At 42.9% G+C, this 72,089-nt stretch overlaps 1 protein-coding gene and 1 pseudogene across 4 annotated transcripts; one reads left to right on the top strand and one right to left on the bottom strand.

Moving 5' to 3' along the window:
• Nucleotides 1–13,217: 13,217 nt before the first annotated feature.
• On the top strand, nucleotides 13,218–13,744 carry LOC124960625 (60S ribosomal protein L17-like; annotated as a pseudogene).
• Nucleotides 13,745–37,342: 23,598 nt separating this feature from the next.
• Nucleotides 37,343–68,048, bottom strand: Azin1 (antizyme inhibitor 1). Of its 4 annotated transcripts, none has more exons than XM_047554572.1 (13): nucleotides 67,694–68,048; nucleotides 63,374–63,511; nucleotides 55,267–55,423; nucleotides 50,281–50,477; nucleotides 47,225–47,398; nucleotides 46,476–46,648; nucleotides 45,074–45,208; nucleotides 43,789–43,870; nucleotides 43,342–43,416; nucleotides 42,236–42,398; nucleotides 40,376–40,491; nucleotides 39,863–40,077; nucleotides 37,343–39,668 (listed from the first exon to the last, which is right to left on the bottom strand). In XM_047554572.1, exons 4-13 carry the CDS (start codon nucleotides 50,380–50,382, stop codon nucleotides 39,557–39,559), a joined length of 1,347 nt encoding a protein of 448 aa, XP_047410528.1. In that variant the 5' UTR covers nucleotides 50,383–50,477; nucleotides 55,267–55,423; nucleotides 63,374–63,511; nucleotides 67,694–68,048; the 3' UTR covers nucleotides 37,343–39,556. The 4 variants fall into 4 exon arrangements, with proteins under 4 accessions (XP_047410528.1, XP_047410519.1, XP_047410510.1 ...); XM_047554563.1 differs by having other exon boundaries at nucleotides 55,279–55,423; XM_047554554.1 differs by lacking the exon at nucleotides 55,267–55,423.
• Nucleotides 68,049–72,089: the final 4,041 nt, after the last annotated feature.

Below are 72,089 nucleotides of genomic sequence, written 5' to 3'. Positions count from 1 at the left end.
GTACTCTGGAAACAGGCTCCGACTTGCAGGGTGGGGTGGCCAACTGGGGAGACCTCTTGCGGGTGAAGAAAGCAGGAGTCATGGGGACAGAGGCTGAACTGGGGGGGATGCTTTTGCTCAGAGACTTCAGCTAATCCTCTGGGGTGCTCCAAAGCTAGAATACCCCAAGAAAGGCCAGGGCCCAGGTCTCTGCACTCCTCATTCACCAGACACTGTCCATGGGTGGTTGGGGGAGGAGGCTTGGACCAGGCAGCTCCCTTCAGCTGGGGACAATTCTTGGGGAGGGGCTCAGGTGTGAGCTGTCGCAGGCAACACTCTGCTGGGGGGTGGAGGGCCTGGGTCCTCAGGGCCCTGAACAGGCAGCCGTGTGCCTGTGGGGTTCAGAGTTCTAGGAGAAGGATTTTTTTTTTTTTTGACAATGTTGGGACTGGAACCCAGGGTCTCATGCATGCTAGGCAAGCACTCTACTTATGCGCTACGTCCCCAGATCAGTCTTTTTGTGTTGTTTTGTTTTTGTTGTTTTGTTTTTGAGATGAGACTCTCACTAAATTGCTGAGACTGGTCTCCAAATTTTGATTTTCCCACCTCAGCTTCTGGAGATGCCGAGATTACAGGTGTGTGCCCTGGCGCCCCAGCGAGAGGGAGTCTTGAGAGAGATGCATGCTATTTCCTGGCCCCCATCTGCTTCTGCGGGGTTCAGCCTCTGCAGTTACATCAGCTTGACCAGAATTCCCCTCTTTTCCTCCTCTCCTCCTCTGCCAAGAACCCCCTCATCCCAGGTACCACCACTTTACCTGCCATCCCTCCCCTCTGTGACACCCTCCTAGAGGAACCCTGAAGAATTCCCATTCCCAGGTGACAGAGTGCGCTCCTTTATGCAGCCTGCTGGGCTGTGGAGTTAGTTCCTACAGCTGTGGTTCTCCATCTTCCATTCTGCCCAAGAGAATCCCAAGGGAAATTTCTTAAAAATATCCACGTCTGGGCTCCAGCCCCTGCCCTGGGTATCGGACACAGAGAGTGGGATGCAGGTCCTGCAGGGTGTTTTAAAGCTCCCCTGGTGATTCCAGTATGCAGCCTGGGCAGAGAACCAACGACTCCCATTTTTCTTTATGACTGAAGATAAGTCGGGGAGAGTGGAGGAGCGAGATGATTCAGGGGAGAGCTGGGAGGGCCTGACCCGTCTACAGATGGTTGAGGAGAATGAATGGGGTGCAGGCAGGGTTGGGAGGTGCAGAAGAGCTGGGGATCACCTGCGGAGCTAAAGCAGCGCCTACCCAGCAACACACAGGGACCCTGACTTGCCTGGTCCTGGTAGTCAAATGCTGGAGGTTTTCAAAGGGACCCAGGTGATTCTCCTGGGCAACCAAGGCTGAGAACCAGAGCTCGAGGCCAGGCCGCAGCCTCCTGCCTGGGAGCCCCACCAAGCAGGTGTCTCGGTGGCCTCCGCCCAGTATTGACAGGCCAGCCATGGGGGAGGTCTTGAGCAACACCGATTTCCACCCAAACCAAACAGGAGCACGGGCACACCCAGCCTCCCTCCTGGGAAGGTGTGTGAGTGGAGCTGCTCTGCAGGCTGTAGAGCTAGGTGGCCTTTGTCACTCTTGTCCTGGGGGACTCCCCGAGCTGGGCCCTCTGCCCCGCCCACCACACAGTTTACTCCGTTTAGTGATGAGAAAGAGCGCCCTGGTCACCAGGAGCTGGCCTTGCTCTCACGGTTGGGGCCTTGAGAACCCCTTCTGCGCAGGCAGTTCACAGACAGCAGCCCTGGCCAAGGCCACTCCGACTGTGAAGATCAAGACAAGAACCACCCGGTAGTACTGTCTGAGCCGTCACAAACCAGAGTATGGTCCCAACCACAAAAACAGCCAGTCATTCCCCTAACCTGGTGACTGTGTTCTTTGCTGTTATGCTGTTGTTTACAGCCTCATCTTGATAAAAATTAAGATAATCCCAGATTTACTCATGCTTTACAATCCAGTGCCAACTCCTGCTTCCTTGAACCGTCCCTTAAAGCACCCATAACAGCCCAAATCATGTGACTCCTTTCTAGCATCCTCGTCCTGAGGTGCCTGTGGTTTCCCATGGCGTACCATCTCCCTCCACAACACACCAACGACCCCAGTTCCATGTGTATTCCCGGTGGTTTGGGGCTGAGAGGCATCCACATCATAGATTTTGGAATCGATCCTTCCAGACATCATTTTTTTGTGTGCACATAGACAAATTTTTATTTTGAAAATGAGGGCACTATTTTGTACCTTTTTTAAAAAAAAATTAACAGTCTCCTAGGAAAATTATCACCTGAGGACTCGTTAATACCGCTTTCTGCTGATGTCTGGGGAGGGGTTGGTTCTGTTTGTGTGGTGCTGGGGATCGGACCCAGCCCCTCAAGCATGTCAGGCGCTGCAGCGTTGAGCTGCACCCTTAACCTGACTTATTTCTTGTAACCCTTTGAAAAGAGGTTCTCATGCTCTGCTATCAGCTGCTGGCTGTCTTGAGCAAATCTGAGAGGATCCTCTCTCCTCCGGGCTAGGTGTGGGGAAGACTTGAAATTCTCACTCACCACCCTCAAGATGTCACCCTCCCAAAGATCAGGGGTATGGAGCCCTTGGGTCTCTCTACTCTCAGAACACCCACTGCCTGAGAGAGGACTCTAAGTGGGATAGTAGAGTTTGAAGTCACCGACAGATTCATGTTTCAGAGGAAGGTCCTTCAGGGCAGTGAAGCCAACTGTCAGAAATGGAAGGTCCCTTCAGCTCTGTGAACTGATTAAACACAAATCAATCGATGCCAGGTAATAGGCCTTGTTCCAGCTCAGTGCCTGTCAACCTGGGCTGTGGACCCAGATCACCTAAAGTCTGGTCACCACATAGTCTTAACTTCATCAGTCTGGGCAGGTCTGAGATTGTGCACTTCTAACAAGCTTGACAGGGACGCTGCTGCTGCCCTAGAGGCCTTCACAAAGGCCAGGACTGACCATCTCTGCAAGTCCCCAGCAAGCCCACCCTTACTGTCGGCCAACAGGAGCTGGTGACACCCAAATGACATCTTGAGGTCTGTCCTCTCATGTCCCAGAAGTCTTCAGGACCATTCAAGGGATGGCACCACACCTGGCGAAATGCCCGTTGAACAGTTAAAACAGTAGCTTTAGCGGGTGTGGTGGCGCACACCTGTGATCCTGGCAACTCTGGAAGCTGAGGCAAGAGGATCACAAGTTCGAGAACAGCCAGGGCAACCTGGGGAGACTCCCCCCCCGAAAATTAAAAAATTAAAAAGGCTCGGGATATAGTTCAGTGGTAGAGTGCCCTGGGTTCAATCCCCAGTACCACAAAAAATAAATAAATAAAACAAAGTAAAAATAAAACGGCAGTTTGACCTCACAAACCTGGCTCATGTTCAGCCCTGCTTGGGTGACGTGAGGTGGCATAGACAGGCAGGCTCCTACCTTCCCGTAGAGGACTTAACAGCATATTTAAGATCCAGACAGGGACTTCACCAAAAACCTGGCCATGCTGGCAAACTTGACCTTAGACTTTCAGCTTGCAGAACTGTGAGAAAGAAGTGTTTGCTATTAAAGCCTTCAGTGTCTGGTATTTTGTTAGAATAGCCGAGTTGACCAAGATAGCCTCTTATCTTTTCCTTTCTAAGGGAGTTTTTGCACTTAGTCCCTATATTAGCTTCCTCTCTCTGTCTGTTAGAACAAATTGCTACAAGAGGTAGCTTAAAACAAGAGAAATGCATTCTCTCACAATTCTGGAGGCCAGGAGTCCAAAGTCAGCGTCAGCCAGCTACCCTCTTACCACAGTTTCCCTTCTTCTGGTGGCTCCCGTCCTTCTTCAGCTTGTGACTTTATCACCCCAATCCCTGCCTGTCCTCAATGGTCTTTGCCTCCATATTTGTGAATTCTCTTTTGCTTCTTTATAAGGATACTTGGCACTGGACTTAGGACCCACCTGGAGAATCCAGATGATCTCATCTTGAGATTCTTAATTACGATCATAAAGACCCTTTTTCAAATTAAGATCCCATTTAGCCTGGTTCAGAGGCACACGCTTATAATCCCAGCAGTTTGGGAGGCTGAGGTGGGAGGACTGCTAGTTGAGGCCAGCCTCAGCAATTTATCAAGGCCCTAAGCAACTTAGTGAGGCCCTATCTTAAAATAAAAAAATAAAAAGAACTGGAGATGTAGCTCAGTGGTAAAGTACCTCTGGATTCCATCCTTAGTACCACAAAATAAAATTAAAATAAAAAATAAATTCACATTCTCAGGTTCGCCAGGTCAGGACATGGACCCACCAGAGACCTGCAGCATGAGTGTCTGGACACACTCAGCTGTCCTCTAACTGATTCTCACCTAAACTGACTTGTTTGCACTTAGTGCAGAAGCCATCTCTCACCTCTGGGGACACACTCCCTGCTACGGGTCCCTGATCCATTCCAGATCCTGGAGGCAGATGTGCTCCTGCCCCCTCGGAATCCTCTGGAGGCTCACCCACTCCTCGGACGTCAGACTCAGGTTCATTTCCACCTGAGGATTTGCAGCCTTCCCCCCACACAAGTCTCCCCTCATCGCTGCCCTGTCAGGGTGGCTCTGCTCAGTCAGTCTGCTGGGGCTTTGGACCCACAGTTTGTTGACAGAGATTGAATTGGAGATGTGGGAAGGGAAGAGACAATAGTCACACTGGTCACATTAAAACAGCTACTCACGCTGCCAGAGCACCCACCATATTCCTGGTGCTTTTTAAATCTCCCATGACTGAACGTTATAATCCCCACAGCATCCCAGACAGCGGATGTTTTTAGGCCCCCTTCAGAGGCAAGGGGTATGAGGCAGAGGATTCGGTAAACTACCCAAGCCTGGCAAGTCCCAGGGCCAGGGATTCGAACCTGGGTTCGGGCCCTGACACCCTCTTTTAACTCAGAGGAGACACGGTCTGGGCTGGATGTTCCTTGAGATCTGAAGGACTTGCAAGATGTGAGCGCTAGCAGCGCTGCTGAGGAGGGGTACTGAGTCAGTTCTCAGCCCCGGTGGCTTCTGGGAATGCCCAGCATTCCTCGTTATGACCTGGGTTTGATGGACTGCACTCCTTTGGATAGATGCTGGGCAGAGAGACTAGGCTGTGTAGGCCCTGAATCCTGCTGTCACGTCCAGCCATCTTCTGTGCCTGCCCATGCCTCCCCATCCAGCCCGGGTCGTGCTTTATCAAGCAAATGAATACATGATGGAAGGTGGTGCTGGAAGACACAGAGCTCTGATTTCCTCCCAGCCCTACCCCATCCTCTCCCACCACACACAGGAAGGAAAGCTTTTCTTATCATGCTCCTGCTGAGGTTCTGAGGGAGAGGCATGTGACCCAAGGAGGCTGGAGTGTCAGAGAGCACGAGAACTGCCCAAGCCTAAAAAGGGCAGATGGGGAAGGCTTGAACCCTCACTCTTCCTCCCCACCAACTTTTTTTTTTTTTTTTTTTGTGGTGCTGGGGATCCAACCCAGGGCCTTTGCACAAGCTAGGTAAGTGCTCTACCCCTGAACTAAATCCCCAGCCCTTTACTTTTTTTTTTTTTTTTCTTTCTTTCAAGGTTTGACTCCTCTGCAGGGAGAGACCTAAGGAGAACTAAGAGGGCAGGGCCAATATCTGGAATATCCTACAGGGTAAGAGAAGGGTCACCACGGGGTTCATGTCTCACAGTTTTACCAAACCCAACCAACCACACAGGCCAGATCTAAGAGGTTGTTCCCCTGGAAGAGTGATTTCCAGCCTGTCAGGAATCAGCAAACGAGACATCTAAAGGCAGGGACAGGGGACAATTGCCAACATTCTCAGATCCCTGTGGCCTGGCCCACTCAGTGCACCTATCTCTGTGGGAGGGATGAAGTTCCTGGCGTGGACAGAGGAGTACAGCTCTTCCCTGTCAGCATTATTTTCTAGTGGAAATTTCACAGACACAAGCCAATTCTTGGAGGTAGGAACCTGACAACATAGAATAACAGAGTTGACAGTAGATATTCCTCCTGAGCAAAACCAGAATTTTCCTGGGCAGCCAAGATTAATAGACCAGGCCCAGGTTTTAGTGTCAGAGTGAACGGAGTGGGATTTCTGGCCCCGCCACTTGCTAACTGTGCCCTGAGGAAGGTGCTGTAAACTCTCTGGGCTTCAGTTTTGTCTTCTGTAAAAATAGAGCTAAATGCCCCTCACAAGATTGATTCTCAAAGACATGCTCTGTCGCGAGCTGTCCTTCCTTCTCAGTTCTCTGTGGAAGCCTCTCAGGCAGGCCTACCCTCGGCTCCCTCTCTCTCCCTCCTTCTTCCTCCCTATTGGCTGAGAAAAGAGAGAGGCCTGCCCCACCAGAGCGGGCACAGCCGGGGTCCTGCCGGTCACCTGGGCCTCCACAGGGGCAGGCCCCACTTCCGTGGAGGGCAGACCCCACGACCCCCTCCCCAGGGCTCCTGAGGAGCAGGTGCCACACCCGCTTCCCAGGGCACCTTTGGGTAGTGCACAAATAACCAGTTACCCTGCTAATTCCCGGATCCGCTCTGCAGCTCCGCAGGCCCCAGGGGGTGTGTGGTGACCTCAGCTCTGGAGAATGTGGGGGAATTTGGTGAGAAGCAGAGCTGAACAGCCAGGCCTGAAGGGGAGATGGGCACGGGCTGGGGAGTTGCAAAGGGCCCGTTGAGATGTGGAGCAGTGTCACTGCAGCCCTGGGGCCAGGGCGACCCTGCCAGCCCCTGGGGCTCAGACCCTGGCCTCTCCCGCACTGCTGACTGCCCCAGAAGCCTGAGTTGTTTTCAGGTTGTTTTCAAAGCTTCCTACTGTGGCCACAGGGCCCCGCCTGCCCTCCAGGGAGACATGCTGCAAGAGGAAGCCCAGGAGCTTTGCCCAGGGCCCCAGGTGACAGTCCTGAAGCCAACCTCTGAGGCCTCACTTCCCTGGAGTCTCCTGCCAGCTACTTCACGTTCTCCCTCCTTCCTCTCTCCACAGAGAGGGATGTGAGAAGAGACCCCAGAGAAGACGGTCAGTTCCAGCAAATCAAAATACAAGGTGGTCAGTTAAATTTGAATGGTATCTGGCAATCCTGGCCCCCTTTTATTTTTTATTTATTTATTTATTTATTTATTTATTTATTTATTTATTTATTTATTTATCAGTACTGGGGACTGAACCCAAGGGTGCTTTACCACTGAGTCTATCCCCAATTCTTTATTTTATTTTATTTTTTTTTAATTGTTGAGACAGGGTCTTGCTAGGTTGCTGAGGCTGGCCTTGAACTTGTGATTCCCCCTGCCTCAGCCTCCGGAGTTGCTGAGATTACAGGTGTACACCACCACACCCTGCTTTATTTTTTTAGATTCTTTGAATATCCCTCTTCCCTGCTTCTGATCTGTGAGGAGATGGAAATAAGGGCACAACACAAGGTATTAATGTTTTTCACATTATTACAAAATTAATCCAGTCTTAAATCCAGAATGTTATTGATCTTTGCAAACATTTCTTCAACTGAACTTTTTATTAACTACGTATTTCACAGTCTCCTATTGTATTACAAACCTCCAGTGGATAATTTTTTCTTCGCTTTTATTATTTTTGTTACCCATGTGTAATTTGAAAACATCCTGCTGGAATATAGGAAGCCACTCTAACCTCATCTAGTTATCAATATTGTTGAAAGAAATATCCTTTTACCCTCCTTTTTGTTTCGTTTTGTTTTGGTTTTTTGGCTTGTTTGTTTGAGATGGGACCTCACTATGTTGCCCAAGCTGTCCCCAAACTCCTGAGTTCAGGCGATCGTCCTGCCTCATCTCCCTAGAAGCTGGGACTATAGGTGTGCACCATCTTGTCCAGTCTCTTTACCTAGCTTTTCTTTTAAGAAAAGCCCACCAACATATACCTTGCTTCCCTTGGAAAGGCACTTGAGTGGGCGTCCCTGGAACAGATACCCCTGGGGTAAGCACAGTCTTGAAAACTCTGGACTTGGAGTAGGTGAGGATCTAGACCAGATTCCACAGCCCAGGGTCAGAGGAAATTCTCTAGTTGGATATTTTTGGGACTGTGAGGACAAGTCCTTTCTATTTTTGCCGCCTTCTACTCTTTTTCCCCACCTTTCCTCTCAAAGAATAAAAAACATCAATGATCCAACATCTGGGGTCACAGGATGGGGGTCATGGGGGACAGGGCTCCTCCAGAGTGGCTGCCTCTGGATCTGAGCTGCTCCAAACACTCAGCTTGGATGGTCTGCTCCTCGGTCCCTGGGGAAGAAGTCCAAGGAACCGCCTGGCCTAGCTTCGGCAGCACCCTGGCAAGGGACCAGCTTGGGGCCCTCTCTGAATTTGCAGGGGAGCTGCCCCTGAATACCCAGCTGGGGCCGGAAGTTCAGAAGCCAGCGTTCTGACGCAGCCCCTCCTCAGCCACCTACGCAGGCAGAGGCTCCCTGGCTGGCGGTGCAGCTCCCCAGCTGGGGCTCCCCGCTCCCCGCCTCTCTGCACCTCCCCTCCCAGGATTCCGGGCACTTTGCCAGGATGCCTTCAGGAGGCAAGGTTGCAGCGTGCCCACAGCACAGCTACCTTGGCTGGGGAACGTGACACAGGACGCGCCACCCAGGGTAGCTCCACTGAGCTCCCAGGTGGACAGCAGGGCAGTAGCTTCCTGGCTTCCACCTACTTTCCCTGAGCCCTGACTGCCGAAGCTTTTCTTCCATCTTTTATCCTCTTCATCCATTAGGAAGCACAGTGGTTAGGTTCTCAGTCTGGAGCGGAGATTGCTGGGTTCAATCTTGCCTCTCCCCTACTAGTTTGTTACCTCATCTGTCCGGGCCTTGGTTTTCTCATGTGTGAAAGGGGGATAATAATCACCGTTTCCTAAGGCTATTGTGAGAATTAACTGAGGTGATGCATGTAAAGACCTTAGAAAAACACTTGCCACGTAGGAAATTCTTATTAAACAGGAGACATTAGCTCTTGTCTAGATTTGCCAGGTGTCACCAATTTTTGCTCCCTACAGTGAGAAGCACACACCCTAGGCACTAACAGGGAGACAGAAATTGAAGTTGTGGTCCTTGTTTCCCCCGTCCTGGGGTCCCTGGGAGGGAGCCTGAAAGTACTTGCAGGGTAGATTTCTGTTGTGTCTCAGAACCACATTTGTATGAACCCTTTAAGGGCTCATCCTGCACAGGGGGAAAATTCCACATTAGATACCCATGCCTCCCCCGGGCAGAAGCCAGAAACTCAAATTCTCAGCCTTCCATAGGGCAGGGAACCACACAGACCAGGCTGTGCCCAACAGTAGGGTTCATGGAGGCCCTGCAGAAGCCAGAAGCTGGGCCCAGTGAGGGCAAATGCTCTCCTGTATACATACTTTCCTATACTTTTCTTTCTTTCTTCTCTCTCTCTCTCTCTCTTTCTCTCTCTCTCTCTCTCTTTTCCCTTTGTAGTACTGGGGATTGAGCTCAAGGGCACACTACCCCTGAGCTATACCCCCAGCATCCCCAATCCTTTCTATTTCTTATTTTTGAGACAGGGTCTCAAAGTTGCCCAGGCTGGCTTGGAATTTGAGGTCCTCCTGCCCCAGCCTCCTGAATCACTGTGGTTACAGGTGTATGCCCCTTTTCTACAGGTATTGTGGGCTGAATTATGTCTATCCCCATAAAAAAGATACATTGGAATCCTGACTCTCAGCACCTCAGAATGTGACCTTTATTGGAAACAGAGTTTTTGCACATGATCAAGTTGAGTTCATTAGTGTGAACTTGATCCAATGACTGTCCTTATAAATAGGGAAACTTTGGACACAGAAACAGATATACACAGGGAGAAGCTAAGTGAAGGTGAAGGCAGAGGTCAGGGTGACACTTCTATAAGCCACGGAGCACTGATATTGCAGCAAACAACGAGAAGCTTCAAGAGAGGCATCGAAGAGATCCCTGCTCACAGCCCTCAGGAAGAACCCACCCTACTGACCCCTTGACCTTAGACTTCTGGCCTTCAGAAGTGTGGACAATACATCTTTGTTTAAGCCGCTCAGATTGTGGTGCTTTGTTAGCAGACCAATGCAGAGGGGGGACTCCTATGTCTTGTGTCAAATGTAAGCTCCCAAGAACAGAGAATTTTGTGTTTTATTTATTGGCACATAAATGGCACCCAAGAAATGTACGTTCAGTAAATGAATATCTTCTTTATAGTTCCTAAGTGCTAGACATACATCATAGGCAAAGGTCTCATTCAGAGGTCCCATGCTTCTTGTCCATTACCACCCAACCTCAGCTGCAGTCCAGAGGGGAGACTGCCTGCCAAGCCCTCCACAGACATAGGCAGAGCCCGCCTGAGGCAACCCGACCTCGGGAGTGTGTGGCAGCAGATTTTGGTGGCTGGCTGTCTAGCTCTGTGGTTATGAGGCCTGGCTGGGAACTGAAGAGACCTTAGAAATCTTACCCCGACTCTTTCATGTTAAAACACAAAGCTCACAAGGCCCACTGAGGCCCACTGAGGGTTTAAGTAACTCCCTGACTGGCCACTCAGATGAACTTCAGGTATGGCTGCCAGACATGTCAGCGTGGACTGTTCCATGCTGTTTCGCCTCCCCAAAGGCTTCTGCTTCCCCTCCCCCAAATCTTAACAGGGTCACACTGAGGAGAACTTGGTGGCAGGAGAGACTGTGAATTCTGAAGAGAAATAACAATCATGCCTATGTACTGTGGTCAGTACAGAGGTTGCTTTTACATATTCCAAGGCTGATTTCTTTCAGGCCTGGTCTGATTTCTCTGTGGTAATGGCTTGAGGTGCGGAGAAGTCTACAGAGCATGCTTGGCGGGTCTGGATGTGGTTTGCTTGGGGATCTTCTCCCACTGAGACTCTGAGTGTGTGCGTGCACACCTGGGAGTGTGTACATGCGCATGTGTGTGAGACAGAGACAGAGAGAGAGCGTGTAGGGGTTGAGGAGAGCAGAGCCAGGAAGGCCCTTGTCCAGAGGGACCAGGAGCTGCCTGTGCCCTGCAAGGCCAGGCTGCCTGCTCAGGACCCTCCCATCTCCCTGTGCAGACCAGCCCATGAGGAGGACTGAAGCCACACGATGGGTCACTGGGAGTCCATGGGCCCTGCCCAGCAGGGTTCAACCTACACCCAGGTTGAACACACCCAGGCTGGTCTGGGAATGGGTGTCCTTTGTGTTAAGAAATGTGAGCCTCCTGGATTCCATATGGGGCCAGGCGTGTCCTCACAGAGAGCCCTTTGTGCCTGGGAGAGGGTTGGCCCTGTTTACTCTGGCAAATGTCCAGGTACTGCCCACCTCCAGTACCCCGCCCCGGGGCTCCCCACCTTTCCTCTCCAGCTGCACCTCCCTTCCTCACAGGGTGCAGCCACCCTACTGAGGGCAGGGCACTCAGGAGGAGGCCTGGGCTGTGCCAGAAGCATAATCCTGAGAGCCCAGGCTGAAGGCTGGGACGACTCCAAGGCCCACGGTCGGGAGAGGAGGGGGCTCTGGCTACAGACACCGCTGAAGCAGGTTCAAAGAGCAGGGGCTGCTGCAGACCCATCCTGGGGCCTCAGGGACAAGAGAGGGTCACCGAGCCAGGCCAGAACTTGGGGCCTGCTCTGGGGCAGCAAAGACCTTCCACTTCCAGTTCTTTCCACTTGGGGAGAGGGTGGGAGGCAGCATGATGCAGCTTGTTGCTGAGACACCATCACTGACGGTCCATGACTATAACCGCAACTGTTCATGTTTCTTTAAAAAAATAAATTTAAGAAACCCAGGAGAAATCTCACGCTTGTCAGTCTTCCTCCCCCGCTGTCGGCTCCCATTATGAATCCGTGGCATCTTCTGCTGAGAGTTAATTACACGTTGTGTGAAAGATGCAGGGCTTCCTTGAACACTCTTTTCTTCTTGAAGGGTTCTAACCCTTTGGCTGCCTTCCTCTGCTCCCCACTGTGCACAGGAAAGCCGGGGCGCTTGGAGGAGCCCAGCTGACCTAGGTCCTCTGCTGCTGTGAGCCCAGCTCTCCCCTGCTGATGACTGGGGCCTCCTGAGCCACTTAGCCAACAACAGTTCTTCCGTCTGTCTGTCTGTCCGGGGCTCCTTTCCCACTGTTGGCGGTCTCACCCTGCCAGTGCTGGATCATGACAAAGCACAAACGCAAGGTGTTACCTCCTCAGCACTGGGGCCTCTGCAGCCTAGTTCCTCTGGCTTTCGGAGAGGGAGGGGTGCAGACGTCTTCCTGAAGCCATCTGTGGGAAGGCTCAGAAAGGGATTTGACCCCTTCCAGGAGGTATGATGCAGACCGCAGTTGCTGATCCTCATGGGTTTTTTTCCTGATTGCTCCCACACATAGACAGGCATTTCGCTGTAGGGATGCCTCATCGTTTTCCCTAAGAGGCTATGAGCAACTCCGGAAGCAACAAGTGTGGACTAATACCTTGAATGATCACCTATTTGCTGTGAAGAATTTCACCTACTTAGGAAATGGCTAATTGCATGGCCGTTGGAATCTCTCAGAGCATGTTACAACTGCCCTGGGACTTGACAAGTCACAGCATCTCAGAGCTGGAAAGACCTTCTCGGCCACCCCCTGCCCCAAGACATGACACACCTGAAAAGCAGAGAATCTTCTGTTTTGGAACATAGTTCCCCTATGCAAGTCAATAAAGGAAACCTCAAGGTTGTGTTAAAAGCAATCCTATAAAGCTGGGCATAGTGGCACATTCCTGTAATCCCAGTGACTTAGGAGGCTGAAGCAGGAGGATCTCAAGTTTGAGGCTGGTCTTGACAGTTTAGGAAGACCTTGTTTCAAAATTAAAAATTAAAAGGACTGGGGATGGAACTCAGTGGTAGAGGGCTTCTGGGTTCAATATCCAATGTCATTTAAAAATTTTAGTCATGTCCATAATTATGATCTGCAACTAACTGCATGTGGAATGCTTGCTTTTTATGGTGCAAACCTTTTAGTGGGCTGGTGTCTTATTACAACTACCTTTATTCATGCTGAACTAGTTAGTATCTAGTCAGGGATGTTACCCCATTTTCGTTATTAGCCTAGCAAGCCAGGTGCAGTGGTGCAGGCCCATAATCCCAGTGACTTGGGAGGCTGAGGCAGGAGGATCATCAGTTTGAGGGCAGTCTCAGCATTTTAGCAATGCCCTAAGCAACTAGCAAAATCCTATCTCAGAATAAAAAATAAAAAATAAAAAGGGCTGGTGCTTCCTCTTCCTGTAAGCGACTTGAGGTGATCTGTGAAAATGGTTCACTACTCTCTTGACCCAGAAAGCCCCACAAAATCATGCAAATCAAGAGGTTCAAATCTTTAAAAACACCTGTGAAACTGTGCAGGCCATCAAAGGATACGCAAATTCCAAAAGCCAGCAAGTACCTGAAAGATGTCACTTTAAAGAAGCAATGTGTGCCATTCTGGCATTACAATGGTGGAGTTGGGAGGTGTGCCCAGGCCAAACAGTGGGGCTGACACAGGGACGGTGGCCCAAAAAGAGTGTTGAATTTTTGCTGCACATACTTAAAACTGCAGAGAGTAATGCTGACCTTAAGGGTTTAGGTGTAGATTCTCTGGTCATTGAACAAATCCAGGTGAGCAAAGCACCCAAGATGCTCAGCTGTACTTACAGAGCTCATGGTTGGATTGGCCCGTTCGTGAGCTCCCCTGCCACACCAAGATGATCCTACTGAAAAGGAACCAACTGCTCCTAAACCAGAAGAGGAGGTTGTACAAGAGAGAAAGATATCCCAGAAGAAATTAAAGAAACAAAAACTTTTGGCAGGAGGGAGATCCAAGATGGCGGACTAGAGGGAGGCTGTGTTCCTTGTCGCTCTGTAACTCTGGTTTCAAGCAGAGGATATCTGTTTCTTGGTGAAGCAGTTTTTACTGCTTATCGATCCCCTGCTGTTTACCCCATTTGTCTGCTGTGATCACCTGCAATCTGCCAGTATATAGATGCCTTTTTTGAGTGCAGATTGCTCACTGTCAGGTGCCTATCATCCGCCATTTGCCTGCCTCTCGCCTGTCCATTGCCTGCCTTACTCCTATCCATCACCCAACGCACGAGGTTCACCACCCGATCGTCCGACAACAGTCAGCAAACTGATCGCCGACTGCCAGTGGAGCACCAGCTGCCTACTGTTGCCTGGAAGTTCACTGTCACAGTACCTGCAGGTTTGATTACACGTGGCTGCCGCCATTTTGAGACAACAGCCAGGCCCCATAGGACCCCTGGACAGACTGACTGAGCCCCATCTCCACGAGCCCTCAGTCTGACCGATCACTCCCTGCCTCTGGGGCCCTCACATCGACTGACTGCTCCCTGCCGCCAGGACCCCCAGACCAACTGACTGTGCCCTATCACTGGGACCCCAGACCCGACTACACCCGGCCTCCAGGATCCCACAACCACACCAAACACACCCGACCTCCAGGAACCCTGCCTGACCAACCGCATCCCGCCTCGAGGACCTCCAGCTGACCACGTCCACACCCTGAGCTGCAGCTCCCCATTTGCCACCACATTTCGAAGCCAGAGTGGCCATCATGGATAATCCTGGAAGCCGCAGCTCCGATCTTTAGGTGGAGCAAATCCCATCCTGAGACGCCTGCTGGAGGCTTGAAGCTCATTGTCAGGTACCTCTCATGCATCAGGCTACTGAAGACTGGGAGGTTCCATTACTATATGACTGTTATACTGTAGATTTTCTTTTTTCTCCTTATTGAAAAATTTAAAGTTTTTATTTCTTTACTATTCTTGGTCTCTTTTCCTTTTGTTTACCTGTTCCCTCAGAATCTCTTTCTCCCTTTTTTGCATGCTAACATCCAATTTCTTTTGATTACACTCTCACCCTTTCTATTATCTAGAACTTCTGTATATTCTTTTTTTATCCCATTAACAAAAACTTTTGGCAAGGGAATAAATTCAGCATAAGATAAATGCAAATAAAAGTAATTTTAAAGGGGGTCACTAGTGATGTAGCTCAGGGATACAGGATCCCCCACCCCCACCCTGGGTTCAATTCCCAGGACCAAAAATAAGAAGATTATTATTATTATTAGCCTAGTACAAACTGAGGAGCACAATCTGCTGCCATTGGATTCCAAACCAAAATACAATTATGTATCTCATATTATTTTGAATAATATGCTTTGCAGCATCCCATCTTACATACTACCAAAAATTGATCTTACAAAAAGAATAATTTCTCTGTTTACTTGGTTTTATCTTTCCAAGCACAGTGCTGGGTATTTATTTATTTATTTATTTTTGGTACTGGGGATTACATTCAGGGGCACTTTACCACTGAGCCATATCCCTAGCCCTTTTTTTATATTTTATTTAGAGAAGCGTCACACTTTGCTTTTGCTGAGGCTGGCTTTGAACTCTCCTCCTGCCTCAGGGATTACAAACCACTGGGATTACAGACATGTACCACAGCACCCCGCATGTTGGGTGTTTAAAGGACTAAAGGGACATAAGCTCTGGGTTAAATGGTAAGCAGGTTGTTGTAGCCTCTGAGGTTAGGGACAGGGGCTCAAACATGCAGAGCCTGTTGGGTACTTTGGTGAACGACTCAAATTCCAGTGACTAGAGGCTGAGGCAGGAGGATTACAAATTCAAGACCAGCCTGGGCAATTTAGGGAGACCCTAAACAACTTGGCAAGACACTATCTCAAAATAAAAAGGGCAGGAGATGTGACTCAGTGGTTAAGCTCCTGTGAGTTCAATCCCTGATACAAAAACAAAAAAACAAAAAAACAGTAAATAAATAAATAAAATGCAAATTCCTGGACCTAGAGAGTCTGATTTAGTAGGTGTGAGGAGTGCCTAGAATTCTGCATTTTTAAACAAGCATCATGGGTAATTCTGATCATATGGTCACCCAGTTACACATGATCAAACTCCCCAAGGGATTCTGGTTGGCTTATAAACCTAGGAATCAGTTGGACAAACAGCAGCTGCTGCCTTCCTCCCAGCCAGAACTTTCCTGGAACTTATATTCCAGGAAATTATTTATATGCTTATTTATTAATTTATTTTTTGGCAGTGCTGGAGATCAAACCCAGGGCTTCAAGCACGCCTGTGCGAGTGCTCTACCAGTGAACTACACCCTCGGCTATCATATGTCTATTTTTTATTTTATTTTATATTTTTGGTACTGGGGATTGAACTCAGGAGGGTTTTTCCATGAAGCTACATCCCCAGCCTTTTTCTTTTTTTTATTTTGAGACAGGGTCTTGCTAAATTGCTTAGGGATCCCCTAAGTTGCTGAGCCTCAAACTTGCCATCCTCTTGCCTCAGCCTCCCTAGTCACTGGGATTAGGGGTATGTGCCACCATGCCCGTCTATATGTTCATTTAAAATATATCATTAGTTTTTTTCTCCTTGTTTATAAAGACAATGTCAAGAACTTATATAAGGCCATAATAAATAAAATAATAAAATCACTAATGATCCCTTCATGAAGGGTGATTGGTTATATGGTTATATTATATTCTTTTCTTCCTTACATGTGTGTTTTTTAATTGATTTAGTTAGTTTTTTATTAATTAATTTAATTAATTAGTTATTTATTGTTGGTACCAGGAATTGAACCCGCGGGCACTTAACCACAGAGCTGCATCCCCAGCCCTTTTTTATAATTTTTCTTTATTTTGAGACACAGCCTTACTAAGTTCCTGAGGCTGGCTTTGAACTTATGATCCTTCTGCCTCAGCCTCCTGAGTTGCTGGGATTACAAGTATACTCCCCCATGCCTGGCTCTTACATGTATTTTATAAAATTGACAACATATTGAATAAGTGGTTTTATTTCATTTTCTCCCACATTATTAATTTTTAAAAATTATCCTAAATGCTGCATAGTGTCTCCATCATGTGGACATGCCTTAATTTTGTAACATTACCTAAATGTTGGATATTGAAGTTGTTCCCAAAAATTAATTATATAGAGAATATTGAGATGAATATCTCTGAGCATAAAATTTTATCAACATTTTTTGTTGGCTTCCTTTAGCTGAAAGTGGGTTGCTGGATTAAAAGATGTGTTTTTTTGAGGCTCCTAATAGATATATTGCCAACTTGCTGTCTCAATTTGCTCCCTCATCAGTACAGAATAGATGCCCCTGTCTTCACTGCACTGCACTTAGCCTATGACCTGTTTAAAGTTTTTTTTTTTTTTTTTTTTTTTGTGGTGCTGGGGATCAAACCCAGGGTATGCTTGCAAGGCAAGCACTCTACCAACTGAGCTATATCCCCAGCCCCTGTTTAAAGCTTAATCTTACTATATACTGTGAATTGAATCTCCCCCAAAAGATGATGTGAAATCCTACTCCAAAATACCCATAGGTGAACTTTATTTAAAAAGAGGGTCTTAGAAAGGATAATCAAATTAAGAAGAGGTTATAGGGTAGCCCCTTATCCAATATTACTGGTGTATTCATCAGTTTTCTGTCACTGTGACAAAAAAACCTGCAATAAACGACTTAAAAAGAAAAGAGGTTTATTTTGGCCCAAGGTTTCAGAAGTTTCAGTACACGATTGCTTGGCCCTGTTGCTTTGCACCTGTGGTGGCCTGGGACAACATGATGGGAACAAGTGGTAGAAGACACCTGTTCACCTCTTTTTCTAGAGAGAGAGCAAGAGACCAGGGTCCCACAATCCCCTGTGAGGGCACGCCCCCAGTGACCTAACTTCCTCCCACTAGGCCCCACCTCTTTAAGATTCCATTAATTACCAATAGCTTGCCAAGCCTTTAATGCAGAGGCCTTTGGGGGACACTTACTCAAACCACAGCAGCCAGTGTCCTTATAAGAAGAAGAGAACCCAGTGAAGACAAGGACCACAGGGAGAACATCAGGTACTAACTGAGGCAGGGAATGGAGTGATGCAGCCGCAAGCCAAGGGATACCACAGATGGCAGCCACCACTAGCAGCCGGAAGAGGCCAGAAGGGATCTACCTGAGTCTCAGAGGGAGTGTGACATGCCGGCACCTGGATTTCAGACCTCTAGCCTCCAGAACTACAGAGAACAAGTTTCTGTTGTCATAAGATACCCAATTTGTGATGCTTTATATGCAATCCTAGAAAAAGGATATACCGTCCATTCCCTGGCAGGGTGGCAGCTGAGCCAAAAAGAGCTAAGGTACAAAGGTCAGTTCTTATTCCTCCCCAGAAGGGCATCCAATCCAGCCTGTTCGCCAGTTCTCCTTGGGAACACTTCTTGCTTCTCAGCCCTGCAGCGAGAGCCCAGCAAGGGCTGTCAGGGATCAAACCGGGCTCTGGGGTCTGTCATTCAATAGACAGGATCTGGTTTAGTGTTTTCCTCAGGGTCACATCTCACATGGTAAAGGGGCACAGAAAACATAAACTTGTGATTTTTATTCAAACTCTTGAGTTTGACACAGCAGAGTAAGTATTAGCCTCTTTCAATACTTCCTAGGTCAGTGCCTCATTTAGTGGCTCATACAGGCCTAGTGTCAGGGAAAGGGTCATCATTGTCAGTGATTAGGCCTCATCCTGATTCATTATCAGATGCCACTCAGGCTCAGAGCTCCTATTTGGTTACTATTAAACTCCTGGGCTTGGGATGGAGTCTAGTGGTAGAGCACTTGCCTAGCATGCCCGAGGCCCTGGGTACAATCCCCAGCAAGGCACACACACACACACACACACACAAATAAAAGTACTACTAAATTCCTTACTTCTCCTAAACTGTTGGTCTTTTCTCTAGTGGCTTCAGAAAGGCTGCTTTCTCAGGCTGACCTTCCTGATCCTGAATAGAACCTGGACCTTAGGAACCCCACATGGAGACTATATATTGAAGGAAGTTGTTATCCCAACATAAAATTTATGATTTTTAAAGCTTTTCTTTACTAAATGTCCACTGGGTGCCACTTCCTCTGGTCCTCACAAGAGTTCCCCAAGGTAGATTGTGATATTGTGAGACAAGACAATAAGAAATATATAAATATATATATTTGGTCTCTTCCCTGGTTCCTGACATAGACAGCCTGAAAACTCTAGTAATTTCCTGAATGATAGGGTTGCTAGGGACATCTTTCTTTCCCATATTTGGTCTTTGCACCCAGTTCCTAACATAGAACTCTTGATCCCTTGGAATTTCCTGGGTGATAAGAATGTCTTTTGTTCTAAGGAGACACTCTTGGTGGCTCCTAGATGAGGGCTGGTAGCCAGAAAGATCAAGCCATGACCAGAAGCGGGGAACATTCGGACCCCTCCTCTAGAAACGGGACAGGGGCTAAAAATGGTGTTAACAATTGAGTGCGCATATGTGATAAAGTCTCCATAAAAATCCCTGAACTATGAGGTTTGGAAAAGTTGGTAGGTTGTCAAAGACCTGGAGGCTGGCACACCTCAAAGGTCATGAAATTTTGTGTACCTTCCCCCATGCCTTGCCCCATGCAACTTTTCCATCTGGCCATTCGTCTGTAACCTCTGTAATATCCTTTATAATAAATAGTACATATAAGGGTTTTCCTGAGTTTGGTGAGCTGCTCTAGCAAATGATCAAGTCCCAGGAGGGGGTCACAGGGACCTCCAATTTATAACCAGTAGTCAGAAGTTCCTAAGGTGGATTTCTGATTGGCATCTCAAGTGGGGGGCGATCTTGCAGCACTGAGCCCTTAGCCCATGGGCTCTCGCTCTATCTCCAGGTAGAGAGTGTCCGTGCTGAGTTATAGGGCTCCTAGCTGGTTTTGGAGAATTGGTTGTTTGGGGAAAACCTGACCCCTGACATTTGGTCACAGAATGTTCTGTTGAGAATGAGTAGACAGAGAAAAAAAATGTTTTCTTCCTTGCCATAGGTACAATAGCCTCTATTATACAGACAAAGAAATGAAGGCCTAGAGAGGTCGGCAGTTGACCCAAAGTGGCAGAGCTTGCTCATGGCTCTCTGCTGTCTGGTGGCCAAGGGTTGCTTACAGGACCAGTTGAAGCGGCTTCCCAGTGGGGAGATAAGTACTAACAAGGAATGCCAGATGTTTTGATGATTTATGGCAAATCTTTTGAGACAGATGTTCTTAGTTCAGCTCAATTTCATCTTCAACTTTCTGGCATCTGCAGTAATACAGAATTGTGTTATCACAGGACCCCTGAAAATTCATAGTAATTCATAATGATCCCTGCTAATTCATCTCCTGACTTGTGTTTCACTTTCAATACATCTGTTCCAAAAAAGTTGCAAGGAAAGTGAGCCCTTTAAATGCGTATGAGGAATCTCATGTCTGATTTTTTGTTGTGGTGCTGGTGATGGAACCCAAGGCCTTGGTGCACACTATGCACATGCTTTCCCACTGAGCTCCACTTTCATCTCCAGAATGATCATAGTTAATGTTTCATAATTAATAATTGTCATAATAAGTTTGTGATGGGAAGCAGCCCCTCGTTTGCTTTTTCTGGGACTGTAGGCTTACACCTGATGTGTTAGAAGTTGGTGAGGAGCACCTGTGTTCCTGAGTGGCTTAGTTTCAATGTAGTACACTTAGAATCCACTGGCCTCCTGCCCTGGTTCCAACTGCTAAGGGAAGGCACTGAAGCTCCTCCTGTAGATCATCTGCTGGGGTCATTCAGGATGTCAGGGCTCAGAATTGCTGGGTTGACCGCTCAGGCAAGAGCAGGCAGGGCCCCAACTCAAGATAAGGCTGTCTTTGGAAGCAGCCACAGCAAACAGGAAACTCTGTCAGACACAAAGGAAGCCTCCAAGGCCAAATGTAGAGGCAGAGGAAGGTAGAGCTGACAGCCAGCTAATTTCCCTGTGAGTTCCAGCAAGAGGAAGTTGCAAAGATGAGGTTCTTCCCACCCAGAGGGCCTCTGGGGAGAGAGAAGGGATGAACACCACAAAGTCTAGCAAGCCAAACCAGGCCCAGTAAGGGTCACAGAGGAGGCACCAAGGGCCAAGCTGACTCAGGCGAGATGACAGAAAGCAGCTTCAAAAGAAGGTGGCAACTGAACTGCCCAGGTCAGAAGCAGGAGGTAATAGAAACAGGAGAAGGCAATCCCTACCAAGTGAGTTTGGGTTCTCAGGTTGAAAAAAAATGCAGAAGCTTTAGACTGGTGTGTGGTTTAAGTATCTGGCCACAGCCCCCCTTGTACCTGCTGTTAGCTCCCGGGATAACCCCCACTGCACCAGGCATGAACTTCCCTGAAGGGCAACCGCATAGGCCCAAGGCCTTCCACACTAACACTTTCCATAACCATCCCTGGCCACTATTTCCTCCCTCTGATGTCATAGGGCTCTGCATTTTGTCCCATCTCAGCAAATTAGACCCTTATGGTTTCCCAGGAGCTGTCATTTTAACTCTTTTCTACAAAAGAGATTTCAGGACTTCCCAGAAGTCTGATTCAAAGCTATTTTGAGCCAGATTGGATGGGACGAAACAGGCTGCCCACCCCTAGAAAAGCTTGGGAAGGGCTGCCCAATGTGAAGTTGACTATGAGCTCTTCTCTGCGTGGGTCTAGATGAGGGTCACACTGAGCAAGTAGAAGCTCACATGGTCCCTGTCAAAGTTGTATTGACAAACAGCTCCAGACAAATCCAGACTGGTTTTGTAAAACAGCTGTTGTGCTACTTCTGTCTGCAAGATGAGACACAGGCACAGCAAACCCCCTCCCCCCAGGTTGGCATCATTTGTGGAGCTGTGGCTTTGGAAAGAACAGCAAGTCAAATGCTGGAAAGAGGCCCAGAATGCCTCGCAGCTGGAGGCCCACCAACCACCGTTGTGTCTTGCTCCGCCTGGGTCATGAGTGGGTGGGTGGGGTACCATTGTGTAGGAAGGGAGAAAGCCCAAGCCCCCAGAGTCGCTTGCTGCCTTTATCCCTATCTTCCTGGCTCCTCCTCACTCTTCCTTCTTGGCCAACCTAGCCAGAGAAACCTGCTGGGATTTAAGAAGTTTCCAGAAGCCACTTACTCCACTGAAAGTAGATGCTTTCTCAAGGATCTTTAGCCCTCAAACATCGTAGAAACACAGAAGCAGCCTCTCAAGTGGTTACCAAGCATGAACCCAGAAGCAGCCCATAGCACCCAGAGATGCCCAGGCTTGTCACTGAGAGGAAGGTCAGACTCCTTCACTACAACATGTCCTTTCTTCCTACAGCTAACCCATTTTCTTTCCTCACCGGGCCTTGGCAAGAAACTCACTTTTATTTATCTATTATTGCAGTGTTGAGGACTAGACCCAGGGCCTGGTGCATGCCAGGCAAGGGCTCCATCACTCAGCTACACCCCCACAGCTCCTGGAAACTCACTTGGAAGGTGAATTATGTCCTCCAGTTACGTTCTTTGCATGTGTTCAAAATTCTTCCCTTCTCTTTATTCTGCTTCCTTTCTTTTTCAATCCATTTCTCCCAGTGTCACTGAACGATCATGCACTCTCACTTAACTGGGGCTCTTGAACTCCTTTATCCTTGGAGATACATCCCCTTTAGCCAAGGTAGGGATGCCTCCCCATCCTCCTCCCACAGTAGACGCGACAGGGTCAACTGTCCACCAACCCTGTGGAGTTAGAGGAGGTCAGTGCGGTTCTTCCTCGCCAATCCCATGCAGGCAACGCCAATCCAGGGCTTGGCCAGAGCGAGCCAGGTACAGGATGTAAAAGCCTCCAGGTACCCTGAGGCCGAAAGATGTTCAGGATGGTTCTTTTCCTCCCCCAGAAATGTGGGCCTGGCCCTTCCCCTCTGGGGTCCCCTCCTAGGCCATCGGGTGCATCCAGCCATGCACCCAGCGGACCTCAGCACGTGGCTGTGGGGCGGGTTTCTCCGCTGGGAGCAGTGTGCCCTCTCCGCCGCTCCTCCCTCGTGACTTCTGGTAAAGGCTCCGCTCGCCCCACCCGCCTCCGCCCGCCCGCCCGCCCGCGGCTGCCAGGCCCGGCGGCCCCCGCCTCCCCCGGAGGCAGCGCTTTCTCCCGCCCCTGGCAGCGGGCTGCGCTTCGGAAACTGTTGACTCAGAGGGTGGCCGGGCGGCCAGCGTCTGATGTCAGCTTGGAGCTGGGCCCGGGCGCGGCGGAGAGCGGAGGAGGGCCGGAGGCGTGCGGGAGGCCGGCGCTGCGAGCGCTGGAGGCGCGGGTGCGGGCGCGGAGCGGTGCGGGCCGGGTGGGCGCCGCGGCGGGCGTGGGGGCGGCGCAGTGCGCTCGGTGGCTGCGGCTGCCCCGGCGCCCGTGACTCACAGTGCGTCACGGAGCAGATGCCCGCGGCGGCCCGAGGCTCCGGGCTCCCGCTGACTCATCAGAACGCCGTGCGTGAGGCCCCGGAGTGGGGGCGGCGCGGCGGGCGAGGTCGTTCGAGGCGCGAGGAGCCGGAAAACCCCGAGCAGGCGGCGGTGCGCGGGGTCTCACTGCCCGCGGTGCGGGCAGCTCTCCCCGTCACCTGCGGCGTGGCTGCGAGTGGGCCACCAAAGACGGGAACATCCCCCAACCCCTGCTTGTCTCTCGCTGTCCTGTGCCCCGCGGTCCCCATCCTGGCTCCGGAGGCCTCCCCTTCTGTCGCCCACGCCTCCTTAAGGGAGAAAGTGTTCTGAGGCACCAGCAACCGCCATGGGAGCACCCGATGTCGCTGACGTACCCTCCCCCAAACACACACACTTTAGGCCTGAAGGTCTGTCTGGGCAAGCGCGTGCGCCAGCCCCTGGACCTGCAGGATTTCACTCCCGGCCTCACTTTCTACAGGCAAGCTACGCTGCTGCTGTAGACACCACGTGCTGGGCAAAGCCTGGCCCCAGGTCTTTCCTGTCGCTGATGGCTAACCACAAGGCCCTGTGGCACTCAGGAAATGCGGCAGAAGGGTCAGAGAACTCTCAGGAAGGGCTGTGGCTGAGAGGAGTTCTCTGTGTGATGTCCACGGTCCTGGAATAGAGACAGATTCCATAGCATTTAAGAGATGTATGAGACTCCTCTGTGCAAGGCGTCCCCACCCCACCCTCAGGGACAGGTTGGGGAGGTGGAGGCACAAACGGGTCTGTTAGGGTCTCACTGGTCTGCAGTTATGGCCTGGCCGACCTGTTAATACTTGGAGCAGTGAAAGCAAGGGGTGGGGAGATACAGTCACATACAGAAGCCCTGCTAGCGCTGCCATCAGGGCAGGAACCTTGAGAAGTGATTTGAACAGATGGGGAAAGGACATTCCAGACAGAAACAGATGACTGGATCCAGAACCTAGAAGCAGCAGGAAAAGCAGGGTGAGTTCTGGGAATGGCCACCAGTATATTTAACCGGAAGAACTGAAGAGAATCAGCAACCTATCTTAGCAGCACAGATGTGGCTCTCAGAAGCAGGCACAGTGGCCTAGAAGGACCTGTAGTCACGGGTTCCACCCACTGCCCCGGGCACAGAGTCATGCCAGTTCCCAGACAGATGGATTCCTTCCAAGAATTCCATAGTCCTGCTCAGTCACAGCTGCAGGAGCCTCGGCCTTGGATGGCTTTTATTCCTTGGTGCCTAATGCAGATCCCTTCTCATCCAAATCTCAAATACTTTTCCTATTCTGTCCTTTGATTACTGTCCGTTTGTATTGGTCTGCTTCAGTGTTTCTCAACCCTGATAGCACTGGAATTACTTAGAGATGCTTTAGAAAATGAAACACATTGATTTACAAGCCCCCTCCCAGAAATTTGATTTCACAGGTCTGGGGCAAGAGCTAGGCAGCAGCAGTCTTACCAATGACTAGAGGAGAGCCCCCAGTGGAGGAGGTCATCCTCAAGACCATCGGGATCAGATCCACAGTCAGAGTGGAGCCTCCTGGCCTTCAGATTCCTTAACTCAACAAACCCTGCGATCAGTCTTGGCAGGCCTCCAAAGCAGTTGGCCTCCCTGAGGCTGGGAGTTGCGAAGTCTTTCCCAGGCATCCACTCTGAAGCTGAGGCCAAAGGTTCCAACAGGAAGGGAGGGCAAGGCTTCTGTTTGTTCCCAAGAGCCAACTGACCTTTCAAGCTAGTGATAACCAACAGAGCCTGGGAGGGGGGTGGGAGGCGGAGGCTAAGCGGCAGGAGGTTCTGCAGTCATTTCCCACCAACTGCACACCAGGCAGGGGGCCAAGGTGGAGGCTCACTATCTCCTGCACCACCAGCCCTCAGAGGTTGAGGAGGGCCCAGTTAAGGACAGAGTGGGGGCCTGAAGAACAGGTCTTCTGCTTGCCAGAAAAATGGAAGTGGTGATTCCTGCCCCAAAGCTTCTTTTGAGGGGTCTTGACAATAAATCACTTGGCACAGCATCAAGTGATTGAACACAGGGATAATTTTCAGTAATTGTTCTTTAGATCCTGTTTTGCTAGGAACTCTTCACAAATCTAGAGAGACTCTCCCATTCTAGGACCTCAAGGCTCTTTCAGCATTTGTCTACCCCTTCCCCCTTCAACTGTGGGAGTCTGAGGACCCTGAAGTCACAGCTGAGGCTATGTGTAAAGGAAAGTCAGGCTGAGGAACTTGGCAGTGTCCTCCTTGCTGCAAGGGAAATGACATTGGTTACCAAGTGGGGGACTAGTTGTCTTCTTCCAGGACCAAAAAGCAGAAATTTGGCATTGAGCCTAGGGAGGATCTAGAAATCTATAGGAAGAACTTCCTGACATACCACAATATTGCCTAAAGGATTCATGAGACTCCTGAGCACCAAACCTTGTCACCAACTAAACAGTGCTGTTCCCATCTGACAGCTACGAAAACTGAAGCTGTGAGATGGTCATACCCTGAAGAAGCAGCACCAACCAACAAACTGCAGAGGTGGACTGGGGGCTGAAAGACCCGGTCAAAACCAGTGCAGCAGAGTGGCATATGCGACTTGGGAGGCTGAGGCAGAAGGATCATAACTTCCAGGCATAGGCAACTTAGTGAGACCCTGTCCCAAAAAATAAAAAGGACTGTACAGGTTGGGGATGCAGCTCAGTAGTAAAGCATCCCTGAGGGTTAAAAAAAAAGAAAGAAAGGAAGGAAAGAAAGGAAAGGAAAGGAAAGGAAAGGAAAGGAAAGGAAAGGAAAGGAAGAAAGGAAAGAAAGAAAGAAAGAAAGGAAGGAAGGAAGAAAGAAAGAAAGAAAGAAGGAAAGAAAGAAAGAAAGAAAGAAAGAAAGAAAGAAAGAAAGAAAAAAGAAAAGAAAAGAAAAGAAAAAGAAACTGGGACAAATCCTCCTTGAACTTTGGCTTTAAAATCCTGGAATTTTGTTTTCCTGTTCAATCCTGACCATCAGTCCCAGAAAAGTAAGTCACCCTCAATCCCACAGTTTCACTTAAACACGAGGAGAAAGCATGTTGAAATGCTCTCATGAACAAAAACCTCCATGCAAGCCAGTCAGTCAGGGTTGGGGCGGGTCTTTTCTGGCCAAAAACAGAGGGCAAGGGCTTGTATGTGGCTCGGGTACAGGGCTCACCCAGCCTGTGTGAGACCCTGGGGTCAACTTCCAGCATGGCAAAAAAAAAAAAAAAAAAAAAAAAAAAAAAAAAAAAAAACCACCACGATATATAATTGTGAAGGCCTTGGGAAATGTGGAAGAGGCATCACTAGATTTAGGGAAGGCTCTCTCCTGGGCACTGGCGGAACACACACATTTATGGTAATCTCGTTCTCGCTTTTGGGATTGTCCCCAGCGCCTTTCCTTCCAGGGGCTCAAGCTTCCCAGTCTTAGGGCCCGAAGGCCTCTTGGAAGGTGGGTATTCGTTTTCCCATGTTGCAGACTAGGAAACTGAGGCTGGACAGAGGCTCTACCAGGACTGATTTGTGGATGGATCTGTTCCAATCTAAAATTCTTTTCTCTGTCCTGGGAAAAAACAGCCGAGTGCGGACTGGGCGGTGCTGGCCTTTCTCCCAGCCCAGGTTCTCCCTGCGGCGGGGCGCGGCGGGGCCGGGAGCTAGAGCGGCCTTCGCGCGCACTCGCCGAGGGCCAGGGCTGGGGCTTGGAGCGCCGGGGAGGCGCCCGTCTCTCTCCTCCTCCCCGGGAACCAGGCGCTGCCCCCCACATCCGCCCAGGCCGCCAGGTGCCCCGAAGCCCAGCCTCCCCCCGCTCGCCCCCGCTCCTGTTCCCGGCGCAGCCGGAGTCTCGGCGGTCACGTCTCCCCATCCGGCTCCAAAGTGCGAGCCAGCCGCGGCCCCGCCAGCCCGCGGAAAGACGAGGCGGGGCGGGGAGGGCGGCGCCGGGGGCGGGGAGGGGGAGGGGAGGCGGCCGGCCTGGGTCGGCCCGGGCGAGGCGCGGGCGAGGCCGCCGCGCTGCAGCCACCGCCCCTGCCTGGCGCTCGGCTGGTGGGCGGGGCGGGTAGAGGCCGGGCCGGGAAAGCCGCCAGGCCGCGCCCCCGAGCGCCGCGCGGGCTGGTGTTGCTGGGGAGAAAAGCACGCGACGGTTCCGCCCCGAGCCCCGCGGCCGCAGCGCCCTCTGCTGGAGAGGGCTCGGCGCTGCACGGAGACCCCACCCCGACCTAAGCATGAACCACTGGGGAGGGCCAGGGCTCTGGTTGGGTCAGAAGTGACTAGCTAAATATCACCATCTTCAGAAGAAAAAAAAAAAAAAAAAAAAAAAAGTGGGCCATGTGTACTGTAGGGCATTTTGAAATGTGGAGGAAAAAATAATCACTCATAATGCTTTTATTTAGAAAACACTGCAAATACATAATGGAATTTTAAAAACACATTTTGCCAGTTCTGTGAATGCAGAGACCTTACTTTGTTCACTGCTCTACCTTCAGTGAGCTGGCGACTCAAAAATCATTTGTTATTTCTACCAAAATGGGTACACACTCAGCTACTTGGGAGGTTGAGGCAGAAGGATCTCAATTTGCAGCCTTTCCAAACTAGAAGATCCTGCCTCAAAATAAAAAGGCCTGGGGATGTGACTGAATGGTAGAGTGCCCCTGGGTTCAATGCCTGGTGTGGGGGGAGGAGTGTGCAGGGGGAAAATGGGTATGAAGTTAGGTCCATCACTTTTAGCATACTTAAATGTCCTTGTATGATTCCTTGATCCCTCCGGATATGAGTATGTATGACATTGATGGTAGAATGGCTCACTAGCGCGTTTAACTAGAATGGGGTGACCCGATGAATTTGGAACTGAGAACTATTCACAGTGACACATAAGATGATCTCTCCCCCAGTAGGGACTGGGATAACAACCCTGTAATCAAACACACCACATTCCTGTAGAAAATTGCTGACTATTCATAGTAAGTAGGATAAATAAGTTTTATAAGCAGCTTCATGTCAGTTCAGTTGGATTTTAAGACCAATTTTTTTTTTTTTTTTTAAGTAGGGATTGAACCCAGAGGTGATTTACCACTGAGCTACAACCCCAGCCCTTTTTATATTTTGAGACAAGGTCTGGCTAAGTTACTCATGCCAGCCTAGAACTTGTGATCCTCTTGCCTCAGCCTCCCAAATGACTGGAATTACAGGCATGTGTCATCATGTCTGGCTTCCAGATGATTTTGAATTTTTAATTCAAAGGGATGGTGGTCCTGGACTGGCCTACCTGAGGAGAGGATGACATGGGTCTCTGCTCCCAGCCTGAGCTCCCTCCTTCAAACTTATCTTAATACTCAGTGCTGCCCACTGATTGGGTATGATCGAAGTGGCAGGATTTAATTAGATTTTGGATGTGGTCATCCTGCCTTCTCTCCTCCTAGCCCACCATTTTCAAAGCAATAAGCTTTAACGCTGTGGTTAACACCTCTTCATCCTGGATTTGCTTCCAGGGTTACTTTTGTGCCAGTGAATTCCACCTGAAGATTTTGAAGGTGAGCAGCCTGTCTCTCCCAAAGCACCCCCACCCAGGGCATTTTTGTGACCAAAAGGACATTACCTTCTCAAGGAACCAAGCCATTCAGTCAACTAAGTTACAACTGGTGCTATTTCTACAGGCAACCTCTGTGCTGGGCCTCTCCCTTCTCTATGCTCAATAGCCATCTCCTACTGACTGCCCCTCTGGACTCGCACTCCAGTAACATCTCAAAGGCAGTGTACCCAAGACCACAGACCTCACCTTGAAGCCTGTTGCCCTGCATTCCCTCCACTGTGACCATGTCAGTGACAGAGCCCATCATCCAACAAGCCATGCAAGGCAGAAATTCAGCCATCTTCTAAATCCTCTTCATCCTTGCCTATTTACTTTTGGGGACTGGGGATTGAACCCAGGGGCACTTTACCACTGAGTCCTCACCCAGTCCACCCAGTCTAAGTTTTGAGACAGTCTCACTAAATTGTTGAGCCTGGCCTTGAGCTTGCGATCCTTCTGCCTCAGCTTCCCAACGGCTGGAATTACAGGCATGCACCACTGTGTCCAGCACTCATTTATTTCTAAGGTGGTCTTCCAATTCTTCCCTTCTCCCTCCCTCTACCACCCCCATCCTGTCCCTGTGCAAGAATTTAACCAGGCCCCCCACTGCCCACGTTAACCCCACTCCGCCCCGCCTCCACAGTGAAGCTCGGTGAATCCCTTTGGAACACACTCATTTGTCACCCCCACTCTCTCCAGGGTCACCATGAGCAGCTGTCCAGGTTAATGGCCTGCAGAATCGTTTGTCAAATTTGAAACACCCCCACAGCTATAAATAAAACAATGCTGCTCCCATTTCTTAGGATAAAAATGGAAATCATAAAAGGGCCTGCAGAATTCTGCCTGGTCTGGCCCTCTCCTGCACCATGCCTTTGTGAAGTCTCGAGGCTCCAATGGTACTGGCTTTCTCAGGTTCTTGAAATTCCACCCCATGGCCTTTGCACATGCTCCAGCCCCCTTCCACAGAGCACTCTCCTCCACCTTTCCACCTAATTAATTCCAGCTCTTCATTCATATCTCAGCACAACTAGTATTTCCCCAAGAATTCTTCCCCACCAGGTCAAATGCCCCATCATATGCTCATTAGGGCCATGTGTTGCTGTCAAAGCTGATTCTTTTGTAATCTTAACATGTATGTGTTGATTCAATCTGTGCCTGTGTCCCTCAGGAAGCCATGTCCCATTTGCCCTCCATGGTGTTCCTAGCACCTGACATGGAGTAGGTGCTCCATAAATAGGTTACTTAAATGTGTGAATGAATGATGATTCTTCTATCTTGTCCCTGCAGCAATGTGGAGTTCTGGTCACCTCTCAGGATAAACCCAGGAGAACCAGTATCACAGAAACAAGTGGGTGTTTGCGAGTTTGTTCATTCAACAACAACAAAAAATATCTGTTATGTGTGCCAGACCCTGTGCTAGGCTGTGGTGATATGAACAAGATGCAGCCAGTGTCCTCAAATATTACTGCAGAATAGCAGACTAGAAGGATCTACCAGTCAGACTATGCAGGGAGCAGATGGTGTGCTCAGACTGCACAATTTCAGGAGGTTCTTATATAGGGACAATTCTTAAGAGTTTAGGCAGGATGTAGGACAACCTGGGGGCTGGAGGGACAGGCCAAGAGGAGGAAAAGATGAATAAGACCCAGACAGAGTAAGCTATGAAGGGCCCCACCTCAAGAGCTTGGGACTTTGCTGAGAGATTCAGTCGATCAGGGTCAATTGAGCAGGGAGTGAGCACAGAAATGATTTTCCCAGCCTCACTATCCTCCCCAGGTTTCCCTATCATGCTTTAATTGACCATGATGCCAGGGAGGGGCACCCATTGGGATAGTCCATGCAGGATAGAGCAGGATAAGGATGGGTGGGTGGGACGGTAGCTCAGAGCTATCCAGCCTGGGATCAGGATGCAGGGCCTAGAACATGAAAGGATGGGGTTGTAATCTGAAACACCATGACCATATGCTTGATTTGGGCATGGTTTGGGATGGCAGAGGGAGTTCAGAAGTTTATTTGATCCCAGCAACTTGGGAGGCTGGGGCAGGAGGATCACAAGTTTGAGGTCAGCCCCAACAACTTAGTAAGGCCCTTAAGCAACTTAGTGAGACCCCGCCTGAGAGAGAGAGAGAGAAAGCAGCTTATCTGAGGGGAGGAGAGGAACATGGAGAGAGGGCTTTCATAAAATAAAGTTGAAGTCAAAAGTTTAGGTGAGTTTAGGACAAAGAAAAGGAAGGGCTATATCACCCAACCTCTCCAAATGGAGGACTAGGAGGTTGGAGGTGTAGCTCAGTGGTAGAGAGCACTTGCCTAACATACCTGAGGCCCTGGCATCATCTCAAGCAAGGGGTACATGGGAGGAGAGGGATATGCACAAAGTGGCAGATGGTAGTATGTGTCTATAGTCCCAGCTATCCAGGAAGCTAAGGTAGGAGTATCACCAGAGCCCAGAAGTTCGAGACCAGCCTGAGCAACATAAACACACACTGGTTCAAAAACAAATTACAGCAGCAACAACAAAAATGGAGAACCAGGCCATGGGGTGATGCTTATGGGAAAATTCACCTGAGGACAAGGAGGACCAATTGGATTGCCAAAAGAGAGCAAGACGCCTTGGCAAGGCAGAGGACAGAGAGGTAATGTCTCGCCTTGGTGAATCAACATCTCAGATATAAATCAGAAAGCTGCGATACAGGAAAAATCCAAAACCCGTGTGCAAAACACTGAGCCGAACATATTATGGGATACAAAGACATTTAAGTTTTTGTCCCTGGGAAACCTGTTGACTGGCCACCTTCAAGATCTTAAATGCTGAACCACACAGAGACCCACTCTTAGTAAAGCACAGAGAAACATTTCCCAGATAAAGTTGTGCCTGCTTTGTGCCTGAGTAATCAGCCAAAGTCCCTTTTCTCCCTATGGACAAATCCCAACCATTCCCTGCTTTACAAGCCCCAGCTCAACCACCAGACCCCAGAAAAGTTCTTCCTAGCCCTCTCATTGAGTGACTCCAAAGTCACTGTGGGTTCCTTTGAGGCACTGAGGTAAGTAAACCTGGCTTTGTGTGGCTGTGGGCCCGTCCTTGAGGGGCTTAAAGGAGTTGAAGTTCATATTCACCTGGAAAAGTCAGGACTGGAACTTAAAATTTAATAAGCACATCCCTTGAGGTTTGCTCCTCCAACCGGTGGGTGCATTGTTCCACACACAGGAACACCTTCCCAAATCCCTGAGAGTTCACATTGAGCTCAGAGTCCCCCAAAGTTGTCTAGGTAACCAAAACTAGTTTTGAGGGGATTTCAGCTGTAAAGGCTGTTGTCTGGGAAGGGGAGAGAACGTAAGGCAGGAATTCCCGTTCTCTTGGTACTTTGCCACCTCAAAACATACTGCAGCGATGCAAAGGACAGGAAGGTTTGGCACTTGTAAAGTTCAGAAATGTGTTGGTGCAGCTATGCACAGAATTCACACCTTCCCGGGCACTATGAGCAAAATGAACCATGAGCGCCATCTAGTGGGATGTTCTACACTGCTGCCTAAACCTCAGGGTTCTTTTTTGTTTGTGGTTCTGGGGATGAAATCCAGGGCCTCATGCATGCTAGGCAAAGCACCCCGAGCACTATTGAGCCACATTCCCAGGACACCACGCCCCCAGCTTCCCACCCCCTCCTCCCAGCCTGCAGCATCGGAATTGTGTGGCTGTATGCACCAAGGAGGCTGGCAGATGGCATCTGTCAGACACAGCAGTTAGAATCGAATTGTCCTGGAAAACTGCACTGCCATGTCATGCCTGCTGGTGCACACCTGTAATCCCAGCAGCTCTGGAGGCTGAGGCAGAAGATCAAAAGTTCAAACCCAGCCTCAGCAACTTGTCAAGGCCCTAAGGAACTTAGAGAGACCTTTTAAAATAAAAAGAAATGGTCTCACACAAACCTATGGCCTCTAATCAAAATTTTTTAAAAGCTGTGTTCCCCCTTTAACCTGGAACCCCAGGAACCTGAGCCAAAAACGGTCATCTTTAGAACAACCTAGGAATGATCTCTGTATTAATCTTATTCATTTTTTACCTAAGCCCCTCTTTTACTAAGTCACTTTTCTTATCTAGTTTCTACTTTATATTAAAGATATTTCAAGACACTTCAAGCATCCACCTGCTACCCTCAGTTCATGCGTCATGAGCTACATTCATCCACACCTGGTGTAACAACTTTCCAATTCCAGGCGATCCTCTTCACTCTTGCCACTTCCTTTTTCAAGGTATTTAACATGTTAAATTTAAAATCTGTTTCCATCTGTGCCCTTGAACCCCCTTCTTTCTATTGCAAAATGCTGCACAACTTCAGGAATGCATAGGTCAACTCCTAGTAGTACACGGGGTGAGGTTCGGGGGAGTGGATCAAGCCATTTGAGAAGGAAAGGAGCGTTTCCTGCTCACTGACTTTCTCAGCACTTCAGCTCTGCACTCGTCTGCCCTTCCTTGGCATCCTTTACATCAGTCGATTGACTACATTAGGGCATATGAAGGTAATATTGCCTAAACCCATTTAATAATTTAAAAATACCATCTTTGGGGACCACTAAAGTTCTCCTGTCCTCTCCTAGAAAGCTCTTTAAGAAAGTTTACATTCTTACCTCCAACAGAAATGTAGATTAGGAAAGAGAAACCCAAACTTTGAAAACCCTTATTTCCTTTATTTTTGTTGAGAAATTAACAGTAAGGAGAAACTTTTAAGAGGGTAGGTTTTGGTCACAAAGTAAATAAAGCAGAAGGGCATTACTGGAGTGGTGGCACACACCTGTAATCCCAGATACTTGTAAAACTGAGGCAGGAAGATCACAAATTAAGAGGCCAGATCAAACTACTAGTGAGACCTTCTCAAAGTAAAAAAAGGGCAGCTGTAGCTCAGTGATTGCACAAGGCCGAGTTAAATCCCCAGTGCCACACAGAGATTGGATTGTAGCAACATAAAAAACAGAACAGTGCATGTATTTCAAAGATTTATGTAGGTTACAACTTAAAAACTTCCCATTACATTTTAAAGTAATTTTAGATAAATGCAGAAATTGAAATTCTATTTCTGTATATCACTATGGCAAACAATTGTTGGTTAGATGTACCAACCATCCATGAAAACACCGTTCCTGAACCTTGTGCAGATTTCTAATTTTGCACACCAGAGTACTTTAAAAATTCTTCTTGGGGCTGGGGATATAGCTGTTTGTAGAGTGCTTGCCTTGCGAGCTCAAGGCCCTGGATTTAATCCCCAGCACCACAAAAAAAAAAAAAAAAAAAAAAAAAAAAAAAAAAAAAAAAAAAATCATCTCTAATTCAGTTCAAAGAGGTGGGTTTCTCCCCCAAATCTTTAAGGTCCCTTAATTTGACAACTGCTTATACATATGGTATTATATACCTGTAGTATTTATTGAAGGGCACATTATCATTGATGATTGGAAACATACCTATTTTTGTTCCTTACTGATTGGGAAAAATGCACAAGGATGGGGAGGATCCAAAGATGTGGGGGTTGGAAAGGACCTAATTTAGTAGTATCAAGAAATGGAATTCCAGGACTAGCAGTGGGGAAAACAGTAACTCAAATGGAAAAGGAATTGGCAGTATCCCTACCCTCCAAAGGTGGGTGTAAAGGACTAGTGGTGTGAAGTATTTGAGATCCTTCTTCCTGCACTGCACAACTGGGCCTTCAAGATTTCAGACTACCAGGTCATTCTCTGGAAGGGGGTACACATTCTCTGGGATGGCAGGACTGCCCTACTGATACTGAAAGCAGAAGCCCAGGATGGATTTCTAAAACGCTGGTAGATGGCCCTCCACCTTTGGGAAGATGAGGAGCACTGAGAATCAGCAAAGACATTTCTCCCCCGAAAAAGTCACCAAATCACATCATTCTTTTAGTTGGTAAACTATTCACTGCAGCTAATACACTTAAGTCCCCCACTCAGATACCAGTGTTACCAGACACTTGAGGAATGCCTTTAGTCATTATAGATTGATTTTTTAAAAAGACAATTTAAGGTAAATTATTCACAACTGGAAGACATTCCAACACTAACATTCTCAGAGATGTAAGACAGTGCTGCAACCTTAGTTTGCAAATTTGAAACTGCAGAAAAAAATAGGTTTAGAATATAAAGCTGAGAAAACCTCCCCAAGTGGAACAATTTGATAAGCAGAAAATAAAGGACATCAATGACATCAAAATAAAGTGTCCCCTCCTCTGCTTATAAATGCTAAAAACTGAGTGAGGACAAAGTTGTTAACACAGACACACACCAAATAATGTCAGACGTTACTTAGGAAAATGTTTGCTTGATTCAGAGAATAACAATTCAAATAAAATCCTACCAGCTGGAGATCTTCTATACTCTTATGCAATCCCTTGTCTTCACTGCCATGTTACTCACTTGCAGATACTTTAGTTGATGCAGTGGTAATCTTTAGTCAGCTATCAGCAAATAACATCAACTGCCAAGAATTTTGACAGGCATAAGCAGAATTGTAGAATCAGGAGTAAAAGATGGTTTAACAATGAAATTGCTTTTGAAGCTTAACTGAAACATATAGGTAATTTGTATGAAAGTTGGTTCTCACCTGCTTCTTTTGTTATGCCAAGACATAACAAACTCAGGATCTTGGGGAGCTTAGGGCTTCTCTACTAGTTGCCTGAACGCATGGACGCGCGTGCACACATACACACACATGGTTCAACCAGTCCAGGTTTCCAAAAAAGAAAAAATTCAACTATGTTAACACTGAAAGCAGGGTACCTTTTGAGTCTGGGGTTCCAGTATTCCTGAACTTGTATTCTTTTCTGGGTGTAGACATGCACAATGACACAAAACACATGTAGCACCCACCATGTTACTCAGCAGGGAAAGAACAATTTCTCTGTATGTGAACGGAACTCTATAAACTTTTCAGGTTAGCTTTAAGGTAACCAAATAGATGGTCATACATTACCAGAATTCCTTCAAACTTCAAAAACTTTTCTGCTGCTCAAAGTTAGCAATACAGGGGATTAGGAAGAAACCCATCTTTTTTTGTGACATAATTTTATTTTGCACAAAAATTTAGCTTGTAATAGAGCATTCCCTCACAACCTCGTAACAATGGTGAAAAATTAACCAACTCATCTATCTTTGAATCGAATTTTATCCCAGCAACAAAATACAACCAAACCATCAGTGACGAGTCAAGACCAGACTGCAAAATCCATATATTTGAGTGATGGAATCATCTTTTGTTTTCCCTGGTTTACAGGAGTTCACAGGAGTGCAGCTCAGTTGATGCTAGACCCATCTCCCCCTCCTAAAGTGCATTGCAAAAGGAACATTACCTATATGCAGCATCTCATTTTTCCTTTCAGTTATCAAATTATATATCCACAGCATTTCAATCTATGAAGTAACACCACCCAGAATGCACCTGGTCTCGTTGTCTGTTACTAACTTCTAAAAGGCTTGTTTAGTTATCCAACACACAGAAAGGTTTTTCTCCCCAGGGAAACAAAATGGTTTGAGAGATCATCCTTAAAGCTAATCGGCTCACTCCAGATTATCAGTCTCCAGTAAATGCCAATCAAGACCAAAGACTGTTCCTTATGCCTAGGTCAGGTTTAATCTTCCATATTGAAAGCCAGCACATATCTGAACATCACAAATTTAATTTTTATTTATTTCTTGCCTACAGAATGGAATTTGTAGGATTTCCTCAACTTGAATTTTAACTGGGATTCATGCCAGGCAATGTCTAAATTAATGTACTTTAGGTAACACTGCAGGGTAATATTAAAATCAGACCAACAGGTAAAAATAAAGCAATGCATGACATTCCCCTAACTGCTACCCCTAGTCTAATGTACAAGGTCAAAGCAGAATGCCAGAGACTAGTCATCTTGAGACTAAGCATCAGTAGGAGATGTCATGTGTCATGCAATGCAGTTAGGCACTTTTAAGAGTGTTTTCTTAATCCCCAGAGCAACTTCCTAAAAGAGAACAGTCTGTTCTAAGCACCTAGACCTAGAAATGTTATGTCCCTTTAACCTTAGGAAGCTAGTACCTTCATTACCACCATTTTGAAGCACAGGTGAGTGGCAAGCTGGATTGGAATCTGGCAGACTGGAGTCAGAAGTTTTCATTTTTAAATGTCAATTTTACTGACATGCCTAAGTAAGAAGCCTTTAAAACTAATGTACCTTCTGGAAAAATAATGTGAATTTCATTATCAAGTAGCCCAGTTAACAAAAGTGTTCCAAGAACAGAGAGATGTTGATATTCACATCAGCAAAGTTTGGAGGATTTCCTGAAGTCACCAGGTTAGAAACTAATTTCTTTTAACCCAATTGTGTATTGGTCACCAGTGCCTACATTACTTGAAATAATATCTAAATTTAGACAAAGCTATTTTATAGTCCAAGTTTAAAATAATTAGGAGGCTGGTGAAATGTGTGTTTCACCAAAACCTTTGTTGTTGTGTACACGTAACACTCAGCATCATTTTACTAGATTGTTTATAAAAAAGATTCTGAAAAAAACAGTTGCAAAATAAACAAAGCTGATGGTGTAAAATCTCACCTCTATTTTGTGATAGAAGTCAAAGTAAAACATGAGGAATAAAAGCATTTTATCTGTGTATTCAGAACCACACACAAGTTACCTTTACAGTTCAATTTACTATATAGAAATCATTTGGGTTTTATATTTTCAGTTAAATTTTGAACTGACATTACAATATTATATAAAAAGATTTTACATTAATTCAGTTGTTAGCATACCAAATTGAAATACATAGGTTCAAACTTCAGATTTATGGTATACAGTCTTCAAATACAATACAGACATTTCTTAAAGTTTCCATATCATTCACATGTGATACCTGCAACTCTGAGCCATTCCATATACAACAGCTCTCCTTATGGGATGGCAAAATTGATATGCCAAGAAGCCCAAGCCTGTAAAAATTAAGCCAAGGACTCCAACTTGTATCATCTTTAAAAAGATTTGGCATTTCTGGACCACAATAACCAACAATATGTGAAGGTAAAGTGTTATTTCTCCTCATTACGGTTTAAAAATAAAAAAAAGGCTGCATGGTAAATTGGAATTTTGCATAAAACCCCATTATACCTTGGTAAAGTCCAAAGGCAATAAGAGGACAGTGGATTGGGGCCCTAAATTTTTAATAGAACCCATGAAATTCAAAATGGGCATTAATTAAATCAAAAATATTAAGCACCTACTGGTTTGAGATTGAAATTAGAGATTCATGATCGATTTCTTTCCACCTTGAAATCAAGGTATAAAAACCAGCTTATTAAGTGCATTCCAAACTTCTCCTATGTAGCACAGGTAGAATTTTCTGTCCATTGGCACCAAAGTGAAGTCACATTTCCTCTTGGGAGACAGAAATTCCACATCTGAACATAGAGTAAGTTAGGAAAAAATGACCCCTGTTGTTTGTTTTATTACTATTGTGATTCTGAGATCTAGGATTACTAATATACTAGCAGTGAGACAAATTCCTGGCAACAACCGTCAGGTTAGTGCTCTAACTCCCTTCCCCAACCACCATAAAATTTTAGTATGAAAAGAATTAAAAGGAATTACTAAGCGGAACAAATAGGAAAACAAGAAACTAAGGGAATAATTCAAACCAATAACAAAAAGAGAATCCTAAAATTTGAAATCACTGCAATTGAAAAATTGAAAAAATAAAAAGTAAGTGTGCTTTACCCCAGACCCCCTCCCTATTCTGAATTTAAATATTCTGTGCAAAAGAGCATCAGATTTCTGGTTATAGATGTAGCCCTTCTTTTAGTGCTCTGCAGTTTTCTGCAATTTTATTTCCCTCCCCCCAACCAAGTGTATTCAAAGTATTTAATAGAATCTTCTATGTCAGCCGAAAGATTTGTGATTCAAAGATTTACTAAGGTACTCTATGCATTCTACCTATACAGAAACACCTACTAATTGTTACAACTGGTTTATGCAGGATTAACAGTTTTTGGTGTTAAAATGGTTAAATATCATGCTTAATGCACATCAACTCTCCATTAATGAATCTGAACTTCACAATGATTTACCACACTTTAAATTACTAATTAAATAAATGAAAAAATGGACTAAGTCAAACCAAACTTAAATGGGCTATAAAGAAAAATAACCCTCAAAACAGACCATATACACATCTATTTCAAAACTACCTTTCCTATCTAGCCCCTTTCCCAAAGTTTTAGCCTGAAAAAACAGTAAAATCTACACAAAATTTATTGCAATCATACAAGGGTTACATTAGGTCAAATACAACAAATATTATGATGCAATTTTACATTTATTAAACTACAGTTCAAAGCACAAATTTACACATTCTAAATACACTAAACGTATCTAATGAAGTCACATTTGCCTTCCACTGACATCTGATATATCTGGGTGAAAGACATTAACTTTACAAGACTTTTTAACACGAATCCTTAGTATAAAAACTGTGTACTTGTATGTAAACGGTTTAATGGGGAACCCAATTAGTGGGCTTCCATCTCCACTAAGTCATCCATTTTGTTGCATATTTTATTTTAAACACTTAAGGGGTAGAACAAACTGGTAAGTTTAAATCTGGATACATTATCTAAATCTCCCATTACCCCCCAAATGAATTATAAATGAAAGTTGAAGTCATCTGGTCCCAAATAGCTATTACTATTAATTTTTTTTCCAAGAGAATTAACAGAATAAGATTGTTTAAATTTTTTTCCACACCGGAATGTAGACCAGACAAGCTTAACCTCTAACTTCAGATCTAAAGAAGTGTGAATGCCTGTTTAAGCTTCAGTGGAAAAGCTGTCTTCTTGGCTCAGCTGAATGCAAGAAGGCACAAAGAAGAAGTTCTTCATCATTGTGTCTGAAGTAATTCCAGCATCTTGCATTTCATACCTGTACATAAAAAAGAAATAAGCAAAATATTAAGTCTTTGCAAAGAACAATCACTTAAATGAATAACAGGGCCATAACTAATCTTCCAGTAACCCATAAGATTATCATTTTTCTATTAAGTTATCTACTTGTTAAGAACCTATTAACAAATCCAAAATATCATACTACCTCCTTTAAAATAAAAATCAGCTTACCAATCACTGAATGACATCATGTAATAAATAGCTGGCCTCTGAAAATCATTAAAAGCAGATGGTTCATGGAAAGAATCTGCTCCCATGTTATCAAAGATAAGCCAGTCACCCACATTCAGCTCAGGAAGTAGACAGCTTTCCACAATCTGATCAAGCTCATCACAGGATGGACCCCAAAGGCTGCTTATAAAGAGAGGCTCATCTTCCTTGTATTTCTGTAGGAAAAAGATTTTTAAAAATAAGATTTTTACTCAAACTCATGTAGGTACTAAATATGTAGGGTGATAAAGGGGCATTTTCCCCACCTTAAAGATTTTCTCAAAAAAAAAAAAAAAAAAAAAAAAAAGAAAACTGAGAGCGTATTAAAAATAAGAGCTAAGGTTTTTTTTTTTTCTTGGGGGGGGGTGCTGATATGCTAAGCATGGACTCCAACACTGAGCTAAACCCCCTCTTCCTACATCTAGGTTTTTGAACTACCAAATAAATTTCAGTATTATTAGTAATAGAACTTACCTTGTGAACCTCTGGAATGGTATTTAAGTCCTCAGATAGTTTACTTGCAAAAGAACCATAAACACCATCATTCATATAATACATGAAAGCTGGTTCATCACTCCCGGTTTTCCCTACTAAGAAAAAAAGAAGATGCATTCATAATAAATTATCTACTATAGAACGTATTATCAAATAAACTGTGTTTTCCAGTGTAATTTTCACATTTATCAATACAGTGACTTTAAAAAAGGACTTATATACTGACATACCTTAAAATTTAGCCCAAAAGACTGAACACACACTTCACAAAAGATGACCAATAAGCACATGAAAAAAAGTTCTACATCATGAGCAACCACCACCCCAACAAACCTACTTTCTTGGTCAGGTAAAAGAATGGCAACACCAAAATATCAGAAAAGATGGGTAGTAACTAGAACTCATGTCTATCTACTGACAGTGGTAGGGTGAAAAGGTAAAACTACTTTGAAACTTTCTTTGGAAACACCCATTCTCTAACCAGCAATTCTATTTAGTCAGCAAAACCAATATTCATTTCTTGGATTTTTACATACTACCCTTCACACATGGGAACCAGGACTCCTTACAGACTGATTACAGGACTGAGGCAGGGAAAGAATAAAATAAGCCTGAAATATTAGTCAAATTTCACGAAACACAAACAATACTTAGTTTTAACTTTTAAAATACAGTTTCCTTTCCAAAATGCCAACTAGATTCAGTTCATCAAACCTCTTTCACGCTATGGAGACTAAAAAGTTGAGGTTACCAAAGAAGCTAGATTAGGTGTTCTACCAGGGAGCTACATTCCCAGCTCTTTTCATTTTTTTTACTTTGAGATAGGGTCTCATTAAATTGTTGAGGCTGGTCTCAAATTTGTGATATCCTTCTGCCTCAGCTTTCCAAGAAGCTGGAATATCACAGGCCTACACCTCTGTGCCTGGGGAACCTAGACCATCTTCATGTACCAGAAACTACAGAAGTCCTTAGAAAGCAATGGGGCATGTCAAAGGACTCATCTGACAGTGTAACAATGAAAGTAATAGATTATATAACCCATTGAGTACCTACAATCTCAAGAAATATGTGTCAACATGGGGAAAGAAGTGTATTCTTTAAAGGCCAACTAATAACCTCAATAATGAGAGTCAGAAATGATTTAATAAATGTTAAAACTGATGGGTGAAAGTATGATGAAAAACAGGTAATTTTACATAACCTCAATTAACTGCTACTCCACAATGCAGAAATCTACTATAATGAAGTGATCAAAACTTTAAAAAATAAAAGCAACATATGGTTCTGGGCAGCATTTTAATTCTGGAAAAAGGAAAAGTTTACTGTAAAGGACATTATTGGGTAAAGCATTATTGATATTCCTATGTTCTGAGGATTAGTCCATACCAAAAGCAAGTAAGTCAGATTAATATAGAAATCTTATTTTCCTATAGTGATACTAGATGATACAATGAACTATCTAAATAATGCTTCTTTTTACTGAATTGACTTGAAGAATGAGTATAAGGATTCTGTTAGTCCTCGTGTTAAAAAAATATATGGGGCAGATTCTCCCTAACCCATTTGAGGCCAAAAGGAATGTTAACAGAGATCACAATGAAATTGGCTTTCAACAAGGGATGAAAGACAATCATCTGGAAGTTCACCTAAGCATGCATATCTAAACATCTGTATCAAGAGTTGGATTTAAAGTCTTATGGAACAGTACCTTGGCTATGGCCTTTTGAAAAATTCCTAGCTGGTTGAAAACCACCCTTAACTTTATGAACACCTATTCATCCCCAGACTATGTAGAATTACCTACTAACAAAAATAAAACTATAAAGTTTAATAACTTACCTCCAGAGGAAAATTTATCATTTTCGACAACTTTCTTTGCAATGATATTAACTGCAAGTGTAAATGCAGAAGATACATAGTAGCTTCCAGGTTCTGAAATTATCTTAATGCCAGAGCCTTCAGGAAAGTAGATATCCAACAGAGGGCTGATAACATGATTAACCTATGAATTTTAAATTCCAGATTATGGTGTCAATACTGGATTACAGAATTCTCAATTAAGAATTTGACATCTATTAACTAAGTTTCCTAGGAAAATACAGACCATGAAGCTTAGCTACTTAGTAGGTAAACCTTCAAAAACTGTGCAGGCCTTCAAGTCCAAATTTTATTAACAACCTGAATGGCATTAATTTTAAAAAGCCTTAATTCATTTCAAACAAATTTCTAGATATTATAGGATAAGGGAAAGAGGGTTGAACAAGAAGGTGAAGGGCATTAGTTACTGTAATTGAGTTTATGTGGGCATCAAGAATAGAAACTAAAGGGCCTGAGGAGGTGGCCCATGCCTATAATCCCAGCAGCGAGGGAGTTGCAGGAGGATTCCAAGTTCAAAGCCAGCCTCAGCAACTCAGCAAGGCCCTAAGCAACTTAGCAGGACTCTGTCTCTAAGTAGAATATTAAGAGCTGGGGATGTGGTTCAGTAGTTAAGTCCCCCAGGGTTCAAATCCCTGGTACCAAAAAGAATAAATAAATAATAAATAAATAAATAAATCTTTTGTGAGACTGAGAGTACAGCTCACTAAAAGTGCTTGCCTAGCATTCACAAAGCCCTGGGCTGAACTGCCCAGGACGAGGTGGTGGGGGAGGATGTTTTGTGATAATGTTACGGGTTTGGAAGAGTTTTTTTTTTCCTTCCCCATTGCTGGAGTTTGAATCCAGGGTCTCATGTATGCTAGGCAAGTGTTCTACCACTGAGCCAAATCTCCAGCTCTAGGATTCAAAGAATTTCAAGAATATCAAACTTCAAAATTAGCTAGGACTTCTCATTGCTCTTGATTTTCTTTATGAATGTTTCCGCCATTGTAAAAATTCCAGCCTACTCAATTTTAAGTAGCAAAGAAGGCAAACTATTCCAATGTACCCATCCACTAAAGCACACTTACCTCTTCCAATTGAAATTCAGTTCCTGTAAAGCCTCCACCAATGTCTAACATGTTCATTGTAAAGCCAAATTCTCCCTAGAGATGAAAAAACATTATAAATGCTTTTGGATGTGAGAACATTTCCAACCCCTGCCCCCAAGGTAAAGATCTGTTTTCTGACCTTCAGTACATCAAATTCTTTGGTTTTTATTAATAGCAACAGATTAATTTGGTGTTAAGTATATTACCATTTCCCTGATGTTATCTGCACTCTTTTAGACATATATAAATTACTATTTCATTTCTTTACCTACTTAAGGAGCATGACTGCATGAAGCCCTGAATCCTTGTACCACTGAGCATTAGGTATGTGTAATATTAAGTAATTCACACGGACAAAAAAACAATACTGAGTCTTAAATAATATTCTGGCTTAAAATGCAAAAATAATTTAAAGAACAAACTTACAGCCATGTCAAATACACATCGGGCATCAGATAGAGCATGGACATATACTTGAGATTCTTTGCAAGCACTTGAAACATGAAATCTAAAAGAAATAATAATAAATTTAAAGCACTTTTAATTCCTTTCAATTATCTACTATACTGATACCATCAGTCACACATTAATTTAACCAAATACCTAATAATAGCCTCTAATTATCAAAGTCCAAATTCCAGGCTTTTAAGAAATGTTTGAATGATATTGTAATGCTACAAAACAAAAAGCTTTAATGATTCAGACAGTCACACTTCATAAAATAGGGCATGGTTTTACTAATGGGATCTCAAATTTAGTCAAATTTATCTGACCAAATACAAAACTATGTCACTTGTGTAATACAAACAAACATCAAGTCAACAGGCTGAGTAATACTCATTAGTATTTCTTTAGTGATATTATAAGCTTCAAATTAGAATTCTTAAATTTAACTCAAATAATGTTCTACTGTATCCTGATTATGCCAGTGGTTACATAAATGTCAAAAATTCATAGAAGTGTAAACACCCCAAAAATGTTATCTGTTGTGCAGAATACAACAAGATTCAATTTCATTTAAAAGGTTACCAACTATTTTTTGTGTACAAAGATGTATGGAAAAATATACAAAGAACTACATATCTTTGAGAATATCTTAAAAAGCAAGACCTTTCACTGTAACTGAGACTAGCAATGGACTGGAAACCCAGAAAATCTGGGGCTTAGTATTATTGTGTCTTCATTAGTTCTGAGATTTTGACCAAATCCTTACACTTCTGGATATAAGTTTCTTCACATTTAAAAACTTTAAAGGATAAAACAAAGTCTGATTTATTGAAGTGGCCCTGAAGGATTAAGAAGAGGAAAAATCAGATGAGAAACAAAATGAAATCTACAACTTAGCAACTGAATGTCATTTTAATATTTATTAAATTCTAGTAAATCCCACCCATCCAATCTAAAATGAGGTGATTTAGGGGCTAGAGATGAGGTTCAGTAGTAGAGCTTGCATATAGCATACATGAATCCTTAGGTTCACTCCTCTCAAAAAAAGATGATTTAATTTACTCTGTACTTCCTACTCTCTCTATTGGGAGGAGGTGGAAGTAGTCATATAAGAGAATGAAAAAGGAAAAAGCATATTTGTTTCTCCTAAACCAAGAAAAAATGTATGGATATTAGAACTGAAAAGTGAAAATCTGAGATTTCATGCAAAATCAATAGCTAGAGAGATTATTCACTATAAATGCAGTTTAAAACAAATACTCACTTGACCCCAATTATTTGGACATCAAGATCCTTAGCACATTCCAAGAGATGCCTACAGTTCTTCAGTGTAGTGCCAAACTTCATGTTACCCTCTTCACCTCCAATATTATCTTCTGTTGCAATATGTAGTAAGACCCTAAGAGAAGAGGAAGATGATTGGGGCAGAGTTGGTTTACATCATCATCAGCACATTTGAAGCCTGAAGATTGTAGGAAGTGTGTTGATTATGTTGCCAGTGCTCCCAAATCCAGCGATGGATGAATCAAGTGAACCTAATGAAAAACAATCCTGTATAGAGAAAAAACTAGCAATTAGGGCCTACGGCATGAAGCTTACAAGGATGGGATTTTGGAAAATGCAGCAAGTTTATGACTCCTGTAGCAGCAAGAGTCAGTTGGGCTCTGTAATGAGAGACATTACTTTCAAATGAAGTCCATCAGTCCATAAATCCACCTAGAAATACTAAATTGAATAGCAATGCCATCAATGTCTTTCAATAAAAACACTGGGGCTTTAATCGTCAAAGTTCCTAGATTTTTCTAGCTAGCTAACCCTTTATTACACACTCTAAATATTTTAGTTACAGTCTAAATGGCAGCATTTAATCTGCTTTATTCAAATCTACTTCTTCCAAACCAGGAAAATCGAGACAAAATGATCAAGAACTGATTACATTTTATCTATTGTCAGGAATCAAATAACTGATAAACCTCTAAAAGACAGAATACATAAATGCTGTTTGTAAAACTGTTTGCCTATGGAACTCCCTAAAGAAGTGACAAATGATCAGAAGACAAAATCAATGAAAACAAAATTATTCCAAAAGGAGAATAACTATCAAGAATGTACCATTCTGTTTGCAATCTAACATGGTAAATACCACAAGTCAAAGTTTGTCTTAAGACCACAGAACAGGTAGACTTTTTTTTTTTTTTTTTTGAAGAACAGTGGTTCCCTATTAACTTTTCTTCCAAAAGGATTTAATCCCAAGGTTTTCAGAGTAATAAGTGCTGCCAGGATAACTTAAAAACACCTTAAAATCAGTTAAGAAAATTACAGGTATACAAAGAAAATACAGGTATGATACATATTTTCAGGAACATATTTCTCATAATATAGGTATGGCCTTAATTTGATTTTTACACCAATTTTTTTTTCCTTGAGTTAAAGATCATATCCAAGTGCAGTTGCTTCATCCGAATTCCACATCAAGAGGATAAAGGAGATAGTCAATTAAAATGCTATTAGCATTTTCCATATAGGAACTCTAAATAAAATTATAATTACCTACGTATCACTGCTCTACCATAATACCCATCCTTCCCGGGCTAAACATAAACTCATGCCCTAAGCATTTAGATAATATTCAAGTACTTAATTTTTTTTTTTTTTTTTACACTTACTTGGCATTTGGGTGATTACGCGCAATTTTCTTCAATTCAATTTCACTGTCACACGTCATGATATTTACTCCAATTTTTGCTGCATACTTTATCTGAGAAACTTGCTTGCAAGGACTTATGTAAATAATATTTTCTGGAGATACACCCAATTCCTGTACTAAAGCCATTTCATTCTGTGAAAAGAGATTTAGAACACTCATCTAAAAGGCAAAACTTTGATTACTTTCATTCAATTACTATTTTATACTTTTTTGCATTGATGGGGAATAAGTCTAAGGTCGTGCTCATGCTAGAAAGCGCTCTACCAGAGAGCTTCATACTCATAGAATGCATAGGTTATTTTTATATTTCCTAAGGTCAGTTTCTATTCTAACAATGCTTCCCTGTACCTCTTGTTTTAAAAAATAAAAATAAATCATTTAATAAGAAAAATCTGAGTTTGGAAGTACTTGCTATAGTAAGAAGTAGTTTGGTCTAGAGCTAGCTCTAGACTAAGAATGAAGAATAAATCCAAGTTTATGATTAACAAAGAGAAAGTTTTTCAAAACATCATCACATTGAAACTTTTTTATTAATACAACTGAAAAGTTAATAGATTTCTAATAATGGACTGCATTTGAATAAAATTATTTAAAAGTCATCCAAAAGTCAAACTGTTTTTACATTTGTTCTGCTACTGTTGTGGGTAGCTATAAGTGAAAGTGAATTTTAAAATGTTGGGATTAGTGAAAAAATAATCCAATACTTACTTTGTTGGAACAAGCAAATCCAGTTCCAAGAGCCGCCAAAATCTCAAGTACAGCTGGAGTAGAGTTGCACTTCACTGTGTAAAATGGCTTTATCTGAGCCACTACATTCTGCCATTGACTGTGTTTCTTCACAATCTTTCCAAGATCCCCCACAAAAAATGCATTTTTCCCTGTCTAGTATGGTTAAAAAAAGATCAAAGAACCATTGAAAACAGACTATCATAAGTAGAAAAAGAATCCCCACCTTTCTTTATATTCACTAACATATTTAAGTTTTTTATTCACAATTAAATGAGTCCCAGTAAACATTAAAAGAAAATCTAAACACATTTATCTTCATTTTGTTTTTGCAGTACCTGGGGATTCAGCCCAGGGCCTCATCCATGTGAGGCAAGTGCTCTACCATTGAGCTCTAGAGTCTTGATCTTTTAAAATTGGACATTTTGCTGTATGTGCTATACTGGTATAAAAAACATACTCTTTTTGAGCTTATTTTTAATATCAACTGCAAAGGCTCTCATAAGAATCAATTTCCTCAATTATACTTTTGAATAGTTGAGTGAAGGAGACCTATTTTATTCCATGCTACTGTTTAAAATAGACCTACTTTAGCAGGTTAGAATATAATTTTCTGAATACAGTGAGTAGAATTTGGAGTGCTCAACAAAGAATATATCCCTCCATTAAAACTGCACATTAAGGTGGGCATGGTGGTACATGACTATAATATCTCAGTGACACCAGAGGCTGAGACAGGGAGACAACAAGTTCAAGGTCAGTCTCCGCAAAATTAGTGAGAATCCTCAAAATAAAAAGGACTCGGGGCATAGCTCAATAGAAGCACCCCTGGGTCAATTGCCAGTACCAAAAAAACTGCACATTAAGACAAGCTAGTAAAATAAGGGAGCAACTTCACAGGGAAACCATTTTTGATTTTGATTTGTTTGTTTATTGAATATGGGAAGAATCACTTGCAGTGGTGCATACCTACAATCTCAACTAATAGGGAGGCGGAGGAAGGAAGGATTCCTTGAGCCCAAACTGAGCAACATAATTAAGACCTTATCAACACACCCCCACCCACATAAAAAGGGGTGGGAAGGGGATGTAGTTTAGTAAAAGAGAGCTCATTTAGCATGCACACATGAGGCCCTGGGTTCAATCCCCCAGTACCACCCCCCTAAAAAAAAAAAAAAAAAAAAAATTATATACTTCCCAGTTGATAAAACATGAATGAAAATTATGGGCTGTTGTCTTGGTTGGCAGATTTGAAATAGCTGTATTAAACTACCCAAGCCTCACAAAACATGCCATCCATAGTATTAGAAACAAGGTTTTATACATTATTAATGTGAAAAAAAAATTAAGGCATTTATGGGTTAACTGCCAAGAGAATTGGCATTAAAAAAACACCACATATTCAGTTGCATTATCTTAGACAAAATATGAAACTGGAAAAATCAGAGTAGGCAATGAAAAACTAATGAATTTAGGAAACAGGGAAGCTTTGTACTTAATGACTATTCATCAAAATTAAGCAGAAAATGTGAAATTAGGAGATCACTATTATAAATCACATGCAAAGTCAAATCAGGGATAATGAAAGATCAATACAAAGAACATTAAGGAAGAAAGTGAGCTAAGGAAAGACAGACCAAAAGTGGTGGACTGAGCACCTCACAAAAATATAGCACTACCAACTTTAAGCCACACATTTAGATGAATCTGTTAAATGAGTAGAAAATATGGCTGAAGACTAAGCCTCACTAGATGTTACTACACATGGGATGATTTAGGATGTGGGAAAAGTATGGGATGTATGACAAGTATTTCTAAGATTTTATCTGACCCCAGGAACAAAATGTTAGTCAAAAGAGGATGATAAAGAGCACCAAAATCTGATCACGAGCTTCTTAAAAGCTGGTTGAACAGTGTTACTATTTTTTCAAAGTGTGATGATGAAGGGATGAGAAAAATAAGAGATTTTGCTGGAGTTAAAGGGAAGACTACTCCAGCACCTCTGTAGAATGAAAGCCAAAAGGACAGAAGTCTTTTGGGCATCTAAAATAACATGATAATTCTTCAACAAATTTGGAGAATATATAATACAGGAAACTAGCTCCCATCAACGAGCGAATTCTAGCCAGATGACATGGCACATGCCTATAATCCCAACTAACCAGGAAGCCGAGACAGGATTCCAAGTTGAGACCAGCCTGGGCAACTCAGCAAAGTCCTGTCTCAAAAAAATAGAAGGGGCAGGCCAGAGGCAGTGGTGTAGACCTGTAATCCAGCGGCTCCAGAGGCTGAGTTCAAAAAGAGCCTCAGCAAAACCAAGGCCCTAAGCAACTCAGCAAGACCCTGTCTCTAAATAAAATACCAAAAAAAAAAAAAAAAGGGGGGGGGGGGTTGTTGGGGATACGGCTCAGTGGTCAAGTGACCCGGAGTTCAATCCCTGATAACCCACCCCTGCTCCAAAAAAGGAGTAGGGGGATGAGGCTCAGTAGTAGGACACTGGTAAAGCATACATGGAACACTAGCTTCAACCCTAGTACCGGGGTAGGAATCCATTAGTAAGTTAATAAGTGAAAATAATTCTATTAGTCTAAAATAAAAACAAATGACCTAAATTAGAGATGAATGCAATTCTGTAATATATGACTTTGTAGATGTTGACAGTTCTGGGGAGTAAACATTCAGTATAAATTATCAAATTCTTAACATATGTAAAGAAAATTAAAATGAATTAAATAATTACGTTGAGAAAAATTAGTAAGAAGCCGTGTGCCAATTAGGTTTTCCAGCAAGGTGTTAAGAAAATAAACAGACATAAGAACTAGGTGCGAAAAAAGAAGAGAAATGGCAATTATGACGCATTTTTAAATAATGTAGACTAAAAAGTGATACACTCTTCAGGGGGGGGTGTCAACTTAAAACCTGGAAAAGTTAACTGAATCAAACACTTTTTTTAATCAGGTTAACTTCTTAGAAATTAACAAAGCACTGGTGTTTTCAAATTAGGAAAATTATATTTGGAATTATGAAATGGCACTTACAAGAGTATGTTCATAAACATAGTTATCAATAACATTTCCAAGGTTTGTTCCTTCATCCAACAGGCCAACAGAGTAGTTTGCATCGTCAATAAATCCTTTCATCTCAGCCGTATTCCACAAAGCCGAAAGTCATAAACCAGGAAAAACAAGAGACGGGCCACCAAGCCTATGTCTGGGTCCTTAGAATATGCAACAAACTGTCAAAATAAAATTTATACCAAAGTCTGCATTATTGCAATAAACATGACATGAATCCCTAGTGACAATGTGCCAAGTGCTAAGTTTAGTGAAGAATCTGTGATCACTTGACATTCAGAAACACTGGATTACTTTAATGCCCACTCTAAGAATACAAACATATTATACACATTTAAGAAATATGCTCAATATAATTTATTGAAAAGGTAACCCACATGGGTGCCCAGTAACAGTACCACCAGGTGACTACAGACATGTCTTACAAAATTCTAGAGTAGGTGAAAATAACAGAACTGGGCTGGGGTGGAAGATAGCTTCAGGGGACAAACTATGACTTTTTGAATATAGACTGTCTAGGTTTTATTGCAATGTAAATGATACTAGCTGTATCAAGGTAGCACTAGTATCATTAAGTCTTATGAGATTATCTAACTTGGTAAAATGACTCAAATAGGAATCAGAACACCTGCTCTGGGCTGTCTTTTAGAATGATACAAATCTTGCCTCAATTTCTCAAAATCTTCCTTAACTATCTTATTTACTTTCTCAAAAGGCTGTTGGAACCCCACCCCAAAAAAGCATATGAACTAAAAACACCTGTTTGTTAGCTCAAAGAGATAAAAACTGAGTTGTAAACTGCCAGAAATGCAAAAATGCCTAATTAGAAACTAGGTATAAGCTAGCAACCTATACATCCAGAACCAGTTACTAAAACCTCTGATTTTTTTTTTTTTTTTTTTTTTTTTTTAAAGGCCTTGGGTTAAACCCATCTTCCCAATCAATCAAACCTTCCCACTTCCCTGGTCACCCATTTTCTGGGGCAACATTCCTGCTAGATGAGGCTCATCTTCTCTGCTGAATTTCACTGATCCTTAGGTGACTTTAGGAAATGATATCTTCTAACATAAACAAGATAGAACAAGTCCTTTGGATAAACTACTACTCACTTTGTGTGGCTAATTCTGCCCTGATAAACCTTATGGTTTTTCCTGTGTCCTTGATTCCTCCTGTCACCCCACCATCTTCCACCTCCCTATACCCTGTGTAGGAGTTCGTGTTGGGTGATGGTCCTCATCCTGAAAGTGCACTCCATTTTCAAGGGTTCCCACACACAGTATCAGCTTTTTGGTTGCATCAGAAGAAAACTGCTCAGTAAGCTATAGTATTAAGTCAAATTTCATGAAATATAAACAATATTTAGTTTTAACTTTTAAAACATGCTTCATTTCCAAGAATCCAACTAGATTCAGTTCATCTTCATGCTAGGGTGGAGACTAAAGTTGATGTTATTTTTATCATACCAAAGAAGTTAATTTAGGCATGTCTGCATGACAATTAATACTTATGAGGTAAAGTCAAATCATAGTCTAGACATTCTCTAAAGGATGTTTTACCAGGACTGAAGTAAACCTGTGCCCAGAAAGTAGACGTTTTAGGCTAAAAATATGTATTTATCTTAAGCAATAACTCCAACTCAGTGTGGATACTTAGTACCAAGTTGATAGAAAAAGAACACTAATTCAAAAAGATTCGTGCACCAAGGTTTGGTACCACCGTTTTACCAGCCAGCTTTTGTTTATTCCATTATCAAGATCTTTAGCCTAAACAAAATATCTCAATTGTAGTGTTTACTTGAGAAATCTTGTGTTATGGATAGTGTACCATCAAGACAACTGAGGCCAAATAAAAAAGTTCATAGTTTGAATTGGGATTGAACCCAGAACCTCATGCATCCTAGGTAAGAATCCTACCAATAGGCTACAAGTCTAGTTTTTAAAGTTAGGACAAGATAACCTTAAATTTCTGCAGCTCACGGTAATTTTGCTTTAGCATTCAGTACTTACAAACACATCAGGCCACTCAATCCAATCTTACCTGCAGAATGCCCATTCTTCAGTTTTATTATGTAGTATGATCATAAGTGTAAAAATATTTTTCCCAAGTAATTTCAAAGTACAGAATCTAGAGGGTTTAACTATCACTGCCTATTAAAACTAACTTTAATCTAAAGCAAACATGTTCATGTTATTATAGCAGTATACCATGCTATGTTAAATAAAGCTGGTGAACAAATTGTGTTTAAAATAAAATGCAAAACTTGCCTTCCCAATAACTCATCCCTATAAAACAAAGGATTTCTTTTGTTGGAAATAACACAATTCAGTCTCTTTAATACAACTTTATTTATCACATTCTCATATCAACTAATCATTTTCAGACATTAATTCCCATAGTTAAGTTCTTCACTGCATTTCCACTGGCATAAAAAACATCATTTTGTGCCTACTCACAGCTTTTACTTTTCTTTATGACTGTTTTCCTTTTTCTTTTTTTCCTCTTTGGTGCTAGGGACTGAACCCAGGGCTTCACACAGGCTAAGCACTAGACCACAAAACTCCTGACTCTATAGTCTCAATTTTAATCCTGCTATTCTGAATCTTTTGTCTGATTTTCAGATATGTAGACCCCAAATTTGAAATTATTTTTTTCCATTTTTGCATCCATATTAACTGTTCACATGCAATAATGTGTATTCATTTTGGTATATAAGTATAATCACCTACTACCAAAGTACTCTCAAGTCCCGTTTCCAATAAATTCTCAACCCAGAAACCAAAAACCTCTACTTCTCACCACTGTAAGTGTTTTGAAGTAAAACAATTTTAAACATTAACTAAAAGGCCAAACCCAAACAGCTGACAAATGTTATTATCAATCTGAATAAAAATATACCACCAAGAATAAGAATATTGGAAAGCATGCCCTGGCTACAAAGCAAAAAAAGAGAATGCTTTTTGTAGTGGAACTGTCAGTTCAGAAGTAACTGTAGAATTATTAACCAAACAGAAAAGGACTGTTAGAAAAAATAAAACTCATTTCTTATATTGACAGTACTTCACAAAAAGAATTAAAGCACATCTGAAACCACTAAAACAGACGTGGTACATGTAATGCTACTTGATTTTCTTAATTATACTGAGAATTACAATAAAATAATCGATTAAAACCAACTCATTAGCAGGAGTAGGTCTTGGGAACAGATGAAAAAAAGGGCTTCACAACTCCAATACTGGAAAGTTCTATTTGTTTTTATCTTTGCTGCTGGGGATCAAACCCAGGGCCTTGTGGGTGCTTGTTTGTACCCTCTACCACTAAGCTACAATTGCCAACTAAATTAGGGAGTTCTTAAATTTAAGAGGTGGTAATAATGTATCGCGCCTTTGCATTGAAGTTGTCTTTGACATTTTTTTGTGGTTGGTGTTACTAAGGATTGAACCCAGGGACACTTTACCACTGAGCTACATCTCCAGCCCTTTTTATTTTGAGATGGGATCTAGCTAAATTGCTTAGGCCACCTCTAAATTGCTGAGGCTGATGGTGAGCTTGTGATCCTCCTGCCTCAGCCTTCCAAGCTGTTGGAACTACAAGTGTGCGTGACCACACCCAGCTGTCTTTGACATTCTTAAAAGGAGCCTTTAACTGTGACATGCAAGAGACCTGCATGTAAATGTAAAGTTTTGCTATCAGTTACTATTAAAAGTTAAAAGGCAGTCCTAGAAAAAATGAATTCTGCAACCAAACTTGCAAAACACAACTATCTTCAGAAAACAGGCTTTCTAAGACACTTTGAGCCAATAAACTCAAATGAAATGTCTGTCATTGGAGATTCAGTATTTCCACAAAAAAGGGTTAATCAGGGTCAAAGTAGCCTGATCTTGAGTCTTCCTACCTTCATTATCACACCACCATCTCATTGAAATTTAAGAAAGCAGTTTATTCAGACCATTAAAAAAAAAAAATTCAGACCATTAAAAAAAAAAAAAAAGAAAGCAGTTTAAAGACTCAATGAAATCTTGCTTGCAATTTTCTTAATGTAAGCAAAAATACTGTATAGCTGCACTGTCACAAAAAGCAAGGTTTGTGTTAACATTCAAAAGTACTAAGAAATATTTTTGCAAGAATGTTTAGAGGTATTAAAGTGAGTTGCTGCCAATATATTAAACAAAAATTGAGATGCAGCATGTTCTAGGCAAGCAAGAACGTAAGTGTGCATATGTTGGGGTGAGCAGTTTATGCTGTATGCCAGATTCACCAAGTTAATTTCACCTCAATTTTTAACACCACAGGGACTACTTCCAAGACCCTTCCATCCTCTCCACTGAGACCACAGAGTCAAACAAGGGTGTTAGATGAACTATCCCAGTGCTTCTGGTTTATAAATCAGAAACGAGATTAATTTCCTGGTTCCAGCACATTATGCACCACTATATATTAGTTTGGTGTTGTTGGATCTTAAATTCTTTGTTAAACTTTAGAAAACCTATTCTATGTAGATCTTTGATTCTCTTCAACAGAATGCTTTAGAACTTGAACTTGATAGCAAATTGTATAAAAGCTCTGATGTTTACTGGTATTCACAATTATCAAAAAGTCTTCTCTACACACAAGCACTTTTAAAGTTATTTTCACAACCAAACACCTTAATAACATATGGTTGAGAGGAAGCTAGGTTACTTCACACTATTATAGTCGCTATAATCACACAGTAACTTTTATTAATAGGAAATCTCCACCTGGACTCAGCTGGGGAAAAAATGTATAACATTCCTCATTTACACCTTTATATTGGTGTTTTTGATAATACATTTTTCATGAAGAGCTGCCAAAAGAAACAAAGGCTCCCAAGAACCACACACTGCTCCCTGGAGCCTTCCATGAGGCCTTGAGTCCTCATGTTCACAGGGAGGGTAGCTCCAAGAGTAGTGACTGCAGCAGCTGGGCACTTGCCTTGTTACACACCTGCTACAAAGGCTTCTACAGTTGATTGTACTTCAGAAGAAACTGATACATCTCTCAAATAATCACAAGATAATTCTGGCAGCAACGCCCACTTGACACCAAGCTGGATGAATATGAGTCTTGGATTTCTGAAGTGAAGACCTCCCTGGAAGTAGAACAGGGAGAGCTGAAAGGTTGAGAGTACTATTTCAGAAACATCTAAGCAGGAAACCCAACCTTAAAACATCAACCACTTTTCTAACAGGACTTTTTACTCATTAAAAATGAAAACTTGATATTTTGAAATTTAAACTATTACTCTGAAGATGCCTAAGGCATTTCTACCTTTATTTTTACATAAGCATTTGATGACTCAGCACTCAGCTTTTAAAAAGATATCAAAGCCCCTTCTGCATTCTACCTAAAACAGGAAAAAAAAAAAAGTTACTTACCACACAGAATGCCTTTAGAAGTAATTGACCAAAATAGCATTAGAAGAGGCTTCTAAAGGATGACTTTGGCACTACAGAGGTAAGGCCTCAAGCAGGTCTGAACCAGTTTAAAAAAGAAAAAAAAATTTCTAGGAAGCTACATACTAAAAATGATAGGTAGGAAGTTCTAATAAGTTGAGTGGTGGTCATAAGATCGCATAATCTGTTTTTGCCACACTGGACAAAAATAAGTAATGGAGCACTCAGAATAACCATCACAGGGCTTGCCTCAACTCATCATAACTGGAAAGCTAGTGGATCACAATAAATACTCATAAAAACTTATTTTTCAGGTGATGAGTTTTGGGGGGGGCACTGAGTAAATCTAGAGAAAGAACACTAAAAGATGCTGAAGATATTTTTCCCCCTAAGAGAACAACAAGAACGAACAAGAGATGGGGGTGAGGGTTAAGGAAATGGGTCCAACTCATTTCAAATTAGGTTCAAAATGTCTCAAAATAGATATTAAAATGTATCTTAATAAGAAAATAAATTACAGAATTTTCACAGCAATGTTACTTTCACATGCAGAATTAACACTTATTAAACTCCCTTTTAAAATGTCTTGATTCTAGAGAAAGTATGTGTGTGTCTGCACAAGAAAAACATTTAAATCCCCTTTGTTAAATAAGATGTGATAATATCTTATTTAATATAAATAAGATTTAACATAATCATACCTTAGGCAGGTCTCACTAACTGCCCTAACTACCATGGAATACTTTTTATTTTTATTGTATATAAAACACGTGTAATACAGGTTAAGCAAGCAATTAAGAAACAAGATTCATATCTCAGAGGACCTTCTCCCAGGTGGTGTTGGTATGTGTCTTCCCCCTATAGAATGTTTAGACTTTTGCTACCCACCATTCCCTTATTTAATAGTTTTCTTCTTCTATGGGATCCTAAGCAGTATTTGTTCATATGCTATCTTACAATATACCCTATTCCTGTTAGCTAGTTTAAGTAGATATAGGTGCTAGAGTCTAGGGTACATGACCAAGGATGGAAATGCTAGGTTGAGAGTGACAAATGAATTTCTAGTTCACTGTTTTTATAAATTGTGCTTTTCCTTTTTCTTATAACCTGTAGGAGTTCATGAATTCAGGAGAGAAAATACCTCATTTGGAAAATTATTTGGGCATTGTTATGTTATAGTTTCCAAGATGAACATACTAGGATACACCATCCTACTTGTAATCACACCAAATATAACTTGTTGATTACACTGAACCTAGGTGATGAACTAAGAATACTTCTTTTAACACCTCTTTGCAAAGTGGATGTAAGAATACTTTCAGTAAAGAGCAAGAAGTAGGTAAAAATAACCTGAAGCCACCAAGCACAGCAGAGCACACCTGTAATTTCAGTAATTCAGGAGGATAAAGCAAAAATACCAAGTTCAAGGTCAGCCTCAGCAATTTTGCAAGACCTTGTCTCCCCCCCAAAAAAGGGGGGGGGGGCTGGGGATGTGGTACAGTGGTTAAGCGCACCCCTGGGTTCAATCCCTGGTACAAAAAGAAAAGTCAACATAAAGCTAACATTAATTTCAGTTTACATGAGGTACAGTCACTGTAAGGAGTAGTATCCTAAGAATATGTTAGACAAATAAAAAATCCAATGAGAATATACAAATAAGCCCTTACAAATTCAGCAACAATTTTATTAGACAAACCTTAGAATGTGATTTGTATTTCATTTAAAATAATCATCCTAGAGTAGTGCTGACCAACTTCTATGAGTGAAAGGCTCTTTTTTTTTTTTTGTAAACAAATGGGATACATGTTGTTGAGTGAAAGGCTCTTTACTGGTAGGTTCAAGCATATATAACCCTCATGCATCCGAGAAACTGAATTTTTTTAAAACAAAGGCTTCCCCCATCTCCAGTACTAGGAATCAAACCCAGGGCCTCACACATGTTAGGCAAGTGCTCTATCATTGAGCTATGCTCCCAATCCCTAAATTTTATTTAGTTTTAATTTATCAAATTTAAAAGGCACCTGTATGTGGTTAGTGTTTCAAAAACAGCAGTTCTAGAGGATACCTCTAGAGATCAAGACCATACACATCACAATAAAAAACTCACTGTCCCCCAAATCAACTTTGAGGTAACAAAGATCAGTTCACAAACTAATGAAGCTAGATAAAATGAACAAAAAGTAATATAATTCCATAGCAAACAAATCCTAAAGACAGACTTGAAATATGTCCTTACATAAAATAAGGCAGAAAGTTCACAGAGAATATTTCAAGAGTTTGCTGTTTTGACTCCTGCTGTGAGTCAATCTATTAAAGGCATTTCAAACCTCACAGTGGCTGAGTACATTCCCAGGCAGATTGAACCTAACCAGCCTAATCCTTCTAAGTCAGGATGTTATCCAAATACTTTTCACTTGAGTGATCAAGTGAAAAACACTAGATTGGGGAAAAGGATGGCTAAATCTCTGCTTCAGTTAGCAACAAACTACTTAACTAGGTGTGGATAACATATGAATGGGGAGGTTAAGGACAAAATATCTGTTTCCTGGGCCTCTTTCACTGGAAAAGTATCTGTAGGCTTATCTGAACAATGGCCAGCCTAGAACAGCAAACTACCAAATTTACCTAGTGTATACAAACCTTTCTCATAAAATTCCTCAAGTGTTCCAAAATGCTTTCTGAAGGAGTAGGGAAAACCCCAAATAAAAAAAAGATCATGTTGATAAAAACAGTGTGAAACAGACTGGTAGTCACTATTAATTCTCTCAGCTCAACTATGCTCTGTAGCAAATTCAAGAAACAGTTTTAACATCTTTAAAAACTGGTCCAATCTTGTTGGCCTTCCTAGAAAAGATTATAAATTTGCCCAAAGCAACAATACCATATCCCCAAAAACCTTACAGTCTATGAATATGCTATTTATTCATACTATGCTTACACAGAATATTTTTCTGCTACTTTATATAAGGAGAAATGCACCATTGAGTATTTTATGCATGTCAAAGGGATATACATACTTTAAAAATACATTTTAAGGCCTGGTATGGTAGCGCATGCCTGTAATACCAGCTACTTGTTCAAGTTCAAGGTCAGGCTGGGCAACAGTAATTTCCTCAAAAATAAAACAACAACAAAACAAAATAAAAAGGGTTCAGGATACAGCTCAATGGTGGAGCACACCTTCCTATCATGTGAGAGGCCCTGGGTTCGCTCCCCAATATGGAGGAGGCGGGCGTTTTTAAAAATAAGTAAATCAATAAACACACACAGATATACACCTTAAAACTACATATTACAATGACAGTTTTACTCATCTTTCTTAAAGACAATAAACCATTAACAAATGTTCTTTTGAATTTGCATCACAGTATCTTTAAATACCAAAACCAAATTCCTCCTGTCCACAATTAAAATCAACAATCTCTCTTTTCTACTAACAATTTGTGATACATGAGGAAGTAGCACTAGCAAATTCATAAAGAACATTAAAATAATAAGGCATGTGTAAATACCAACAATTACAAGTTAGAACCTGAACATTTAAAATGCTGATGTCCTGTTGATGTTTCTGTAAGAATGTACAATCAACCAATTAACAATCAGGTAATTTCTAAAGCAAACTTAAAAAGTACACAAAATTAATTAAATCATTTTCTATACTTAGATACAAGACTACCCTGAAAGACATGATCGCCAGACTTGGTGGTGCAGGTGTATAACCCAATTACTTGGAAGGCTGAAGTAGAAGAATCACAAGTTTAAGGCCAGCATGGGCAATTTAGTAAAGGCACTGTCTCAAAATAAAAAGGGCTAGGGATGTAGTTCAGTGGTAGAATGCACACACACACACAAAGGGGGGGGGATATAATGGTTAACTCAACCTGACTTCATGAGCAGATCCATTGGTGAAAGCTATTACCAGATTCACTAGTAAGAGAGTTCAGTTTTCTGGACTAGATTTTATGTATTTTCCATTAGGTTAATTTATTAATTATAACTGAAGCTATTGCTAAAGTAAACTGAAAATACACACATTGGAATCCCCTTACTGCAGCATAAAGTTCTAAGAAACTCTACTATCGCTACCTCCAACCAAGGATTGAACTCAGAGGCACTTTACCATTCAGGTACATGGCCAGCCCTTTATACATTTTATTTTGAGACAGGGTCCTGGCTAAGTTGCTGAAGCTGGCCTCAAACTTGCAATCCTTCTTCAGCCTGCTGAGTAGCTGGAATTGCAAGTGTGTACCACCATGCCAGGAGCACCTAAGGAATTTAATCTGAGATACTAATGTTAAAAATATTTGTCAATGTATTTTCAGTGCTGGGGTTGGCTGATGTTGTAGCTCAGAGACTGCATGGAGAGGCCCTAAGATCTATCACCAGCACCAAAGATACTTTCACAATACTCGCATAGTACAACATGCATATATCTTTCAAAAGAAAAAGATTAACAGCTAGTGGTGGGCACACCTGTAATCCCAGCACCTTGGGAGGCTGAGATAGGAGGACTGCAAATTCTAGTCCAGTCTTTGGCAACTTAGTTTTGTCTCAAATAAAACAAAAAGTACTGGAGTGTAACTCAGTGGTAGTATCTCTGGTTTCAATAGCCAGTATTGGGGAGGGGGTGTTGTACTATGTAAACAACTTCCACAGTTTCCAGATCATTAATGAACTATCTCTAAATTCAGATGTTTGATTTAAAACTCTTCCCCTGAAGCCAAATCCTGCAGCTCAGACCCCCTGCACAAGAATTCTACTGGAATATTCAAATAGTTATAAGCTTTGCAATGCAACATACAAGTGATTTCCACGAAGGTTAATATTCTAAGACCTTTTAATGGTTCTAAGTAGTATTGTTACTCAACAGAAAATCTCCGGGTTTCAGTTTCTAGAACACACTATTATACATAAGGATATTACATTTCTGGGAGGTATGATTCTCTTACCATTTTTACTAATTCTAGTGAAACTATGAGACAAGGTATTTTCTGAGTTCACAATTTGTCAGGGTTTAGAGCAATAATGTGGTATCTATGAAGAATGAGTCAGCACCCTGTAACCACAATATACCTACAGCAAAACTCAGGAATATTAACAGTAAATGGGATAGGATAAAAATAGCCTCAACTCAGCACAGATTCAGGTCAAGTTTTTCTCCCAAATTAGTTTGGGTCACATCAAAGAAGCTGGAAAAAAAAAAAAAAACTCTTTTAGAGCTTTCTAGATTTCAGAATTGTATGAATAAGGGATTGTGGACCTGTAGCTTTATAGCTAAGTATCTAGTACTACAGTATCTTTTAACACCTTGTCCCTGGGCATAATAAATCTAAAAATCAGTCATTTTAGCTGTCAGAACTTACAGAATAAATAATAAACATCTTCAGCATAGTCTATCTGCTCCCACTTGCCCAACTCAAAAGAAAGGAGGACACTATGGACTTTCTGAGTTTACAATGTTACTCGTTATTCTAAAGACTACTTTTTTCCTGGTTTGGCAAAAATTATTCATGTGTGTGTGTGTCTATGTCTGTGTGTGTATATTTTCTCATGTCAACTTATTGTTAACAGTCTCAAATGTGTAAAGAGGAAACATCATTAGAAATGTTAAAGTGCAAAATTTAGTTTTCAATTAAAGTAAGAAACTTGACTGAAAGGTTACCCTTGGGGTTGGGGTTGTAGCTTAGTGGTAGAGAACTTGCTTAGCATGTGTGAGGCACTGGGTTCAATTCTCAGCACTACAAGTAAAGAAATAAAGGTCCACTGACAAAAGGTTTATCCTTCATTATATCCTTCCTTAAAAGAAAATAATTTCTACCTTAGAATTTACTTGTAACTATGCCAACCAGACTCCACTCCTAGAGATATTTTAAATCTCCCAGGCAAGTTCAGGGAAAACATCAGATATTTTAGAAAAGACAAATTAACAAAAATTGGGTAATGGTCTTGGTACTAAGATGATGACACCATGCTTCTCGTTTAATATGCATACAAGCAACCTGGTTAAAATGCAAATTCTGAGTGAGGTCAATATGGTACATGCCTGTAACCCCAACAACTCCAAAGGCTGAGGCAGAAAGATCAGCAAGTACAAGGCCAGCCTCAGCAAATTAGCAAGATCCTCTCTCAAAAAAAAAAAAAAGAAAGAAAAAGAAAAAGAAAAAAAACCGGATTCTGACTCAGGTTGGGTAGGATTCTACTTTTCTGTTCTAGATGATGCCAACACTACTCATCTAAGAAATATAATGTATAACCAAAAGACAGCAATACAAAAAAAAATTGTGTTCTGCTTAGGACAAAGAATTATTCTAGTTCAACTTTATTATACAGCTATATTTCAAGCAATAAGAAATTTGCTTAAATTTACACAGGCTGGAAAAAAGTCAAAATAGGAAAACCTTCAATTGGGGTTACAAGTGTTGAAACTTTTCACAAAATTCTACTACTTAAAACTCTTTTCTTCTCTTTAGCCTTAAAAACCTCAATCTAAAAGTCTAAATGAGTTAACATTAAATGTACTTTAAAGGTTTACCTTAACATACTCTCATAAGATAAACATGCAACTTAGTGAGATCCTGTCTCAAAAAAAGGGCAAAAAAAGGGCGGGGGGTGGGCAGGGGATGAGGTTTAGTAGTTAAGTACAGCAGGGTTCAAAACTCTGGTGATGGGGTCAGACTAAAGAAATACCGAATTCACTAAATTGTTCTTTTGCTTTTGTGAAAATTTTTAAGTTTCTAGCCAACAGAAATATATCCTAATTTCAATATTCAAGGTCAAATTTTAATAGCAAGAATCTATATATAATAAATTTTTAAATGAACCAACCACACAAATCTAGCAGCTCAAATTCAGACAACAGTTCACTGAGGAATGATATTTTACACAGGGGATCAATTCTAAAAAGTCAATCCACACATAGAAAAACAAGTAGTCAAAAATTACCCTTGAAAAACTGTTGGAAAGATGGCAGATTGGGGGAAGACACAGACATCTTTCAGAAAGTGCTCTAAAAACAACCAGTTGTTCCCACCAACCAAGTATTATATAAAAAGTCGTTTAATGAAAAGGAATATAAACTAGAAAAATCACATTTAATCTAGCAAGATGTTCATGACTAGGATAACAAAAACTAAGATTTGTGTTTCGAATCCCATGCTCTGAAGTATAGATTTACAGAGTGAAATGGCAGAATCTTTTCCTTTATTTAAAAATATCTTTGGGGTGGGGGTTGCAGCTCTGTGATAGAATGTTAAGCATGCATGAAACCCTGAGTTCAATCTCCACACCAAAAAAAAAAAAAAGTGCTTTTTGACTTTTTTCTTGACCAATACTTGGACCAAAATTAAATGGTTGCATGAAGTGGCAAACTACATCTTAAGTCCACAAACCACTCTACAATTTATTCATGTAAAATATATTAAATACAGTAATATTTGTTATGTATTCAAGATAAAGTATATTATAAATGTCCCAGTGGTAAAGAATGCATACAATTAAATCAAATAGTAAAGTCTAACCTGTAACTGTCAAGTGTCTATTTTAGAAATTAAAACACTTCTCAAGATCACTACTCTTAAAGTAATTACAACTTCACATTTTGAAAAACACTAAGCAACACAGCACTCTCATTTGCCTTCAGTACTTACATGGACAAGTTAGGAGATGGAACCCCCCTATCATCAGCTAGGTTCCCAAGGTGGCTCAGCGTTAAAGTCGAACTGCTCTCTATACAGCACTTCTCCTAGGCCTTCTGGGTAGTTGTATACTTGGTCAGAAAGTTCGCCCTAAAGTAAATAAAAGTGATAGATAATTCCATTGTTAAAAAACACAAAATCAGGCTGTGCTTCAATAGCAGGTTCACATAAACTATAAAACTTTAGTTTTAATAGAGTATGTTTTGTTAAAAGTCACATTACACAAAATGTTTTCAAAGTGTTTACCATAGAACCAAGCACTTTTTATTTATAATCATTTCCAAGCTGCTCTACTACAGAAATTCACAGAACCTGGTATGAGTCACCTTACCAAGTTCCTTTATCTACCTACTCATGAATTTCCAGTCTTCATCTAATTTTGCTTTTTTTTCTTTTCATTTTTGGTGGTACTGGAGATTGTACCCAGAGTCTTGCACATGCCAGGAAAGCACTCTACCTCTGAGTTACACATCCAGGCCTCCTTATTTTATCTTGAGGAAGACAGGGCCTCAAACTGGTGATCCTCCTACCTCAGCCTCCCAAGTAGGTGGATTACAGGCATGCACCACAATGCCTGGTGTAAATTTTGCTTTCATTTGTCCTCTAAAATCCAAAATTTTTAAAACTTCAAAGCACTCTCACCAACCAATTATATATGTAAGATTTTAAATGAATAATGTTCTAACTTGATCTTATAGTCCTGAACTACCCAGAGCACCCTTCTACTTCAAGTTCAAATTATTCATTGCTTAAAATGTAATTTCTACTACTTTAAAAAAAAAAGAGTTGTACAAGTTGGTTAACACATTATGTATCTGAAGTAATTATCGAGAAATTCTTATAAATGTTAGGCGAGTAATCTCAAACTTTATTTTCTCATATCTAACCTATCTAGATCTACACTTCATTCTGTTCCCACCAGAAACGAATGTCAACGTGTTTGGTATACTATACAAAATGCTAAAAAAGTTTTATAAATGGTCATCTATTACAGTTTGATTGAATATACCATCATCTCTAATCTAAAATGCTATACCTACATTTCCACTTCTAATTCAATAGTTACTGTTTTAAAGTAATAGAACCTGACAGTATTTGCTAGAAAATGTTAATAGAAATTTTAAGGTCAAGAGTCTGAAGTTTCAGAAACACTCTAAGCATGCCTAAAGCCTCCTTTCCCCCTCAACCAGGATCCAAGGAACCTTTGAGGAATGTAATATGTTCTACTTAGTAGGGGAAACTGGTCAAAGACACTTAGGGTTGATGACCAAAAAAATCCATAATAACTTGCAACGATGATTATAAACTTCCATTAAATTCCACGTAATGTACTACACTCCATAAACATTCCAACTCTTCCCACACCTAGATAATTTCTAAAACTAAACAAAAAGTCAACTCATGCTGGGGATAGTTCATTCTCAATTATCCTAAGGAGCAGAATAATTTTCAGTGGTGAGATTACTCATCATTTCCCTGCTATATTATCCACAGTTATTTGGCTACTTAAGGCAAATGATATGAAATACAAAGAACATTCATCTTTAGAGATGCAAGAATGTCCTTCAGTGAGATCTTTAATAAAACTTGAAGTTGGGCATTGTAGCACATGCCTATAATCCCAATGACCTGGAAGACTGAGGAGAGAGTCTATCTCAAAATAAAAACTAAAATGCTCAGTGGTTAAGTGCTCCACATTCAATTCCAGGTACCCCCACAAAAAAGACACTGAATTTAACAAAAAGATACTAGAGCAGGTAAAGAAGGTGCCAACATTTGAAAAGTACATTTTAAGTATGATGGTAACAATCAAACACAAAAAAACCCGATCACTTTTGACAGTTAACTACTTAAAACTTAGTATCTCAAAATTATGACTTAAGGTTGTTCTGTGGTATTCTACCAAAAAAAAAAATTTTTCAAGACAAACCCAAACTGGAAAGTATTCTATCAGATATTTAACCAGTACTCCTCTGCACTGAAGATTATGAAAAGCAACAGAAAATGGAAATTGTCACAAACCAGAAGACTGGGGAGGAATGACAATTAAATACAATGTGTTAAATTAGGACTGAGTTCTGGAAACAGAAAATGACAATGAAAAGAAATTGTTGGGCTGGAGGTTAGTTCAGTGGTAAAGCATTTGCCTAATACTAGTGAAGACTTGGGTTCAATCCCCAGTACTCCAAAAACTAAAAGCCTGGTGAAATCTGAATAAAGTCTAGAGTTTAAGTAGTAACTCCAATGTACTACGATACTGTAAGATGTTAATAAGGTCAATTGGTTAAGCATACTGGTAATATCTTTGCAACTTTTTTGTGTGAAACTGAAGATTCTAAAATAAAATTATATTCTTAAAAATTCAGGCAAGGTATTTATACAGTATAATACTCAGCAAAAAAAAAAAAAAAAAAAAGGAACTTACTGATAAATGCAATATGAATATCAAAAACATGCCAAGTTAAAGACTTTTACACAAAAGAATGCATACAAATTGATTCCATTTGCATGGAAGTTCTGGAACAAACAAGACTCATCTTTTAATTTAAAAAAATTAGAATCATAGTTGATTCTGTGGGAATCAACAGTTTGACCAGACAAAAGAGAGCTATTTGGGCCCATAGCACTGTCCTACACTTTGATAGAAGTTTGGGTTATTACACAACAATAATTTTTAAAGACTCAAATAGTTAAAGATTTGTGGATTTTACTGTCAGCCAATTTACTCCCCCCAAATTTTAAAATTACTAATAGTATGGAACCCTACCTAATGATATGTACACGCTAAAGTTGGAGGCATGAAGTGCTCTGATGTCTCTAACATACTCTGAAATTCACGCAACAATAGACAATAAGGCAAATAATAGCAAATGTTAATTACAGTGGAGGTATCACTCAGTAAATTGTATTTGAAATCCTATACAATAATACTTTGGGGGAAAAAAACACTGATTATTATTTGATTTTATTTATCTTACTCCTATAGTCATCCTTCCTACTTAATGTAAACTCCCCGGGGCTGTCTTCAGGATCAGTATTTGCACGATCTCTTATGTGTAAAAGAAATTAAAGGATCATTGGATCATTAGGGCCTCGCCAAACAACCATTAGTCACATTTCTATCAGGTTAGTCCACATCAATCTTTCCTGGGTACACAATAAGGGAGAGAGTTCCCTGAAGAGTCAGATTCTCAACCGAAGCTGGACACAGAAAAATAACATATTCGACCAAGATGCCACCACAAAATCCAGTCAAATCTGCTGAAACATCACTGGACTGTGAATTGTATCCTTAACCATTTCGGTTTCCTAACCAGTGGCTTAGTCTAAATAATACAACAAGTTAAGGATATATATACTATGCAAGGTTTGAAACACGTCACTACTATTAACTGCTGGCAGTCAAGATAATACCGGATAAGCCAACCCAGTCTACCATTTTTTTCCCCCTCTTTTTGCCCAGGAATCGCGGCGCGAACTGGAATACGAAGCCATGGTGACTAATCCTCAGGCTCCGGGAGGTGACCGGGGTGAGTGAAAGCAACTTGGCCCAATCAGAAACCCCGCAGAGGCAGAGAGGCAGCCCCGAGGCTTCCAGAAGGGGCCAAAGGCCTCCCGGCTCGCTACTTGACACCGGGGCTTCCCCGCCGCCGGGCCCCGAGTGGGGTCAACTTTCCTCCACCAGAGGGGGACAGCGCTTCCCTCACCCCCCAGAACCGGCCTCCTCCGCAGCTGTCACAAGAGGCCGGCGCGGGGCCCGCCCGCCCGGCTCCATTCATAACCCAGGGCCCGGCCACTGCAGCCGATCGCGCCGCCCACTCCGGCTCCGGAACCCGAGGCGGCCGTGCGGAGCGGGCCGCGGATGCGGGACCACAGCCCGAGGGGCTGTGGCGGGGCCCCCTCCCCGGAAACAGCAATGCACCACGGGAGTGGGGTGGGGGCCGCACGCTGCCAGAAGTGGACCGCGACCCCCGGCGGCGAGACCCCTGCACGCGCCCCCGCACGCACACGCCCCCTCGCCCCAACCGCTGCGGCTAGGGTTCTGCGGAGCGCCCGGCAGCCGCCTCTAAGGCCCTGAGGCTCGACCCACCGCGCCAGCCCCGCCACCCGAGGCACCGAAAGCAGCCACACACGCCGCTGTCCGCCATGTTCGAAGCGGTCGGCCGCGGGGCGCTGCGGGGACTCCGAGGCGGTGCGGCCCAGCGGAGGTACCCGCTGCCCCCGTGGCCGGCCCGCGCCTGCTACTCCCGCTCTCCTCGTCCCGGTACTCACGTGAGATAACGGCCCAAAGAGTCGGGTAAAGCGTCTTCTCTTTTTCGGCGGAATTTTTAAAGAGGGATGTGGTTACCTTGAGCAGAAATACCCAAGGCGGCCTGGGCCATAGGCTGCGGGAACGACGTGGGGTGAAAAGCGCGGCACCGACACCAGCTGAGCAGCAGTGGCGGCGGCGGCCGAAGAGAAATGGAGCAGCGTGGGTAAAAAGAGAAAAACGCGGGCTGAGTGGGGAGAGGATTCGGCCTCGTCACACCGCAGAGCAGCAGAACGAGAAAGGAAAAGAAGAGGCAGAGAAGGCGACAACAGGGTGAAAAAAGGAAACGCTTCAGCAGCGAGGAGAGCCAAAAGAGTGTGGGAAGGCGGTGCCCGAGACGCCAGTATTTATAGCCGGTGGGCGGGGTCTGGTGACGTCACAGCCGGCCAGGCAGCCGCGCGAGCGGGGCGGGACCCGGCTGTAGGCTGGGGAAACTCGAGGGGCGGAAGAGGAAGAAGGCCAACGCTGGGCTGGGGTGAGAGGGGAGGGGCGACTCGGCAGTGCAGGTGCAAACCCGCGGGCCTCTTCCCGCCCTCCCACCGGTCGCAGCTTTAGGCCCGCGGAGGGCCCACCGTAGGGACGTGGGTGGGAGAGTGGCCTAGCGTCTGGGCCTGATCGCGGCAGGTCCCCTACGCCCCCGCCCCGCAGCGCCTGCGCTCACGCTCAGGGCAGGCTCCGGTGCTTTGTGAGCTGAGCAACTCTACACACTAGCGCCAGTCCCTGGGTACTGCCTTGGGCTCGGAGCAGCGCGACCCCTGCTCTGCATGGGAGGCTTATGGGTACCATTGCAGGGTCTGACAGTGGAGCTCGCTCTGTTTTGTGGGGACTGTGGATTACACCCGGGGACCGCCCTTCCAGGGATAGGTCCAGCCCTCGATCGGATGCAGCCTTTATGGAAGTGAGTTCCTCATGGCCAGGAATGGTCAGTCTAGTGTTTGGCTTATGACCCCGTGAGAATGTCCTCAGTACTAGTACGTTGCAATATGGTACAGTAGGAAAAAAAAAATTTTTTTTTTTCTTTAAGAAGTATGGTTTTTAAATCTGTATTTTTGAAATGGGTTGGTGCAGCCAGGTGCAGTGGCACACACCTACAATCCCAGCGGCTCCAGAGGCTGAGGCAGGAGGATCCCGAATTCAAAGCCAACCTCAGCAATTTAGCAAGGCCCTAAGCAATTCAGCGAAACCCTGTCTCTAATAAAATACAACAGAGGACTAGGGATGTGGCTCAGTGGCTAAGTGCCCCTGGGTTCAATCCCTGTACTAAAAAATAATAAAATGCATTGGTGCAATCGGACCCACCCTTATTAATGCAGAAACAGAGTGGAGTGTACTGTTGTTACAAACGCACATGACTGATACCCCACGTCTTCATATTGTGGCCATTTTAATTTTCCTACTCTATAACAAACTTTTTACCATCAGGTCCAGGATGATGTACATACCTTTCCATTTATTCTCGTCTTCTTTTTTTTTTTTTTTTTTTAAGGTATCTTAGTGCTGATGTTGTGCAACTCATACTTAACAGCCCAAAGGAAATAGGTATTGATCTACTCCAACAAAGTTAAAATCTTTGAATCTGAGCCGGTTGCGATGGCATAGACCTGTAATCCCAGCTACTCCGGAGGCTAAGGCAGGAGGATCACAAGTTCAAAGCCAACCCCAACAATTTAGCTAAATCCTGTCTCAAAATAAAAAGGGTTGGGATGTAACCCAGTGATAAGATTGCCCCTGGGTTCAATCCCCAGTACTGTAAAATTAGAATCTTTGAGATTAAAACCCTGCCTTTTCCCCCTTTCATTCTTCCCCACATTGAGCAGCACTGTTATTGATTAAGAAACCATCAAAGAAGAAAAGAAGAGAAAAAGGCAAAATATCTTGTAATAATGAAATGTAGTCTCTGGTATAGAAACATTAGGTAGAAATCAGGAGTTGTGAACTCTTCCTGATTTTGTTTTTCCATATTTTGCTCTGATATATCTTGGCTTTCTATAACATTTCTTTTCTTTTTTTTTTTTTTTTTTTTTTTTTTTTTGCAGTGCTGGGGATTGAACCCTTGTGCTTGCAAGGTGAGCACTCTACCAACTGAGCCATCTCCCCAGCCTCTATAACATTTCTTCAAATATATTTGTTCAATTCAGTACACAGCAACTTCACCAGACACCCCCACACCCCCATGCCCCACACCCCCATCCCCGTGGAGGAAGGAAAACTAGAAATGAATACACCACTTGACATCTTACAGTCTAGTAGGAGAAATAAGACAACTATACAAATTTGTTGACAGGTAAACAGGTTTTAAAATGCTAGGAGGAACCTAGTAGGAGGAGGAAATAATTGCAGCTAAGAGAAAGTTTGCCAGGAAAAGGTACAGAGTGATTTTGTGCTTCTACATTCCAGGGAAGGGAAACAGGTGATTTTGAGAGCTGATGTTCCAGCAAGGGAAACATGAGAGACTGCACAGAAATAGGTGGGTTTACAGAATTATGAGTGGGCTTTTCCCTTCTGTCTTAGGGGCAGGGTTTCAAAAGAGATTGAAAAGGTAGATTAGAGTTAGATCAAGAAGGAATTGGAATTTGGACTTTATTCTGGAACCATTTAAACAGGGACATGATATCCTCAAAGATATGTTTTTAAGAGATTACTCTGGCATGGGTGGTTGGGGTTGAAAAGAGGTAGATGATTTGGCAGTTACAGTGAGGCAGACTCAGCATTTTTAAAAAAGTACTAAGGGATTCAGAATGGAAAAGGCAAGCAGAGGGAATTAAATGCGACTGTTTTGAGCTTAAGGAGTTTGAGCTATTGATGAAATCTAGGCAAGGTCCTCTGGAATTGGGGAGATCTGGAGTTCTTTGGGTTGAGTTTGGGAATTAAGGAATTGTTGAGGTGAACAGGAAAAGGAATAAAAGCATAGGACCTAGAGAAATGCCAGGGAGAAGAGACACTGGCAGAGAAGACCAAGAGCACTGGCCGAAGAAGTAGAAAGAAGTATAATATTACAATATCAAGCCAGTCAGGGAGTGGGTGTTTGAGGATGGAATGTGTGTTCAGGATTGTCATCTCCCTAAGACAAAGGTGGGTTCTGATTTTGGCAAATGGCGAATCATTGGTAAACCCTAAACTCAGGTTAAGAAATTTGGATTTTTATCTCACAGGCATTGGGAAAGGTTGCAATCATTCTAGTGATTTGCATTTTAGAAAAGGAGATTATGGAGGTGGGAAGAGAAAGTAAGTGTCAGCAGGGAGAACATTCGAGAAGCAATTGTAGTCATTCATGGTGAATGGTAAGGGCCTGAGAAGTTATTTGTGACCTTTAACTGAACAATTTCAGTGGAGTGGGAGGAACAAGGTTGTAGAGGTTCAAGGGAGGAGTGGCTGAAGTTAATTTATGAATAATGACCTCTCTTCACAACTACTGAACTGGGCCTAACCTTGTTTACACCATGAAGCAGGTCCTCAATTTTTATTGTTAAAATTACGTGCTCTGGGGCTGGGGATATAGCTCAGTTGGTAGAGTGCTTGCCTTGCAAGCACAGGGTCCTGGGTTCAATCCCCAGCACTGGAAAAAAACAAAAACAAAAAAAACCCAACTCTGTGCTCTGGTAATGAGTGTATTGAAATTTAAAGAATGACACTAGCTTTTAATGAACACAACAGAACCTTGAAAGCTGTGCTACATCCAAGTAGACAGAATGATAGGTTCCTAATGAGAACAGCATATTTAACTATGTTTGGGGCTTGGGGTTTTGGTCATTTTGCCCAATCAGGTTCCTCACACAGAAATACACAGGTAGTGCCAGCAAAAATATTATCATTAAATAATCCTAAGGTCCAGGATAGAATAACGTTCACACTTAGATCACCCTTGTCCATTGATTCAAATCTGTTGGCAGGTTCAATTATTGATAGAGGCAAGTCACTGAAAATAATAACTTATGAAAGAAATATCATGTAGTCACATATGTGAATGTGACAAATGATGAGTAATGAAATCACAGTTTAAATGAATGCTGTGGTTTGGATGTATTCCCTGAAAAGCATGTGTTGGAAACTTAATGCCCAGTGTAAGGGTGTTAGGAGGTGGGGCCCAAGGAGGTGATTAGGTGAGAGAGGGGAGTGAAGGGACCAATGCCATGACCAGTGGGAGTGCGCTCAGTGCCCTTCCCTGTCTCTCTCCCTCCTGTCCTTTCTTTCTCACCTGTGCTTTGCCCTTCCACCATGGGATAACACAGCAAGAATGTCCTCACCAGTCTTGGACTTTCCGGACTCCAGAACAGCCAATAAGTTCCTGTTTGTTATGAATTTTCCAGTCTGTTATAGTAACACAAAATGGACTCAGACAATGGAAATCTTTAAAGAGAA

Source organism: Sciurus carolinensis, chromosome 1, assembly GCF_902686445.1.
Source record: "Sciurus carolinensis chromosome 1, mSciCar1.2, whole genome shotgun sequence".
Classification (NCBI taxonomy): Eukaryota; Metazoa; Chordata; class Mammalia; order Rodentia; family Sciuridae; genus Sciurus; species Sciurus carolinensis.
The sequence above is the reverse complement of the archived record's forward strand: the minus strand, read 5'-3'. Positions and strand labels throughout refer to the sequence as shown.

Coding starts and splice junctions, on each gene's coding strand:
- Azin1 (XM_047554572.1), bottom strand. CDS start 50,382: ATGAAAGGATTTATTGACGATGCAAACTACTCTGTTGGCCTGTTGGAT. Junction 45,209..46,475: donor CGTAATCACCCAAATGCCAA/GTAAGTGTAAAA, acceptor CTCTTCTCTTAG/GGTCTTACTACATATTGCAA. Junction 43,417..43,788: donor GATGTGTATTTGACATGGCT/GTAAGTTTGTTC, acceptor TTTCATCTCTAG/GGAGAATTTGGCTTTACAAT.